The 72,089-nt window shown below is 43.9% G+C and overlaps 2 protein-coding genes and 1 long non-coding RNA gene across 6 annotated transcripts; all 3 read left to right on the top strand.

Moving 5' to 3' along the window:
- Nucleotides 1-27,044: 27,044 nt before the first annotated feature.
- Nucleotides 27,045-42,189, top strand: mlpha (melanophilin a). 4 transcript variants are annotated; one of them, XM_085247538.1, is made up of 16 exons: nucleotides 27,045-27,067; nucleotides 28,477-28,590; nucleotides 30,826-31,047; nucleotides 31,171-31,283; nucleotides 31,391-31,435; nucleotides 34,979-35,037; nucleotides 35,125-35,214; nucleotides 35,286-35,388; nucleotides 35,908-36,101; nucleotides 36,354-36,437; nucleotides 36,522-36,758; nucleotides 37,806-37,976; nucleotides 38,534-38,695; nucleotides 38,864-38,920; nucleotides 39,301-39,343; nucleotides 39,493-42,189. In XM_085247538.1, exons 2-16 carry the CDS (start codon nucleotides 28,481-28,483, stop codon nucleotides 39,531-39,533), a joined length of 1,731 nt encoding a protein of 576 aa, XP_085103664.1. In that variant the 5' UTR covers nucleotides 27,045-27,067; nucleotides 28,477-28,480; the 3' UTR covers nucleotides 39,534-42,189. The 4 variants fall into 4 exon arrangements, with proteins under 4 accessions (XP_085103664.1, XP_085103665.1, XP_085103666.1 ...); XM_085247539.1 differs by lacking the exon at nucleotides 27,045-27,067 and having other exon boundaries at nucleotides 28,280-28,590; nucleotides 35,289-35,388; XM_085247540.1 differs by lacking the exon at nucleotides 27,045-27,067 and having other exon boundaries at nucleotides 28,280-28,590; nucleotides 39,496-42,189.
- A 13,047-nt stretch (nucleotides 42,190-55,236) lies between these two features.
- LOC146558986 (uncharacterized) lies at nucleotides 55,237-56,562 on the top strand. The gene is made up of 3 exons (XR_014888678.1): nucleotides 55,237-55,293; nucleotides 56,172-56,240; nucleotides 56,358-56,562. It is a non-coding gene; the product is annotated as an uncharacterized LOC146558986 (long non-coding RNA).
- Nucleotides 56,563-61,014: 4,452 nt separating this feature from the next.
- LOC146558985 (uncharacterized) lies at nucleotides 61,015-65,354 on the top strand. The gene is made up of 4 exons (XM_085246780.1): nucleotides 61,015-61,447; nucleotides 62,805-62,960; nucleotides 63,042-63,131; nucleotides 64,102-65,354. The coding sequence occupies exons 1-4, from the start codon at nucleotides 61,154-61,156 to the stop codon at nucleotides 64,411-64,413; spliced, it is 852 nt and encodes a 283-aa protein (XP_085102906.1). The 5' UTR covers nucleotides 61,015-61,153; the 3' UTR covers nucleotides 64,414-65,354.
- The last annotated feature ends 6,735 nt before the right edge of the window (nucleotides 65,355-72,089 follow it).

Here is a 72,089-nt window from a genome sequence, read left to right as displayed (position 1 = left end):
TGTGTGTGTGTGTGTGTGTACACATATTTTACAAATTAAATAGAGTAAACAATAAATAAAATATATAAAATAAATAAAATAAAATATACAGAGTGAGACATGTGCAAAACAGTGGCATTACTTCAGCCCAAAGATCAAAGAATTGCGATATTTATCAGGGCGTAGATCGACCGGTAAATTGAGAGCTTCGCTTTTACACTCAGCTCCCTCTTCACCACAACGGACCGGTGCAGCGTCTGCATTACTGCAGCTGCAGCACCAATCCATCTGTCGATCTCCGGCTCCCTTCTCCCATCACTCGCGAACAAGACCCCGAGATACTTGAACTCCTCCACTTGGGGCAGGAACTCATCCCCGACCCGGAGTGGGCACTCCACCCTTTTCCGGCTGAGAACCATGGCCTCAGATTTGGAGGTGCTGATCCTCATTCCCGCTGCTTCACACTCGGCTGCGAACCGTTCCAGTGCGAGCTGGAGGCCCTCACCCGATGAAGCCAACAGAACCACATCATCCGCAAAAAGCAGAGATGAGATTCTGAGGCCACCAAAGCGAAAGCCCTCCGCCACTTGGCTGCGCCTAGAAATCCTGTCCATAAAAATTATGAACAGAACCGGAGACAAAGGGCAGCCCTGGCGGAGCCCATCACCCACCGGGAACGAGTCCGACTTTTTGCCGGCAGTGCGAACCAAGCTCTTACAACGGTTGTATAGGGATCGAATGGCCCGTAGCAATGGGCCAGACACCCCATACTCCCGCAACACCTCCCACAGGACACCCCGAGGGACACGGTCGAATGCCTTCTCCGAGTCCACAAAACACATGTAGACTGGTTGGGCAAACTACCATGCACCCTCAAGTATCCTCGAGAGGATAAAGAGCTGGTCCAGTGTTCCGCGACCAGGACCTCCTGAATCTGAGGTTCGACTGTTTGGAAGAAGATGGCGCCGGATGTCATGGGACGCCGACTCTCGGTTCGGCAATGTTTATGTTTTATGTTCTTAGTGGTGTCCCTGCAAGTTTTAAAAACTCACTCCCTGTTGGTATATGAGTGACAGACGCTGCTTAATATCCGTGACTCACTACTGAAGCTCCCCAACGTTAGCGAGCGATGTGGAGGACTCCCGCCCCCTGTGTCTGTACCGGAGGAACTGCATCGCCGTGATCCCCCCTGGAATCCTTCGAAATGGAAGCGCTGGAGAAGTGGATGAATGCGCGGCATGCGCTCTGCGAAGCGTGTTCGGGTCAGAACTTGGATGCAGCGGGTCCTTACCATCGGTGACCCTGGCTGTTTAGGACTTTATTTTGGCCTCAAACAGCGCTGCCTTCTTCCTGTTTACCCGACGTCATCGGAGCACCCTCACCCGAGGCTGCTTTATTGGTCGCCATGCCAGCAGGATACGAGGGGAGATGGAGCAAATATGAACAACCTACACTTACTGCCTGCTACTACAGATGGACAGAGAGTTAAATTAGCTCTCTTAAACGCAAGATCTGTATCAAATAAAGCTCATGTTCTTTGGGACTTTTTTGGCACTCATAAGCTGGATGTCATGCTCCTAACTGAGACATGGCTGCGCTGGTGAAGTGGCACCCTTGCTGGAACTTTGCCCCACCGATGCCAGCTTCTTCAGCTCCCCCAGGTTGTCTGGGAGGGGAGGCGGGGTAGTCTCTATCATCAAAGACTGTATTTGTCATGTTTCAGCTGTGTACAGGCAGGAGAAGGACCCAAACACAAAACCCACGACAACAAAATTAAACTGAAAAAGCTGCTTTATTGCAGAATGGCATGGAAAACTAAACTAAACTAAACTGGGACATGGATAAACTGACACACAAGGAACCACAGCCATGAGGGAAACTACAACAGTGACAAAGAGAAACACAGGGCTTAAATACACAGAGGGATAATGAGGGAATGAGACACAGAAGGAGAGCACAGCTGGGAGTAATCAGGCTGGACGAGACAAGGGAAGCAAAACTAGAATCACTCACATGAGACAGGGACCTTCAAAGTAAAACAGGAAACACACTGACTGCAAACTTAACAGAAACTGAGAAGACAGAACATAGGGACCTGAAACATGGGACAGAAAGGCACAATAGACGTGGACATAACAACGCCACAGGGACAGAGTAAAACAAAACACAGAACCTCTTAGAAAATAAAATGGGAAACATAATGAAACGCAGACATGACTACATGAACTTGACAACATAACAGACATGAAACACATGAAGGGCAAGGGAGACTTAACAGGGGTTGGAAGACATAAGGGGAATCTAATAACAAAGAACTAGAAAACCTCATGAGCTTAATCATATAAACATCCAAATAAACGAAACTCAAAACACTGGGTCATAAGACCCAGGCTCGTGACAGTTTTAAATGCAAACCCATACAAAGTCCTGGTGCTTTTACCTGATTTGAGTCCCAACTCCTGACTTTAGGCTGTCCCATGGTTCTAATTATAGTCATCTATCATCCATTTAAATATAATGACTTGTTTATTTCGTAATTTTCAGACTTCTTGACATTATCACTCACTATGAAATGATTCTTATAGTGGGGGACTTTAAGATTCATCTCTGTTGTGAGGATAAACCCCGAGTCAAAGATTTCTTAAATGTAACTGATTCCTTAAACTTCACACAATTTGTGTCTGGGCCAACACGTAAGGGACACACCCTAGACCTTGTCTTGGGCTACGGGCTGAATGTATCAATGGCTGAAAGTTGTGTTTTACCTATTCTAAACCACCCAGCAATTTTATTTTATATTTTAATCCCTAAATCTCCAGCTTCTGAGAGGGGATCATAGTTATATTAGCCTCGAAGCATTGCTTGGAGTTAAATTACATCTACCTGATGTGTTGGACCCTATTTTTACCCAGGAGTTATGTGTAGACACCTTGACTGTGAACCTTAATAATACACTTCTTGAACTACTGGACTCTGTTGCTCCCGTAGGAAGTTGAAATGTCAAAAAAGGAACCCTATGTCTTGGTTAAATGAGGAGCTCTTGAACTTGAGAAGAAATTGTAGAAAAGCAAAGGGTCACTGGAGATCTTCCAGACTAGAAGTATTTCTCCAGGCTTGGAAGGACTCATTGTCTTCACTTCCATCAGTGATGTCAGCAGCGAAAGCAAATTATTTCTGAAATCTCATCATGAGTCATAAGCAAAACTCAAAACTCCTTTTCAACACAGTGTCGCAACTTAGAGAGAGTAAGTCAACTCTCTGCTGTTCTAATTTGATAGCTCATGACTTTCTTAAGTTCTTCAGAGACAGGGCTGAAACACTTAGAAATCAGATCACTCCCTCCTCAAGCTGTTCATTAGACTACTCAGCTGCTTTGCCTGTTGGTGCTGATAAACTGTTCTCTGACTTCGAGGTTATTTCTCTGTCTGGATTAACTAAGGTTGTAAAAGCAGCTCGATGTACAACCTGTTCTTTGGATCCTCTACCAGCCTGGGCTATAAAGGAACTGTGGTCAGTATTAGGACCTTACATTCTGTTTCTTTTAAATACTTCAGTGACGACCGGAGTCTTTCCTGAATGTTTTAAATCAGCTGTGGTAGTGCCGATCTTGAAAAAGCCTGGACTGGATGTTGATATGGTTGCAATCTATAGACCCATCTCACATCTGTCTTTTTTTATCTAAAATCTTTGAAAAAGTGGTTTTTAAGCAGCTCACTGAGCATTTGCCAACAAGCAATCTGTTTGAACCATGTCAGTCTGCTTTTAGACCAAATCACTCCACAGAAACAGCTTTAGTCAAAGTGGTAAATGATCTGCTGGTTAATGCAGACAATGATCGCACTTCAGTTTTATTACTGCTGGATCTAAGTGCTGCGTTTGGCACTGTGGATCACTGCATTTTATTGGATAGGCTTGAACATTTTATTGGAGTTACAGGAAATGTTTTATCGTGGCTGAGATCTCACCTGTCTGGGAGGTCTCAGACTGTTAGTTTGAAAAATGATCTCTCTGAGACCTGTGCAGTGAGGCATGGGGTCCCTCAGGGCTCCGTACTTGGACCATTGCAGTTTTCTATGTACCTGCTGCCTCTCGGTGTTCTTTTACGTTCTTTTAATGTAACCTTTCATTGTTACGCTGATGACCTGCAGCTTTATGTTCCTTTAACCATTGGAAATTGTGCTGAAGTCTCTAAACTATAATCTTGTCTATCTGCAATTAGGGACTGGTTATCGGATAATTTCTTGCTCCTAAATAATGATAAGACAGAGTTGATGGTCATTGAGCCACACAAATTTCAGCACTTGTCCCAAAATTTCATCTTGAGAATTGATGACAGTGTCATAAATTGCAGGAACAAGGTAAAAAACTTGGGTGTGTGGTTAGACATGGTGCTCTCCTTTGAATCTCATGTAAAAGAGATAACAAAGACCGCCTTTTATCATTTGAGGAACATCGCCAGAATCAGACAAGTTTTGTCAAGCGACACTGCAGAGGTTCTTGTCCATGCTTTTGTGTCTTCCTGTATTGATTATTGCAATGCTTTTCTTTCTGAATAGAATAGCCTTTATTGTCATTGTACAGAGTACAACGAAATTGGAGTGCCACTCCCTTGGTGCAAGTTTCAATAATAAATATAAATGTAAAATATAAAAAGTACAAAAAAAACAATCGTAAGTACTCAAACAATAGTATGGGCTACCAAAGAAAAGTTTCAGAGGTCTACAGATGGTGCAAAATGCAGCTGCTCGCATTTTAGCAAGAACTGGGAAATTTGAGCACATTACCCTGTTCTGAGATCTCTGCATTGGCTACCTTGTCAGGGTCGAGCAGATTTTAAGGTCCTGCTGCTCACCTACAAGGCTTTAAGTTTCTGACAGAAACAACCTGCTGCTTAACACCGAGAAGACCAAGGAGCTCATCGTGGACTACAGGAGGAATGCTGACCTACATCCACCCATCCACATTAAGGGGAAGGCTGTGGAGCGTGTGAGCAGCTTCAAGTTCCTGGGAGTCCACATCTCCGAGGATCTCACCTGGACGACCAACTGCTCCAAGCTGGTCAAGAAGGCTCACCAGCGCCTCTTCTTCTTGAGGACTCTGAGGAAGAACCACCTGTCCTCAGACATCCTGGTGAACTTCTATCGTTGCACCATCGAGAGCATCCTGACCAACTGTATAACAGTCTGGTACGGGAACTGCTCTACCTCGGACCGGAAGGCGTTGCAGAGGGTTGTGAAAACTGCCCAGCGCATCGCCGGAGCACCACTTCCTGCCATAAAAGACATCTACAGGAAGCGGTGTCTGAAAAGGGCTGGGAAAATCATCAGAGACCCCAGTCACCCATCACATGGACTCTTCACCCTCCTGCCCTCTGGGAGGCGCTACAGGAGCCTCCGGACTAAGACCACCAGGTACCGGAACAGCTTCTTCCCCACAGCTGTCAGACTCCTGAACTCTGCCTCCTGACATCTGACCCACGTTAAACTCATGGACTGAACATACACACACCCACAATGGACAACTGTACGCTCAAACACACAATAATAACATGGCCTGAACCACCACTCACAACCACCAGCACTTTATATAGCCTCTGTAGGAATTATATCTCACTTATCTTAACTGCACTACTGTATAGCTCTGTGTAAATAATCATTCTGTACATACGATAATTTTTAATCCTACAACTGTTTACAACTTGCACAGTTCCCATTTCTGTATAGCTGTATATCTCAGATTCTGTAAAGTTATTTATTTCATATTCTGTATAGTTTTTCATATTTATATCCTGTTCATAGCCTGTTCATAGCTTGTACTCACTACAGCCTGTACATACCTATAGTTATAGAATATTCACAACATACTTCATACCGTGTACATTATAACATACCATAATAGACCCATTTCTGTAATATACTCACATATCTATACTATTGCTAATATATCTATATCACTAAAGCACTTCTGGATGGATGCAAACTGCATTTCGTTGCCCTGTACCTGTGCATGTGCAATGACAATAAAGTTGAATTCTAATTCTAATTCTAATTCTAATTAAACGGACTGGCACCTTCATACCTCTCCGACCTTTCACATCTTTATGTTCCATCTCGTACTCTCCGATCTCAGGACTCTGGCCTTCTAAAGGTTCCTAGAGCCAGAAAAAAAGACAGTTGGAGAGCTTTTACTTTTCGTGCCCCGTTTCTGTGGAACAACCTCCCTCAAGATATTCGGCATGCTCTGTGGAGGTTTTTAAAACTAAGTTGAAGACACATTTGTTCACCCTATCCTACATGTCTTAATTCTATGGCTTTTAGTTTTTACATTTTTATTGTTTTTAACTTGTATTGTGTCTTTTACCTGTATTGCTATGTATCGCTTTTATTTTATTTATCTCTTTAGTTCTACAGCACTTTGTTTGAAAGCGCTTTATAAATAAAGTTATTATTATTATTATTATTATGAACTCTCCTTTCCAGCACCCTGTCATAGACTTTCCCAGGGAGGCTGAGGAGTGTGATCCCCCTGTAGTTGGAACACACCCTCCGGTCCCCCTTCTTAAAGATGGGGACCACCACCCCGGTCTGCCAGTCCACAGGTACTGCCCCTGATCTCAACATTGTAGAGGCGTGTCAACCAGGACAGCCCTTACAACGTCCAGAGCCTTCAGGAACTCGGGGTGGACCTCATCCACACCAGGGGCTCTGCCACCAAGGAGTTGTCTAACTGCCTCAGTGACCTCGCCCTCAGAAATTGGCGGGTCATCCCCCTCATCCCCAGACTCTGCTTCCTCCTCGGAAGACGTGTCAGTGGGATTACGGAGGTCCTCGCCAGCACTATACACAGTGCAGGTAGAGCACCGCTTTCCCCTCCTGAGACGCCTGACAGTTTGCCAGAATCTCTTCTTTAAAAAGGATTTTCTTTTAAAAACATCAAAGACCAGAAGAAAGTTAAAAAAAACCCCTGAAAGACACTAAAGCAACAGGAAATTATGTAACTGTAACCATGAAGACGCGTGGGCCAATCAGAGGCTCACAACCTGCGTGAGGTCAAAGCCTGATTCTGAGGGCAGGTACATCCACACCTGTTTGAGAAAAAGTGGGAGGAGCTTCTGACCCAACTGTGGACCTAAAACACTTTAAAACGTCCTTCCAGGACCTCTCAGCGTGCGTCAGGAAACCATTTTTTGAAATCCGTATCATTTTTACCTCTCAGGAAACATCCTCGTGAGGTGAGGAGGAGCTGTTCATGCGCAGCGGGCTCTGGCTTAAATCGAGCGTTTTGTGAATGGACTTCTGTGAGCGGCTGATCTGCAGATTATCTGAGGATTTGAGTGAAGTAATGAGAGCAGGTCTCACCTCCAAACAAAGGGAGTGCTGAGGTCACAGAGACTGAGTGTGCTCAGCGGGTGAGAGGAGGCGAACTCTTTAAATAATCACAGAAAGCTTAAAACGCTGCCGGGCCTCTCTGCGGATACCGTGCCGGACGCCATGGCAACCACTGAAAGAAGGGGAGGAGAAGCAGGAGGAGTTTCAACAAGCCTGAGAGGGACCCGAGTCATCATGGCGACGGCTCTGAGCATCAGAATCAGAATCAGAATGGGTTTATTGCCAGATGTTGAGGTTTACAACATTAGGAAATTGTAGCATGCTCAACAGGTGAGCTTTCAGACCTCTTCATGCCTTTAAGGACCTCTATAGTCTGATCCAGGATGAGCCAAGGAGTTTCAAAACCCTTAAAAGACCCCTGGAACATCTGAAAAACCAGACTCCTCAAACCCTCACTCTGCTTCATGCTCACACACTGAGTCACCATCAGACTTACAGAGGCAGCTCAGGGCTGGAGGATCCTTTAGGACCTCCTAGACCCCCTCAGAGCCCCCCCAGGCCTCTTCATACCTCCTCAGACCCCCTCACAGCCCCTCGGAGTCCCCCAGACCTCCTCCTGTCTGCACTCACTCTGATGCAGATCATTTGTCTCTCAGTCTGAGGATTTTTAGGTCAGCCTGTGGAATCTGTGACGTCAGTAAGCAACCTCACAGTGTGTGTGTGTTTGTGTTAATAGTAGCTGGACTGTGTTTGTTGTCTTCTGGTCTTAAATCAATCTTTTTTTGAATGGACTTCTGTGAGCAGGGACGGTCATCAGGAACTCCTCATGTTAAAGGAACCAATCAGAGCAGGCACAGAGGCTCCAACTGAGCATGCTCAGTGGGGTTTGCTTTATTGATCACTGATTACCGGTGATCATAACAACATGAGTATTAAAAGCAGCAGCTTCAAGAAAGAAGCTCAAATATGACTGTGTGTGTGTGTGTGACGCTCTAACCTTTGACCTGCTGCATTTTGCCACCACAGAAGAAAAAGACAGAAGAAGTGACTACCGTTGACCTTTGACCTTGTGTGTTTACCTTCAGCAGATCAGCACATTCCACACACACACACACACACACACACACACACACATTATTTTTGATCACAGATTTAAAACATAATTTTCTTATTTTCGTAACAGAGATAAACCACAGCAGACACACGAATAAAAATATGAATTATAAACTCTGCAGGTCATTTTTTAAATAACAGAAAATACAAGAAATCAAAAATATTTCAAGAAGAAACAAAATTTCTAAGACAAATTTCAGAATGAAAATATTTTATTTTATATAAGATATATAACAACAAAAATTTGAAAGACTTAAAACATGTTTGTGATGAAAACAAGAATATTTATTCTCATGCTGGAGTTTAACAGAGGAGGAGGAGGAGCAGGAGGAGGAGTAGGAGGAGGAGGTATTCCCTGATGAGTCTGAGCTGCAGCTGCTTCCTCAGGTATGTAAACACAGGCTTTTATTGTGGAGGAATGCAGGCCCCATCAGATAAGCTCGGTCTTTAATTTTGTAAACACAGAAACATCACTTTAGTGAGTTTCTTCATCATAAAATCCCTTCAGCTGCTGGCAGCATGGAGGTCAAAGGTCAGCCTGAACAGAGCTTCTGTGGATCCTCCCTGTGTGTGTATGTGTTAAACACAGGCAGTCTGAGTAAACAGCTCCCTCTGCTGGCCACGCTCAGCGTTACACTCAGTGAACCAGATGTTTCAGATGTCTCCAGATGTTTCAGATGTCTCCAGATGTTTCAGGCTCTTTGTCAGGATGAGTGGGGTCCTCTGGCACGCGGTGACCAAAGGACAGGACAGGAACTCCTGGTGCAGCAGGTGCAGTCTGTCTGAGTGCGCTCAGTGACGCTTTGAATCTGTGTTGTGGACGGCAGGTCTGAGTTGAGCTGATTGGCTCACAGCAATACAGATATTTACAGATGTTTCTTCTGGCTGTGGGCGAGCTTACGATTGGGACTGCTGTGGTTGAGAAGAGGCTGAGAGCATGGCCTCCACAGCTGTGTGACCTTTGACCTCTGAGGGGGGGGGGGGGTGATGTTCAAGGGTTCAAGGTTCAAGGTTCTTTATTTGTCACATACATAGTTATACAAGTATAACACACAGTGAAATGTAGCCTGACACGCTCCTCGACATGTGCAAAAATGGGGGGGGGGGGGGGGGGTGTAGAGGAAGAACATTATAAAACAAACACCCAGCACGCCCCTGCGGGCGGTTTATCCTTCAAGCTCGGGTCCTCTACCAGAGGCCTGGGAGCTTGAGGGTCCTGCGCAGTATCTTAGCTGTTCCCAGGACTGCGCTCTTCTGGACAGAGATCTCCGATGTTGTTCCCGGGATCTGCTGGAGCCACTCGCCTATCTTGGGAGTCACCGCACCTAGTGCTCCGATTACCACGGGGACCACCGTTACCTTCACCCTCCACATCCTCTCGAGCTCTTCTCTGAGCCCTTGGTATTTCTCCAGCTTCTCGTGTTCCTTCTTCCTGATATTGCTGTCATTCGGAACGGCTACATCGATCACTACGGCCGTCTTCTTCTGTTTGTCTACCACCACTATGTCCGGTTGGTTAGCCACCACCATTTTGTCCGTCTGTATCTGGAAGTCCAACAGGATCTTAGCTCGGTCATTCTCCACCACCCTTGGGGGCATCCCCCATTTTGACCTCGGGACTTCCAGGTTATACTCCGCACAGATGTTCCTGTACACTATGCCGGCCACTTGGTTATGGCGTTCCATGTATGCCTTGCCTGCTAGCATCTTGCACCCTGCTGTTATGTGCTGGATTGTCTCTGGGGCATCTTTACACAGCCTGCACCTGGGGTCTTGCCTGGTGTGATAGACCCCAGCCTCTATGGATCTTGTGCTCAGAGCTTGCCGGTGGTACATACCGTGCAGGGGCCTGTCCTTCCATGATGGTTCCTCGTCTCCCTCCTCTTTCTTGGGTTTCTGCTGCCTGAGGTATTCACTGAGCACTCGGTCAGTTGGGGCCATCTTCCCAATGTATTCTTGGATGTTCGTTGTCTCATCCTGGACTGTGGTGCTGACACTCACCAGTCCCCGGCCCCCTTCCTTCCGCTTAGCGTACAGCCTCAGGGTGCTGGACTTGGGGTGAAACCCTCCATGCATGGTAAGGAGCTTTCTTGTCTTTATGTCAGTGGCTTCTATCTCCTCCTTTGGCCAGCCTATTACCCCAGCAGGGTACCTGATCACGGGCAGGGCGTACGTGTTGATGGCCCGGATCTTGTTCTTACCATTCAGCTGACTCCTCAGGACTTGCCTGACCCTCTGCAGGTACTTGGTGGTTGCAGCTTTTCTAGCGGCCTCTTCATGGTTCCCATTCGCCTGCGGGATCCCCAAGTACTTGTAACTGTCCTCTATGTCTGCAATGTTGCCTTCTGGTAGTTCAATCCCCTCAGTTCTGACTACCTTCCCTCTCTTTGTTACCATCCGACTACACTTCTCCAGTCCGAACGACATTCCAATGTCATTGCTGTATAGCCTGGTAGTGTGGATCAGTGAATCGATGTCTCGTTCACTCTTGGCATACAGCTTGATGTCATCCATGTACAGGAGGTGGCTGACAACTGCTCCGTTCCGTAGTCGGTATCCGTAGCCAGTCTTGTTAATGATCTCACTGAGGGGGTTCAGGCCTATGCAGAACAGCAGTGGGGACAGAGCATCTCCTTGGTAGATCCCGCACTTGATGGTGACTTGTGCTATGGGCTTGGAGTTGGCCTCTAGTGTTGTACGCCACATCCCCATTGAGTTCCTGATGAAGGCTCTTAGGGTCCCTTTGATCTTGTACAATTCTAGGCATTCCAGTATCCAGCTGTGGGGCATTGAGTCATAGGCCTTCTTGTAATCAATCCAGGCAGTGCACAGGTTGGTCAGTCTGGTCTTGCAGTCTCGGCTGATTGTTCTGTCTACCAGTAGCTGGTGTTTTGCGCCTCTGGTATTCTTGCCAATTCCTTTCTGTGTCCCGCTCATGTATTGACCCATGTGCCTGTTCATCTTAGCCGATATGATGCCTGACAGGAGCTTCCATGTAGTACTGAGGCAGGTTATTGGTCGGTAGTTGGAGGGGACCGGTCCCTTCTTGGGGTCCTTGGGGATCAGGACCGTCCGGCCTTCAGTTAGCCATTCCGGGTGTCTCTCGTTAACTAGCAGCTGGTTCATTTGTGCTGCCAGACGCTCGTGGAGTGCAGTTAGCTTCTTCAGCCAGTAGGCGTGAACCAATAGATATCTGACTATTTTACAGGATAGACAATATAAACATATTTAAAGTTAAAGGAATTGAAATGCACATTGTGCCTTGGTTTAGTGTCTGGAAGAGAGTCCTGTCTCAGTCAATTATAGATGATGTGAGAGGGCGGGTGTGTGTGTTTAGGGCACGGATGGCTTGGGGATAGAAGCTCCTCTTGAGTCTCTCTGTCCTTGCCCGGAAGATGCGGAACCTTCTACCAGATTGCAGAAGTTGGAACAGTTTGTTGCCAGGATGGGACGGGTCCTTCAGTATCTGCGCTGCTCTAGTCCGGCATCTCCTGGTATAGGTGTCCTGAAGCGGGGGGAGAGCAATCCTGCAGCAGCGTTCTGCTGTACGGATCACTCTCTGGAGAGCTTTTTGGTCCTTCACACAGCTGTTCCCAAACCACGATGTCATGTTCTGTGTGAGGATGCTCTCCACAGCGCCTGTATAGAAAATCCTGAGGATCTTTGGAGAGACCCTGATGTGCACAGCTTCTGCAGCACTATATACATATGGCCAGTATTTACAGAAAAAATATACAAAATGTGCAAATGTACAATTGCATAAAAAAGAAAACAAATACGTAAATAAATAGTATGTACAGTTTGGGTTATTGCACAGTGGTGGGTTATAGAGGGAATTCTTGGAATGGGGGGTAGAACTATGATGTCAGTGCATGTGTGAGCTCAGGGTGGTTATGGGTGGAAGAAACTGTTCTTGAGTCTGGGGGTCTTTGTGCTAATGCACCTGTAACGGTTCCCTGAGGGAAGCAAGCTGAACATGTTGAAACCAGGGTGGGAGCTGTCCTTGATGATGTTTGTTGCTCTGCTGAGGCAGTGGGAGGAATAAATGTCCATCAGGGAGGGGAGAGGGCAGCTGATGATATTCTGTGCTGCCTTGATGACACTCTGAAGTCTCCCTCTGTCTGCCTTAGTGCAGCTGCCGTACCATACTGTGATGCAGTTTGTTAGCAGGCTCTCATTGGACGAGTGGTAGGAGGTCAGCACCAGGTTGGATTTCAGTTTGTACTTCCTGAGGACCCATATTGATTTGGTATCCTGGCAACCAGTCCATCATGTGACCTCTGCTCCCAAAGGCTCCCTTGGTGTCTGAGCAGGATAACACAGTGGACATGATGTCAGCGTGCTCACCTGACCACCTGATCAGCGAGCAGCTCAAGTGTCTAACCCACAGGAGCTCGGCTTGGACACTTAGCTGACTGAGAATGATGACCTCACCCTCTGTGAGGTCATCACATGTCTGAGGGTAGTCTGAGGATGATGATGATGAAGGGTGGGCGATGTGTGAGCTCCAAACAGGTCAAGCTGCACATTAAACACACGTCTCCATCCAGCTGCAGGCTGATGTTTCTCTGACGACAGGAAGAAACCAGCCTCTGATCAATACACGGATCAATGATCAGACCACTGATGACGTTTGAGAGTCCACACCTGCAAAGTTCCTCTTTAGCCACTCTGTGCTGTTCAGACTTATTAAACAGGAAGTGAAGCTTTATTCTGGAGAAATCAATAATCTGATCAATAGTTCTCCCGGTCCCCGTGGAAACATCAAAGTCTTAAAAATCAACGACATTTGCTGGACTTCCTGTTTCAGATGGTGAGCAGGACGTCCAGCAGAGGGCGATGTTTCCCTGCACCCAGCAGCTGACACAGCTGTGAGGTCACCACAGCTGGGGGAGGGTTTAAAGCACACCTGTGCTGAGCCCACACCTGCCCCACACGCTGCACTGACACGCAGATGTCACACGTGTTTGGTGTGATGGTTGTACGGAGGCTCAAACATGCTGAAACTCTCAGGTCAGGTTTATTTGTATAGGACATTTAAAAACAACGAGTTTGACCAAAGTGGACAGAGTCCAGCAGCGATCAGCCCGATACCCTCTACACTGAAACCGTCTGCTCTGTGGGGTCAGAAATGTTGACAAGTTTGTTTAAACAGCTTGGCGTCTTAGTAGATGTAAACTTTACATAAAAAAAATCTAAGGATTTTTACACAAACACACACAGACACACACAGGTTTGGGGTCAAAGGTCAGTCCTTCTCTGTGTGTTTGTGTTTTCTCACTTTTATATGTCTGTGAAGGTTCTCAGTCATCCAGGTCATCGTAGTCTAAGGAGCTTGGAAAGAAAAGCGTCTGGACTTCTTTGAGTTGCTTGAAGACCTTTCACCTCTCATCCGAGAAGCTTCTTCAGTTCTAAGGGTCAACTGGTGGAGAGTCCCAGATTTAAACCCAGTGGGAGTTTCCCCCCAACGAGGGACAAAGGACCCCCTGATGATCCTCTACCTGATCACATGAGCCAAGGTGTGAAAGCGGGTGTGGGTCCCAATCAGCCAGGGTTTCAGGTGAGCTCATTGTGAAACCTGGCCCCACCCTATCATGTGATTTCCTGAGGTCAGATGGCCCAGGATGTGAGTGGGCGTTAAGGCATCTGGGAAGGGAACTCAAAACTGGATTATAGATGGCAGAGAGTTGGTGTCGTAAACCACCGCCTCTGTTCAAAGATGGTCGCTCACAGTGGACGTAAATGTCTTCTTTCATTGTCCTCTCTGTCCAAAATGTGAACGTTGGCTTTCGAGGATGCCAACGTTCATATGACGTGAATATGGCTGTGATAGGTGTGCTGATCACGGTGAGTCTTTAATTAGACACTGACAGAGGACAGAAACAGCTGACTGAGGCCAGAGCAACAAACTGTCAGCAGGAAATAGACTGGCCCCATCAGGAATCATCAGAAACAGGGTCACGGGCTGGTTTATAACCCTCAGCTAGCTGTCACTCTGCACCTTTGTCTTTTATATATGTCACAGCAGAAACTAGGAATCCACAGAAGGAGAAGAAGAAGAAAGCTCTGCAGCTGTGATTGGAGTGAACTAACCAACTTCAGATAGATTAAAAAACGACCCGGTGTGAGTTGCACTGAAACACTTCAGAGTTTACCTGTTTACCACACCATGCTCTGAAGGAGGTTTCTTCCTGTCAAAATTGAGTTTTTGCGTCCCATCGTTGTCTTGTCTGATAGTTGGAGTTTCTCTGTATTGTTGTAGGGTCTTTACCTTACAATATAAAGCACCGTGGGCTGACCGTTGTTATGATTTTACACTATATAAATAAAGTAAAAATACAAAAATCCGGCACAGCAGCTGAGATATGAAACAGATGTTTCAACTGTGCAAACCTGGATCAAATAAAATACTTTCCAGGTGCCAGTCTGGACAGATACGTGTTCAGCTGTTTAGGGATGCCATGAAGTCAGTATGTGAAGAGGGAGATGTGAACAGTTTTGGTGCTCAGGTTTGGATCCCTTTAGATTTCAGATGGGTACCTGGACCACTTCTATCTGCGAACCTATGGGCAGAAGTCCAAATGTCCATGAGACATGACTAAGATACAAAAATAAATAACATTTAAGAAGAAACGACATCACTGAACACACAAAAAGGGAGATCTTGATGCATGCTCAATCATCCAGGTAAGTAAATCTCCAAAAGTTGATTCTGTTCATCTGGACGTAGCGTTTTGTGGGAGAAATGTTTCGTCATCATCCAAGTGAATTCTTCAGTCTCAGCTGACTACAGGTTTCCCCAATCGTATAAATAGTACATTTGCATAATGACTGAAACCAGCCCACTGATGGAACAAAGGGCTGTGAGGTCAGTTCCTTAATCATAATTATGCAAATTCTCATGACCATTGATCAAAGACCACTGATCAATGGCCATGAGTAACAGTTTTCAGAAAACCTGTAGTGATCCAGTACGTGTCAGGAGAATCAGAACAGTTGAGACACATTTTTTCTAAACACTGCGTCTCTGTGGCTTTTAAACCCAAAAACACGCTGTGCCAACAATTGGTCCACCCCAACGATTGGGTCCCCCGACACAAATAGAGTGACATAGTGTACGCTGTTATGTGCCAGGAGGATTACCAGGTGTGGCGGGGCGTGGCCTGCGGTGCCGTGCAGAGGAGGCGGATGCACCTGCCACACCTGGATATATACACCGGGGAAACCAAACAACCAGGAACGCTGGTTTGAGGGCGGAGTCAAAGAGGCCATTTACGTGAAAAGGGAATCGCGGAGGGGGCCTAAGGGTACATCTTTCACCACCTTACAATGCTGTGATTGCAGCCATATGCATCTAAATAAAGACTTAACAGACTCACAGCAGGGTGAAAACAAAACAACAGGAAACTCTCCACACTTTACAACACCTCAGTTTTGCTGATGTCTGATGTTTACAGAAGAGTTTAAGGAGCGACCATATTCTTATCCTATTCCAGTGTTTTTCTAATAAGTTAGTGAGTAGCTGCTATTGACATAGGTTGGAGTGTTAAGAGAAGGAGAGGGGAACTTTCTTTAAATGTTGCTAGAGGTTAAAGGTTTAACTGTTTAAGGGTTAATGTTCTAGTTGTGGGTTATACAGGGGTAAGGATAATGTTTTTTTTTTTATTTCTTTTCATTTGTTTTTCTTTCTTTCTTTTTTTCTTTTTGATATTTATATTTTTTCTCTCCTCTTTTTTTTAATTTATTATTATTACTAATTCACCCTCCCAAGAATGGCTATTTTTAGCTTTAATCTACTGCAGTCGACTTACTATCTATAATTATGTCCCAATCTATGAATATTAAGATAACATCCTGGAACGGTAGGGGTTTAAATAACGTGAGTAAGGTGAAACAGGTATTGACTAGACTGAGGAGGATGCAGACAAATATAATCTTTCCCCTTTCGACTAACATACAGGTAATGACTAGAAGGTGGCAGGACCTTATAGCTCACATTCACGAGGGACTTTGATTCTTATAAATAAGAACATCCCTTTTGAGATGACTAATATTATCAGAGATGTAACAGGTAGATATAATAGTACAAGGCACTTTCTTAAAGTCTAACTTCAATTTAGTCTTCGTGTACGGTCCTAATGAGGACAACCTCAAATTCTTTGAGGACCTGTTTCTATTACTCTCTACATTGGAGGGAGAAAATGGAGGGGATTTTAATTTAGCTTTGGACCCTGTTAAGGACAGGTCCTCCGATTCTACTGGCCCTACACATCCTCATGCGAGGAAGAGCATTAATCACTTCATGAACAGCTGATCCTAATACACATGATGACTGGAGGACACAAGCTGAACACAATGACAACAGACAGAGACCTTCAGAATAAAACAGGAAATCTAGAACACGAACCGGACACAAGGGGGGAGGACACAGAATACCAAAATCAGAATAACTAGAACAGAGGAAAATAATCATAAAACACAAAACGCTGGGTCAATGACCCAGCACCATGACAGTACCCCCCCTCCAAAGGCTGGCTCCAGACAGCCCAAAACAAAAAGAGACGACCAACCCAGGGCGGGCGGCGGGGGGTCCAGGACGGAGGGACCAAAACCAAACAAAAAACAAGCTCCAGTGATCCAAATGAATTGTCCAAAACACAACACACACACACTGAAATCCCTGAACAGGGTCCCAAAACATAGTTCAGGAGGCCGGCCCAGAGGCTGACAACTCAGGAGTCTAGAACAGTTCATCTCCGGGGGCCGACCATGTGGAAGGCAGTGGCGTCGACGTGGAAACATTTCAGGCAACCACCCATGCGGACGGCAACAGCGGCGACGGGGAAACAGTTCAGGTAGCCGACCGTGTGGAAGGTAGCGGCGGCGTTTGGGAGGTCGTCCATAGTGGCGATGACGCCCAACAAGCAGCCTGGCAGATGACCGCCGACGTCGAGGCGGCAGGTTGGGACCCAAAGGCTGCGTGGCCCCCGCTGCACCAGGCAAGGCAGAGGCTGAAGTGGAAGCGGAGGCTGGCCCAGACGTGGCTGAAGCTGGACCAGACGTGGCCGAAGCTGGACCAGGCGACGGCGAAGCTGACTCGGAGGCAGGACCAGATGAGGACGAGGCTGACTCGGAGTCAGGACCAGACGAGGACGAAGCTGACTCGGAGGCAGGACCAGACGAGGATGAGGCTGACTCGGAGTCAGGACCAGACGAGGACGAGGCTGACTCGGAGTCAGGACCAGACGAGGACGAAGCTGACTCGGAGTCAGGACCAGACGAGGACGAGGCTGACTCGGAGGCTGGACCAGGCGAGGATGAAGCCGGAGCTGAAGCTGGACCAGGTGACGGCGTGGGTGAAGCTGAAGCTGGACCAGGCGACGGCGAAGCTGACTCGGAGGCAGGACCAGATGAGGACGAGGCTGACTCGGAGTCAGGACCAGACGAGGACGAAGCTGACTCGGAGTCAGGACCAGACGAGGACGAGGCTGACTCGGAGTCAGGACCAGACGAGGACGAAGCTGACTCGGAGTCAGGACCAGACGAGGACGAGGCTGACTCGGAGGCTGGACCAGGCGAGGATGAAGCCGGAGCTGAAGCTGGACCAGGTGATGGCGTGGGTGAAGCTGAAGCTGGACCAGGCGACGGCGTGGGTGAAGCTGATGAGGAGACTGCTGCAGGCGACGCTGATGAAGCGGATGAGGAGGCTGCTGCAGGCGAGGATGATGGCTCGGAAGCTGCTGCAGGCGAGGATGAAGGCTCGGAAGCTGCTGCAGGCGAGGATGACGGCTCGGAAGCTGCTGCAGGCGAGGATGAAGGCTCGAAGGCTGCTGCAGGTGACGCTGAAGACGAAGCTGAATCTGGACCAGGCGACAATGATGATGAAGGTGAAGCTGCTGCTGCAGGCGTGGGTGAAGCTGCTGCTGCAGGCGTGGGTGAAGCTGCTGCTGCAGGCATGGGTGAAGCTGCTGCTGCAGGCGATGTGGGTGAAGCTGCTGCTGCAGGTGATGTGGGTGAAGCTGCTGCTGCAGGCAGCGGCATAGGAGCCGGAGGTGGTGAAGCAGGTGAAGAAGCAGGTTGCTGGATGGGCTCCTCGGGCCCTCCAGCAGAGACAGGAGGCCGGAGCGGTCCTTCGGACCCTCCAGCGGAGACAGGAGGCCGGAGCGGTCCCTCGGGCCCTCCAGCAGAGACAGGAGGCCGGAGCGGTCCCTCGGACCCTCCAGCGGAGACAGGAGGCCGGAGCGGTCCTTCGGACCCTCCAGCAGAGACAGGAGGCCGGAGTGGTCCGAAGGACCTTCCAGCAGAGACAGGAGGCTGGAGCGGTCCCTCGGACCCTCCAGCAGAGACGAGGACGGGCTGGCCGGGCTCTCTAGAACCCCCAGCGGAAACAGTCACTGAACCAGCAGGCACAGGGGCCCCTGGCACACACATGGCTGACTGCAGCTGCGCGGAGCACTGACCCTGCTCAGGCAGCGACAGCCGGGTGCAGTCCTCAGCTGGGTTCTTAGCCTCCAGGGGTCCAGAGTGGGCTGAGGGCTGAAACTCAGCCTCTGGGGGGGGGGGGCCTGAAGTGTGTCACAGTCTCTGAAATGGCCAGCTTTTGAGGACTGATAACAATAATGTGTGGTTTGTCTCTCTGCTTAGGATTAGAGGTTGTAGAACAGTTCTGTATGGGTTGAATAGACATAGCTTGCTGTACCGGAGGAGTAGGTGAAGATGATGGCTGAATAGGTAGCTGAGCTGAGGGCGACTGAAGAAAAGGTTGGGAAAATAATGGTGGTGAAGTTGGAGACTGAGCTGACGATAAGGCTGATGATTCCTCTACCAACTGAGCTATTGACTGGGCAATGGACTGTAACATAGTTTGTAATAAGTCTGGCTGTGACTGTAACTGGGCTATGGGTAGTGAGGCTGAATGTGATGGAGGTGACGGCTGGGCTTCTGGCTGGGCAGCTAACTGAGCTTCTAGCTGGGCAGCTAACTCAAAAAACACAGCCCCGGTATAAGCAGTCACAAGGTCTGGCGAAACAGAAAGAGTGTCTTTTCCACTCACCACACCCGGCAACTCAGAAGTCTCGGGACCCGGCTGTGGCGATGGACGTCGGCGGCGTGAATGTCGCTTCCTTCTCGGGGATAGCTCCGACCGGCCGGGTAATTCCACATCTGGCGGGCCAGCCACAGATTCCCCGGCAGGCCGGGCCGCAAATTCCCCGGCGGGCAATGCAAAACATTCACCGCTGGGCTGGGTCGGGAAGTGGTAGCAGCTGGAGGGTAAAGATGGAGTTCGTTCAGAATGAAGTCCTGTGCGAGCGGGTGAAGAGAGTCCAGTAGCCAGGGGTGAGCAGAGAGTAATTGCTGTAGCCTGGCTTCTACAGCGTGGTGAAATTCCTCTCCCTCACGTTCGAGCCACAGGTTAACCAACCAATCGGTGGCCGCGTTACAGGACGCACTCGATGACGCAGACTGGGGCATGTTCAGAAACAGCTCCGACGATGACGTCAACGTGTTTACGGAAGCGGTTGTGGGATTCATCGGGAAACTAGCGGATGATACCGTGGAGACAAAGACTATCACAACGTTTCCCAACCAGAAGCCGTGGGTGGATAAAACCATCCGCAACGCTCTGAGATCCCGCACCGCTGCCTACAACACGGGACTCATGACGGGGGACATGGACCCGTACAAACCCGCGTCATATAACGTGCGGAGGGCGGTGAAAGAGGCGAAGCAGCGCTACGGGAGGAAACTAGAGTCACAACTCCAACAGAGTGACTCTAGGAGCCTGTGGCGGGGACTAAGGACAATAACGGACTATAAAGCACCAACAACCGGTATGACGAACGCGGCCGTGACTCTGGCAGACGAGCTGAACACTTTCTATGCTCGCTTCGAGGCTGCAGCTAAGGTCTCCAACAATGCTAGTGTTGGCGGCGCTAACGGCTGCAGACAGGAAGATACTGCCAGCACCGGAAACGTGCTCGTCATCTCCGAGCATGAAGTAAGGAGAGCCTTCAAGAGAGTGAACACCAGGAAAGCAGCAGGACCAGACGGCATCCCAGGTCGTATCCTAAGAGACTGCGCATACCAGCTAGCTCCTGTGTTAACTGAGATATTCAACATCTCTTTATCTCAGTCGGTGATCCCCACATGCTTCAAAGAGTCCATCATTGTTCCTGTCCCGAAGAAACCCCACCCTGCTTCTCTCAATGACTATCGCCCTGTAGCCCTCACCTCAGTAGTGATGAAGTGCTTTGAACGCCTGGTCAGAGACTTCATCATTTCTTCACTACCAGACACACTGGACCCACTACAGTTCGCTTACCGTCCAAATCGTTCCACAGACGATGCCATCTCTCATCTCCTCCACACATCACTCACTCACTTGGACACTAGAAGGGGGAATTATGTTAAAATGCTCTTCATAGACTACAGCTCTGCATTTAACACCATAATTCCCTCCACACTCACCACCAAGCTGGAGCATCTGGGACTCAGCTCATCTATATGTCAGTGGATCTCCAACTTCCTAACTGGCAGACCACAGGCAGTAAGGATGGGCGGACATGTCTCAGCCTCCACCACTCTCAGCACTGGAGCCCCCCGGGGGTGTGTTCTGAGCCCCCTGCTGTACTCTTTGTACACATATGACTGTGTGGCCACTACCAGCTCCACCACCATAATCAAGTTTGCTGACAACACCGTCGTGGTGGGCCTGATCTCTGATAACAACGAGACGGCCTACCTGAAGGAGATTAGGAATCTGGAGAACTGGTGCCAGAGGAACAACCTCCTTCTAAACGTCAGTAAGACAAAGGAGCTGATAGTGGACTTCAGCACTAAGCAGGAGAGGAACTACCAGACCCCCGTCATCAACGAGTGCCCAGTGGAGAGAGTGGACAGCTTCAAATACCTCGGAGTTCACATTACGCAGGACCTGTCATGGTCCTGTCACATCAACACCGTGGTGAAAAAGGCCCGACAGCGTCTCTACCACCTCAGACGCTTGAGAGACTTCCAACTGCCCTCCAAGGTGCTCAGGAACTTTTACTCCTGCACCATAGAGAGCATCCTGGTGGGAAACATCTTAACCTGGTTCGGGAACAGCACCATGCAGGACAGACGAGCTCTACAGAGGGTTGTGCGGTCAGCTGAGCGCACCATCCGCTCCGAGCTCCCTGACCTGCACTCAATCTACAGCAGGCGGTGCCGGACCAAGGCCAGGAAGATCGTGAAGGACCTCAGCCATCCCAACAACAGACTGTTCTCTCTGCTGAGGTCAGGAAAGCGATTCCGCTCCCTGAAGACCAACACAGAGAGACTGAGGAGGAGCTTCTTCCCGCAGGCGATACGGTCTCTCAATCACACCACCACACAGTACTGACCCACACATATGGTTCTTACACACACACTGGACTTTCTGGACATTGTTTTTGCACAACACTGGTCACTATATTCTTCATTTCCGGTTAATACTTGTACAGCTGCTGTTATTGTGTATATATTTATTTAGATTTAGATTTCTTCATACATTCTTATATAGTTCTATATTGTGTATTTTGTTGTACAGTTATTTTATTTTCAACTTTAATTTATATATTTTATCTTATTCCTTCCCAGTTAAATTTACCCTTCATTCTAATTTGTGTTGTACAGTTATTTCATTTTTAACCTTAATTTATATTTTATTCCTTCTTAGTTAAATTTACCCTTTTTAATTTTTCATATTTATTTCCTATCTTATTCATAGCCTTTTCCTTTTTTGTTTTCTTTAGGTCACGAGCAGTTGTCCAAGCATTTCACTACATATCGTACTGTGTATGACTGTGTACGTGACAAATAAAATTTGAATTTGAATTTGAATTTGATTTGAAACAGAGTCAGTTAATTCCTCCCGAAACTCCTGGGAAGGTGCGGATGCTGCTGGGTCCATGTTTGGTCGGCTCGTACTGTCATGGCTGGGGCAGCAGTCGTGTTGTGGAATGAAAAGGACCCAAAATGCAGGCAGCTGACTGATGAAGAGTGTGATGTTTATTTACAAGGTGGGATAGTGGCAAGCAAGCAGTGAGGCATGACAAAACTGAAGAAAAATAAAACTGGGAGAACTAAATAACAAAACTGAGAGCATACAAAAGGGGTGCGCGGCAGAGAGACGCAGAGACAGGAACGAAACACCATGGAACACAGAAATGCAGACGAAGGCAGACGAGCCGACAACGAACACAGACCGACACCCACTAAATATACACACACAAGGTAATCGGGTAATCACACACAGGAGGGAAGAACAGCTGATCCTAATACACATGATGACTGGAGGACACAAGCTGAACACAATGACAACAGACAGAGACCTTCAGAATAAAACAGGAAATCTAGAACACGAACCGGACACAAGGGGGGAGGACACAGAATACCAAAATCAGAATAACTAGAACAGAGGAAAATAATCATAAAACACAAAACGCTGGGTCAACGACCCAGCACCATGACAATAGGACCTGCTCAAAGGAACACACAATGGTAAGTATAACCAAGCTACATAAACAAATGAAAGATCCAAATCAATTAATGATGAAGTGACATTTAGCTTTAAGTACATTTACACAGATGAAATGAATATAACCAATGCTACCACAAACAGACCTGGGATAGTATGTAGAGCCAAGGTTACATGTGCTGTGTTTACATTAAAGCATTATGATAGACTGTAAGATAACAGAACACAAAATAACAATATATGCAAGTGATGAATGGCAAATGAATTCTGTCCTAGCCACTTTGTCACAGTCACTCATACTTACAGACATATCCTGTCCAAGGCAACAATATTTTAAGGTCCGTATCAGCTTAGAACGATAACATTACGGCATCACTTTCCACCATTTTTTCTTTCCCAAAGTAGTCAAACCCATATTACAAAGCAGCCACTAGAAGGAGCTCTAGGACAGTTTACAACCGTAATATTCAGTTTAAGTTATAAAAGGCAGAACAGGCACGTTTATTTCATTCCTTTCTTTGTTATTAATATTTGCATTTGAACTGCAAATAAAAGTCAAGACAATAAATTCTATGTTTTAATAAAGTCAATGAGTAATTCTGTTAATCAATGTAAAAGAACTGTTATTATAAGTTTATTACAACTAAGCAGCCTTGCGTGACTTCTTCGAAGTCCTGTCATTCTACTCATTATACTTGCCTCTTCCAGAACATCGTGCATATACTACATCACCAGCATACATGAACTGCCCCTACACATCAGGAATTCGGCAACCAAACATGCAACACCCATACATGTTAAGCACCTGAAGGTTCTTATCGAGGTCACATATTTTGATGTTGCCTAGCACCCACCTACTATTACCGGGCTAAATTTACCCATTTGGTTAAATGGTCAAATGACCAACCTGTTTGTGTATCAGGCTGTAAGCTTGTTTACTGCAACATGGGCGGCTAACTCACTGCTGCCCCTGCTGGACGTCACAGGAACTGCAGCTTCGTGTTTCAGCCGATTATTTATACTACAGCAGGATCATTTAAATTAAATAGTTATATTTAAAGTACTTTTAATCTTAAAATAAATTAAAACATCTATGTTTTAAGTGTTTCCAGTACGATAATAAGACTGTTTTTAATGTTTAAATGTGTTTAGGTCACTGATTTTAAATCTTTATGAATTGTGTTGTGGGTTCATCCATCCATCCATCCATCCATTCACTTCCGTTTATGCTTTTCAGGGTTGCGGGGGGCGCTGGAGCCTATCCCAGCTGCCATAGGGCGAGAGGCGGGGTACCCCCTGGACAGGTCGCCAGTCTGTCGCAGGTGGTGTGAAGTGCAACTGCTATTGCATCATCTGTAGATCTGCGCGGACCTCTCTGTTAACCCACGGCTTCTGGTTAGGGTAAGTTTGTACAACAGCCTGCAGTACGACGTCATTGATGCATTTAAGAATACTCAGCATAATTGTTGGTGTTGTTGTTCGCGGCAGTCCGGAAGACTTCCCAGTCTGTGATGCTAAAGCAATGACGCATAAAGTCTGACAATAAACTTTTTACTGGGGAAAAAAGTTTCAATCAATCAATCAATCAATCAATCAATCAATCAATCAATCAATCAATCAATCAAGGCTTTATTCAGCACATGCAGGTTGGCCTGCAGTGAAATGGGACCCCCCCCCCCCCCCGACCTTACACACACAACACAGACATCACATGGGGATACAGGTTGGAGATCGGTTGCAGTACAGAAATGTACACTACAATGGGAAAGTACAACAGCTCCCTGACCTGCACTCAATCTACAGCAGGCGGTGCTGGACCAAGGCCAGGAAGATCGTGAAGGACCTCAGCCATCCCAACAACAGACTGTTCTCTCTGCTGAGGTCAGGAAAGCGATTCCGCTCCCTGAAGACCAACACAGAGAGACTGAGGAGGAGCTTCTTCCCGCAGGCGATATGGTCTCTCAATCACACCACCACACAGTACTGACCCACACATATGGTTCTTACACACACTGGACATTCTGGACATTGTTTTCACTTCATCACTTAAATCACTTTAAGCATATTTGCACTGCACAAGACATAATGTGGATTGCACAACACTGGTCACTATATTCTTCATTTCCAGTTAATACTTGTACAGCTGCTGTTATTGTGTATATATTTATTTATATTTATATTTCTTCATACATTCTTATATAGTTCGATATTGTGTATTTTGTTGTACAGTTATTTTATTTTCAACTTTAATTTATATATTTTATCTTATTCTTTCCCAGTTAAATTTACCCTTCATTCTAATTTGTGTTGTACAGTTATTTCATTTTTAACCTTAATTTATATTTTATTCCTTCCTAGTTAAATTTACCCTTTTTAATTTTTCATATTTATTTCCTATCTTATTCATAGCCTTTTCCTTTTTTGTTTTCTTTAGGTCACGAGCAGTTGTCCAAGCATTTCACTACATATCGTACTGTGTATGACTGTGTACGTGACAAATAAAATTTGAATTTGAATTTGAATTTGAATTTGATTTGAATTTGATTTGAAAAAGAGACCTCTACCCATGCTGAGCTCCTGGGAGGACAGCATGAGAACAGGACGCAAAAAAACTCCTCTTCACAAAAAGCACATAAATGTCCACAGCACAACATTATAGAGCACGTGACCAGCAACAGGGTTGGGTAGGGTATGAGGAGTAATCCGAGGCAAACACAGCAGCCATCCTGCCCAGCGCAACCATTCCCGCGTGGGCCCAGACCCGCCATGTTCTCCAGGAGGGAACAAACATCGAAGGCGTTTGGAAAGGGAGGGGGGATGAGTGAGTGCCTATCAGTGTATGTGTGTCCAGAGTTCAGCTGAGACAGTGTCCTTCGCCCTGCCAGCCTAAGTAAACAGTCCTCCAGCCAACCCAGGTGGCCTTGCATGGGATGGGAAGAACAGTCTAAGCACAGTCGTTATCAGGGTGTTGTTGTTCAGCTCCAGACTTGAGCCCACAGCTGGCACTGAAGGGATAGCCGCATTATGATGGTGCTTTTTTCTTCTTTAGTGCGAACAACTCATGAGAATTTCAAGCTGTTTTTAACAGTCCGACACTGGTCTCTCACTGGTTTCAATCCCAGTGTCAGCCTTGTGGGGGTTTGAACAGCTGGTTCCGCTTTCTTAATTCTTCGATAAGCCAGGGCCAAGCCAGCTCCGATAAGCCAGAACCCTGTTACCATGGTTCAGAATAGGTAGATATCTTCAGCGTCTTCCATCGATAGTCCCGCCAGACACACGATTCTCCATTGCTGCCACCCGTCCATCGTGTATCTGGCAGGGAAAGTACCTCCAGGAAACTCAGGCTCTCCCGAGCCCAGACTTCTCGTTGAGAAAAGGGTGTCAATAGCATTCAGGGACCAGTTGATTGAATCCATAATTCTCTTTTAGGTTTTAGAGAACAGACTGTGGGCGAGTGTTCAGGGGAAAGTAACACAAAAAACACGAGACTAGATGAGGGCATAAGAGCTAAGCAGGGAAACTAAGGGAGAGGAGGAGAGGAGAAAAGTGCGACCACCTTCGCCGAGAGCCAAGAGAGAACACCTTGTGATTTTATGACATCATGTTATAAGACATTAAATTATTATCAACAACATTATCAGATTCTCTCCATATCATGTGTATTTATGGTTGTAAGTGGCTTACAGTCACATTTATTATTATTAAAGATAAATACGCTCAAGTTCATTCAGAATAAGTTGTTTTTGTATTTATTATATCTAGTATTAAGTCTTAATATCTAATGTGTGTTCAGTCATATCTTCGATGTCAGAATAAAAGTCTTCACTGAGCGTTTGATGATGTCAAATGATCTCAGGTCTCATGACCTGCTGTTGGACAAACTGAGCTTTGACTCTGAATGCTTCACACTTGTCACACTTTTAATTTCAGTTTGTGTCCCTGATGTTTGTCGTCTGCACTGTGGATGTCTGATTTCGTTTTTCAAAGTTTAGCCTGCAGATGTGTTACAGTGTGTGTGTGTGCGTGTGTGTGTGTGTGTGTGTGTGTGCGTGTGTGTGTGTGTCTGTGTCAAGAGGTGTCGTCATATGATCAGCTGAGGTTCTCAGTTCAGTTTCGCTCATCTCATCATTGAGCTGCAGACACACATCGGGTGAGTTTTTACTGTTTTTCACTGAATTTTAATCTCATTTATAAACTTTAAATTTAAACAAATTAGTTTTTAAATCTAATCTGAGCTTTGAATGAAGCCTCTGTCGCACACAACATATCACACAGCGCTCACTGAGTTGTCTTTATTTAACTTCATACTGCGGACAGGCTTTTATTCTGAAGGCACATAAACAGTAAATTATTTTTTTAGCCTGGCTGACTTTTATTTGGAAAGTCTTTTATTGTAAATATTTTTGCAGATTGAGGTTTAAATTTAGTGAGAGTTTAGTCTGTGGGTGTGGTGACAGACCAGCAGCTGACACTGAACCATGTTCATCTCATATGTTTCAAAGTAAAAGACACTTCAGCAGCTGGACATCCTCAAATCTGATCATTTATAATTGGAGCAAAAATCAAGCTTAATCTCTTTGAAATTGTGAGTTGTGTCAACAAAAAATACATTTTCTTTTATGGGTTTTTAAAAAAAAATTTAATTAAAAAACAAACCAAATACTTATGGAAAAAATAACAATACACATTCAAGAGAAAACTTTAAAGTAGTTATTCTAATTTTTGATTTTTACTTTATTTTGTTTATTATTTTACAGCAGGGGTGCCAGAAGCTTTATAGCTTCTAAAATGATCAGGTCCAAATGATCTGCCTACTTTAAAAAATGCTCAATACATAGTTATACATATATTTAATTAAACAATATATGTCATGTGATCTGCCCATGATACCTTTGTGAGCTGCGGGTGGATCGACAGACTCGGAGGTGTTTGTGGATTTATTATCATTGTTTTTCTAATAATTATATTTTTTCATATCAGTTTGATGATGTTGATGTTCTTTTGCCTCAAAGTATTTCTAAATTTATGTTTAAATATTAAAGACTTACTGTGGCTGGCCAGGCAAAATATTTTACTTCTGATATATTATAGCTTTTTCATAAATATATTGGGGGTTTTCCTGAAAAAATATGTTGCTTTAAAATATTTCCAGCTTCTTGCTTTAATAGGAATTTACTATTTATTTATTAAGATATCTTTTTCAAATTTCTCATTATATTGAATTATAAAACCTTCATTTTGTTTGTCTAAAATGTGTTATCACAAAATCTGGTTCTAAAGATTTGTTAAGTGAAAAGTTTTTTTAATCTGAAAACTTTTGTCTTTTTCATGCTTTTATTATCAAAGTATTATATATGCACTATATTTTTCTAAAATATTTTATTCATTACTTCAAGTATTTCTAGAATATCCTTACATTTTAACAAGTTATACAACTTAAAAAAAAGAAAACCTTGTTACTAAAAGCAGAGGACCAACAACGAAACCCTGAAGAACCACTGCCACCTCATATGACTGTTTGATTGATTGTTTTTTTGATTGATTGAGTGATTCCTTTAGTGTCATGGAGCATAAGCTGGATCTTTCCCGTCTAACGGATGAAGAGGCCAAACATGTTTGGGAAGTGATTCAACGAGATTTCAACCTCCGCAAGAAAGAAGAAGAGAGACTCAGGTACTCGTTCCCACACTCAGAGTTTTCATGTACAAATATCAGAAACATTACTAAAGTTTCAGGGTGTTTTTCAAACTGAAGCTGAAATATCAGCATTAATAATAGCACACAGAAAATTCTTGCTGCAGAAATACAACAAAATAAATAAAAAAATGCTTTGAAGCTTCTACACATTTTAATGGAAGTTTGAATATTGTTTGTATTCAGTGTTATTAAAAATTGGGCAAAAAACGGGCAAATCAAAAATCAATCAATGTACAAAGAATCAGAGAGTGAATTAAGTCCTTTTAAAAACTGATTAAGCATCAGATATGTTGTCAGGTTAGTGAAACAAAAGTAAACACAGTAAAAACAAACAAACTGAAATGATCTTCAGACATTCCCTCAGTGAATTTTGAGCTGTTTTTGGCATGCTTTCCTCTCAGAGTTGCTATTTTTAAGTCTTGGATCAGGGGACTCCAGGCCTCGAGGGCCAGTGTCCTGCAGGTTTTAGATCTCACCCTGGGTCAACACACCTAAATCAAATGATTAGTTCATTAACAGGCTTCTGGAGAACCCCAAGACATGTTGAGGAGGTCATTTAGCTATTTAAATCAGCTGTGTTGGATCAAGGACACATCTAAAACCTGCAGGACACCGGCCCTCGAGGCCTGGAGTCCACTACCTGTATCTTAGATAAACCCCAGACTTTCCCAGACTTTCTCTCTGTGACTCTGAAGCTAAACTTTGTGTGAGTCCTGGAGTTTGAACTGTTTTCGTTCATGTGAAGTTTGCAGGAATTCCAGCGTGAAAGACGTTGTTGTTGTTGCACTCGATCACGCCCCGGTCACACGGAGTTGCCTCACAAAGACGCTCTGTGTCTCCTCCAAACACTCCAACTCCCATCAGCCCCCGGGGGGAGGGAGCAGCCTCACAGGGACTCATGACTGGAGAGAAATCATCAGGAACATGTTGTCATCTTCATCCTTTAACAAGCATACAAAACAAACCGAGAAATCAATAAAAACTGATCAGAATTCAACATTTAAAACTATGAAAGAAGCCAAAATGAAATCTGTAAGAAGACTTTTTTTATACTGTGGACTGATAAACTGGACAGGTGAGGAGTTCAGACTCTTGGGAGGGATTTGGACTAGAGTTCAAAAGGAGCACACTGCCAGCTCCTACCAGGAGGAGCAGGCCTGATGTAGATCCGGGACAGCAGGAGAGATTAGATCCTTGGGCTGGCCTGGGAAGGCCTCTGTGTTACTCCAGATAAGCTAGTGGTTGGTGGTTGCAGAGAGGGAGGTCTCTCTCCATTCCTGTCCCTGTGACCCATTGCCAGATAAACAGATCTGACTTGCAGTTGTGGTCGTCACATACTCTGAAGGTTTTTGTGGCTCAGCCCCTCCATGGTTCTCAGTCTGAGGCTGGTGGGCCTCCATGTGGACATTACTAAAGGGATGGATCACAAGAAGCAGGGAGAACACACGATTCATTCAGAGCCAATTATTGAGGGGCTGTGGGTGAGTCACAGATTGGTCATTTATCTTCTTTATGACTGCTGTTCCCTCTCTTCTCTGTGAAAATGTAAAGAACCGAAGTCTCACGTTGTTTTTTTTATCAGTTTAATAATTAATACCTTCATCCAACAGTCCATGGTAGCTCCATCTCCAGAGGGAATCAGCTCCTTGGTTCTGGTTCGTCTTCCTTTGTTTTTTATTCTACCTGTCAGCGAGGTTCAAGGTTTCTATAAGATCACCTGGAGTGGAATTTGAGTTGTTGTTTGCACCTTGTGATCTGGACCTTTGGATATTTGGCATCAGCCGACCTTTCCCGTTTTTGTGGAGCATGCTGCTGAGGTTTGATCCTTTGGTGCTTTACTCTGATCACGAGCCTGATTGAATAAAGATAGGCACAAACCAAACATAGCCAAACATCTCAAACAGAGATTTACCTACTCTTTGTCCTGGAAAGCAAATCCATCACCACACTGTTCTTGAGAAACGAAATGTCAATGCCTTTGTTTCTAGTGTTTGATCTTCCAGATCTTCATCATCAGGTCTTCCTTCAGATCCTCAAAATTCCTCAAGAAGTTCTCTGTTATGGTTTTAGTTGTTTGTGCATTCCTTGGATTGGTCAGAGTGTTCTAATTTTATGAAATCTATGTTCATTTGTTATATTTGTTAAGTTTCCAAACCTCAAGGTCTCTACTCCATGATAAACTCGGGGACTATCTTTTCATGTCTTTTGCAGTGAGCTGAAGAATAAGATTGAGAAGGAGGACTCAAAACGAGAACTGCTGGGCTCTCAGAGCAACTTGTCCGACTCGCTTTGTATCCGCTGCCTGCAGCCCTTCAAGTTCCTGGTGAACAGCAAACGCCAGTGTCTGGACTGTCGCATGTACACCTGCAAGTCCTGCAGCCGCTACAACAAGAAGGAGCACGGCTGGGTGTGCGACAACTGCCGCATGAACAGGTGAGCCTCCGGCAGCGGAGAGCACTGCGTCAGCGTAAGCTCAGAGTTATTTGGTGGTCATGGTAGTTTCTTTTATGGTAGATGTTTATTATATTCTCTATATTCTGCACTTGTGTTGTTCAGGGTGCTCAAGATCGGGACTCTGGGCTGGTACCATGACAACGTGAGAAACCGTTTCAAACGCTTTGGTAGTGCCAAAGTGATGAGGTCATTGTACAAGAGGCTGAACGGAGAAGGTGAGTTTGCCTTATGTTAAAGAATTCAGAGATAATGAGTCAACTGTGAGCTTTTTAGGGTTTTATTGAAGTTACACGCTAACAGACAACTTGTGTTGGTGCTTCAGGTGGGCGTGATGATGACACGCAGAGTATGCCGGATGTCCACAGTCGTGAGTTTCTTAAATGTTTTACTATTAATAGATTTTAATTGGAAATTTTCTTCCCATTTACCATGCTATTTATATGTTACTGTCAAATATTAGTTCATTCTCTCTTTTTAAGTCCACCCTCAAAACTCATCTGTTTAAAATTGCCTATTCTTAAATTTCTGTATGTTTTAACTTTTATCTTCTATTTTTACCATTGTGTATATTTCCAGTTTTTATCTGTTGTACAGTGTCCTTGGGTGCTTTGAAAGGCGCTATTTAAATAAAATGTATTATTATTATTATTATTATTAAATGTTCCTGGTAATTAGGGTTAGGGGTTAGTATGTAATGTAAATATGTAAGAAAAATTGTGTATGTTTCTTTTCCGTGTCCTGTGTACTGTTTGTTTGTATATTTGTCTTTTTGGCTGCTGTTACAACCAAATTTCCCCTTGTGGGACAATTAAAGGATTATTCTATTCTATTCTATTCTAATTATGGGCAAAGGTTCAAATTAATCATGTAAAGGTAACAGCTGCTGGTCCAAAGCTAAGACTCACCAAACGTCACCGGGACTTAGCCAATCAAAAGAACATACGCTCAAAGGCTTAGAGTAGAGAGTAGAGTACCAGAAAGTACAACGACTACCAGAAAATTAGAGGTCATCCAGGTCTTTAAGACATTCCTGCAGTTTAACAACCGTATTTTCCGCACTATAAGGGGCACTTAAAATCGTTTATTTTCTCAACAATCAACAGTGTGCCTTATAATCCGGTGCACCTTATATATGAATTCTGGTTGTGCTTACTGACCTCAAACCCATTTTATGTTGTACACAGCACTCAAAAATCTGTCAAAAGTGTTTTAGTGGCGATCATGGCTCAAGAGTTGGGAGTTCGCCTTGTAATCGGAAGGTTGCCAGTTGGAGCCCCGGCTCGGACAGTCTCGGTCGTTGTGTCCTTGGGGACACTACACCTGTTGCCTACTGGTGGTAGTCAGAGGGCCCGGTGGCGCCAGTGTCCGGCAGCCTCGCCGGGTGGATGACTGCTTGTGTAAAGCGCTTTGGGGTCCTTAGGGACTAGTAAAGCGCTATACAAATACAGGCCATTTTAGTATGACTTTGGTAAGCTACGAAGCCACACCGCTTGATGTATTACAGCTACAGTAGTCAGGAGCCTCACGGGGTAATCTGGGTCCAAAACTACAGTAATTGGTGTGTGTTATCTGGCTTATAGATAATGTTGTGTGTGATCTGCATAGCAGTGAAAATACATGTCTATTCACACGTACAGTGGGATGCAAAAGTTTAGGCAAACTTGTTAATAGTCATTATTTTCCTGTATAAATCGTTGGTTGTTACAATAAAAAAAATGTCTGTTAAACATATCATATAGGAGACACACACAGTGATATTTGAGAAGTGAGATTAAGTTTATTGGATTTACAGAAAGTGTGCAATAATCATTTAAACAAAATCAGGCAGGTGCATAAATTTGGGCACTGTTGTCATTTTATTGATTCCAAAACCTGTAGAACTAATTATTGTAACTGAAATTGGCTCGGTAAGCTCAGTGACCCCTGACCTACATACACAGGTGAATCCAATAATGAGAAAGAGTATTTAAGGGGGTCAATTATAAGTTTCCCTCATCTTTCAATTTTCTCTGAAGAGTAGCAACATGGGGGTCTCAAAACAACTCACAAATGACCGGAAGACAAAGATTGTTCACCATCATGGTTTAGGGGAAGGATACAGAAAGCTGCCTCAGAGATTTAAGCTGTCTGTCTCCACAGTTAGGAACATATTGAGACAATGGAAGACCACAGGCTCAGTTCAAATTAAGGCTCAAAGTGGCAGACCAAAAAAAATCTCGGATAGACAGAAGCAACGGTGAGAACAGTCAGAGTCGACCCACAGACCTGCACCAAAGACCTGCAACATCATCTTGCAGCAGATGGAGTCACTGTGCATCGTTCAACCATTCGGCACACTTTACACAAGGAGATGCTGTATGTGAGAGTGATGCAGAGGAAGCCTTTTCTCCGCCCAAAGCACAAACAGAGCCGCTTGAAGTTTGCTAAAGCACATTTGGACAAGCCAGCTTCATTCTGGAATAAGGTGCTGTGGACTGATGAAACTAAAACAGAGTTATTTGGGCATAAAAAAGGCCGTTATGCATGGAGGAAAAAGAGCACAGCATTCCCAGAAAAACACCTGCTGCCTACAGTAACATATGGTGGTGGTTCCATCATGCTGTGGGGCTGTGTGGCCAGTGCAGGGACTGGGAATCTTGTCAAAGTTGAGGGACACATGGATTCCACTCACTATCAGCAGATTCTGAAGACCAATGTCCAGGAATCAGTGACAAAGCTGAAGCTGCGCCGGGGCTGGATCTTTCAACGAGACAACGAAACACTGCTCAAAATCCACTAAGGCATTCATGCAGAGGAACAAGTACAACGTTCTGGAACGGCCATCTCAGTCCAGACCTGAATATTATTGAAAATCTGTGGTGTGAGTTATAGAGAGCTGTCCATGCTCGGAAGCCATCAAACCTGAATGAACTAGAGAAAAGAGGAATGGTCCAAAATACCTTCAACCACAATCCAGACTCTGATTGTTGGACAACATCTTCCACCCCATGCATGAGACTCTGACAGCACTGAGCAGCTCCTTCACTGGCTGCAGCACCCACGATGTGGAACGGAGAGATTTCACAGGTCTTTCCTCCCCACTGCTGTCAGACTCCACAACAAAGACTTCAACTGATTAAACACATCCACACATGTGCAATAGCAATAACACTAAGTACAATACTCTTTCTGGCATCGTTGTATTATACTCATATTGTATATAGCATTTGTATTCTATTTTATTCGATTGTATATAGTATTTTATTTTAATTTATTTTCTTCTATTCTATTGTGTACAGTATCTTATGAATATATTATTCCACTGTTTTTTTCTTCTAATTTTTCTATGCAACTTTGCACTGTCCACTGCTGTAACAAAACAAATTTCCCACGCGTGGGACTAATAAAGGTTATCTTATCTTATGTTATTGGAACCTGCAGGAAGCGTTTAGAGGCTGTAATTTCTGCAAAAGGTGGATCTACTAAATATTGATTTCATTTCTTTTTTTGTGGTGCCCAAACTTATGCACCTGCCTGGTTTTGTTTAAACAATTATTGCACACTTTCTGTAAATCCAATAAACTTCATTTCACTTCTCAAATATCGCTGTGTGTGTCTCCTATATGATATGTTTAACTGACATTTTTATTGTAACAACCAACGATTTATACAGGAAAATAATGACTATTAACAAGTTTGCCCAAACTTTTGCATCCCACTGTATACTGTGAATAGATTTGGTCCTAGTAAAGAACCTTGTGGAACTCCATAGTTAACCATGTGGTATGCATACAAATGTGTACACATTAATAATGATTTGCTTTTTTATAAAGCACTGTTCAAAATTAGCTGTGGAATCAAATGGTTCAAAAGGAGCATCATCTAAAACTAAAACTGGACAGAATAATGACAAAACATGTTGCATTTTCAGACGCGTATAATGGCAATGAGGATGATCAAGGAGAATTCGAGGGTCAGCGCTACAAAGTGGTAATAAACATAAAAGTGATAAAGATGTGATTCTACATCTGTTTTATGAAATAATCCACATTCAGGCGTAACGTGATGTGTTTTCAGATGAGGAAGAACAAACGTCTGCTGTCTGTTCATCCTATGGACTTTGACAATGAGGATTATCTGCCTCACTCACGGCGTCCGTCTGTACAGGTAAGTCAAAGTTATGAAAAGCAAACATACAAAAGAGATCTAAAACCATGTGTGTAACTTTGGATTCACAGCAGCAGCAGGATGATCGGTACTATAGGAATGACGTGGACTACGACCATTACAGCCACAGAGGAAACCGCAGGAAGAGCCTGGACCGATATGCCATGAGACCTGGTCAGTATACCAGCATACCAGTCTTCCAGCAACATGATGCAGGTCCCAAAATACACAACCAATTTCACATGTCCAACAAAATAAACTGTTTAAACCACTGTGGTCTATATGGGGGTTACTGGGGCCCACAGAATCTGTCCACCATGATTTACCTTCCCACAGAAAACTTCTGGGAGTAACCCTATGGAAATGCGGGAATTAATGGAAATGCTGTTTGTCCTGTAGCTGTTTTCACTGGGGCTCCACCTGCTGTCTATTGGAGGAATCACAGCTTTTGTTTCACAGATTTATCACATCAAACAGATGCCTTCAAAACAAGCCTGTGAGACTGGATAACTAATTGCAAATTTTACTTATTATCAGGTTTAGAAAAAATTTCTACTTTGGATGTCCGACATGCTGCTTTTTATTTCCAACATGTACATTTACCTGAATGTTTTTACCTACCTGTCCATCTTTGTAGATCTGCATCCACCTGGGTGTTTTTGTGTGTCCATGTTTACCTGTGTTTGTTATCAGATGACAACGGAGAGAATCGGATGGTCCGGACTCGCTCTCTGTCCAAGATTACCTCGTCGGTGGCTCGGCAGCAGTACATTGACACATCAGACGAGGAGGAGTACCAGAGGTACCCGCAGATGTACCAACAACCACCCCACCGCCGAAGGGGCAGTAGAACCTCCTCCCAGGAGAACCTGGGACAAGCCCCGCCGGTAAGGACAATCAACCAGTCACTTTAAGTTAAATTTTGGTGGCATAAACATTGGATTTTCTTCTCTTGATTCTTGGAAAACCTGTTTTAATTCTATGTTTTGCCTTTTTTTCTTCTTCATGGTATTTTGTACAAAAAGTTTCAGTCCGTATAATCTCAGCCATAAAGAACCAGGAGATATTGTTAACTGACACGGAGTCTTTTTGTCATACAAAATCATCTCCTTGGTGTTCATGTTGATTTTACATTGCAGATAAATGAACTGAGCAAACGAATGTTGGCCATCGAGAGTCTGCTGAGCCGCCTGGAGGAAAAGATTACACCTGGTGTAAACGAGGTGAGATGCGATGATGATGTGGGATAATGTGAGATCATTTCCTGAAACCAGTCGGTACAAACATTCTGTAACTTTGTTTTACAGCAGGCATCAAATCCATCAGCTCAGAATGAGGAGGAGAAACTGAGAAGGAAGCTTAGTGAGCTGGCGGGGAACCTGAGCGATAAGGGCCCATCATCGGACGACGAAGCTGGGAAGAAGTCCTTTTCCGTGGGTAAAGGTTTGGCCGGACTGAAGGGTGGCCCAGCAATCGCTCTGAACTCCCGGAAGAACAAAGAACTGAGCTCATCCAGTGATGAGATGCCCACTGAGGCTCAAAAGGTAGGAAGACTGATTCAGTCCACTGTTTACAGAATTAATTGAATTCCAACCCATAAATCCAGAGAATGGGAACCTGGAGGTTTCTCAGACCACCAGTGGATCCGATGTTATAAAAAGCTTACTTTTGGATCAGTGCACAATCATTTAATGGCGAATTCGTTTTTAACATTGTTTTCAAAGAACAAAATAAAGTCTAAAAGGTTTTTTAACTCTTTATTTTGTCCGATGTCTCATAAACATCCAGGTTCCCACGTGTGATACATTCAGTGCTTCTACAGCATGGCTTGGCTTCTCCCCAAAAACGCTGTTTTACTCCATCTATAACGGGTCTGAACACCATGTTTCTTGTTCATTCTCATGTTTTTGTCCTCATCCACTCCTGAAAATACTGAACGTTTCTCTAAACTTCTCATTGGTTTTCTTATTCCATCTGTGACAAAAAAATAATAATGAGAAATGAGGTGTGGTTCCTGTCCTAGTAAATCCACATCTACAGACTAGATGTCCAGTGACCTCCTGATGGAGGAGAACTCTTTCTGATGCATCACGGACTAGTCCTCACTAACCTGCTGCCTCCTGCATTGACTAACAGCCGTCTGTTAGGTTACTGTTACTGTGAAGCTCAGCAGCTACCTGCCTGGACCACATGACCCCTCACCTGTACAGGTGTTCACCTAAAAACTAAACCTCTGCTCAGTCATGTGACACCAAACAGAAGGAGAAATCTGTAAAAGCACTGAGTGTTGGGAAACCTCTTCGTCTGCCTCTGAATCATAGCTGGGGAATCAGCAGCATAGTTTTTAACACTGTAGTCAGGTCTGTCTGAAACACATGCCACCATTTTAGGAACAAAAGGTGTGCACCACATTTAAAAGTAGAAAGTTTTTTTTATGTGCAGAGTCCTTTTTAATCGCAACATGACCTCCCAGAGACACAAGTCAGACACAAGAAATGCTGTGGTGCTGTGGGGCATCCAGCCCGGTAGCTGCTGCAGGATGGGATGTTGTTTTCCAGCTGCTAACATCTGTCCCTCTACATGGCTTTCAGAGATCGACTGCCGCCGCCCTCTGTGACCTCACCACTGAGGTCCTGAGAACCATTAATGCCACAGAAAACGCTATGGTCGAGTACGGCCTCTCAGAGCCGATCGACAGGTCCCACTTAGTAGGCACTGACGTAAAGCAGGCCGATGATGCGTTCAGGGAACTTGAGGAAAATGTAAGCCTCCAACATGAACTGCACACCTCATTGTCCCTGAAACCCAACCCTCTACCTCGTCCGAAGCATGACGGAAATGTCTGGACTGGCTTTAACCTTCCCGGCTGTTGTGTGTCCGTCCATCAGCGACAGGGCTGGTGTCGGTCAAACACACTGGGTCCAGTCTCAGTCCAGTTTGAGTCCAGTTACAGCAGTTCTAGATTTAGGAAAAGGTTACGTGATCATTTGAAACATGCCCCAGAACAGTTGGTAAAACCAGGTCGATGCTCATTATTGTTCAATAGCCTTAAAGCTATCAGTAAAAATGACCCGTTAGGAGAATGTGTACAATATAAGGGATTTGTTCTAGTTTCATCATCAGGTCATAATGTCATGACTGAACTCTACATCCTCTGATGAGACCAGGTCTTCTCCTGTTACCTGTTCAGTGATTGAGTCAGTCAGAGAACCAGTGTGTTTCACTGATGCTCAGGCCTGTCTTCATCATCATCACCATCATTCTCAGTGGTCTGGAGGCGTGTCAGCTGACCCAGGGGTCTGTCCTGTTACCTGTTTAGGTGTACATCACGGCCGGTCAGTCCTACGAGCTGGAGTCGAAGCTGCGGCGGCTCGAGCAGAGTGCCAAGAATCAGTTTGGAGGGGCGACGGACTCGGAACTGTCTGAGCTTGAGGACGTGGTGGCACTGACCGCCGCCAGAGTCCAGAGTGCTGAGAGCGAGGTGGGTCAATGGCTCTGGATGGACATGGTCATGTTTACGCGGTGTCTAGGAACAAAATGGCTGATGCTGGAATAAACACAAATTTCTTACTTACAGGAAGCTTTTCAAGTCTTCCTGTTTTTAATAAGCAAACTCAACAGTTTCCCTTCATGTTTGTTCCATCTGCAGGTCTCTGATATTGAGAGTAAAATCGCTGCTCTGAGCGCCGCCGGATCCAAGAAGAAGGTCAGTGTGTGAGGAAATGATGTCAAGGTTACATTAACGTGTGCTCACTCACAGGAACAAATAAAAAAGTTATCGGGCTTCAGCTGTTAGACGGTCATCACTTTTCTAGTGTAACCTTTTTGAAGGGAAACTCAGAGCATAGACTGGACTGAGTTACTGAAGAGAAATAATGGCACTGGATATCGGTACCCATCCCTAATTTTAACATGGGAGTATATGAGGACTGAGTCACTGCTGGAGCCTCTAGTGGACACCAGAGGAACTGCAGGTTTTGGTTTTCAGAGGTAGACGGTTGACTGGATGCCATGTTAGCTGCATGGAAACAGTTTCTTTCTAACATCACTCAGGACTAAGTTAAAAACTTCCATGTTTCTTTGCAGGTTTCAGGAACTCAGAGAAAAAAGTCGACTCAGGATTTTCAGAGTAAGAAACACACTCACGTTGCTTTCTGCACGTTTAAAGTGAAGAAGCTGAAACATGTTACAGTCACGTTCCAGGCCATGACATTACAAAGTTGTGATGCGTGTTCATTAACAGCGAAGAACCGTGTTAATGAGCATTTCTTGTTTCAGAAGCTAACGGCACTCAGTGGAAATCCAGCAACATGTTCTGAAGCAGAAACAGACCTTCAGCAGCTGCTGCTTGCTCCTCTTCGTCATGAAGCCTTCATCATAGAGCAACTCAAAGAGCAACTTTTATCTGTAACTGCTGCTGCTTATGTGTTAGAAACATAACCCATGATTACAGCTGGTAGATTTAGACAAAATATGAGAAAACGTGAAAAAGTACGTGCCAAACTAAATGAGTATTCAAATGTACAGTCATTACAATATTTTTTGAAGCTCAGAGGCAGCTGGAGAGAATTACATGGGAATGAAGTAACATGAAAATGTTTAAAAATGTATAAATCCAAAATATTTCGTTTTAACACTGACAAAGTTTCGGCTTGTCTCAGCAACGCAAAGCCCCCAGCATCCGACATCAGCATGGAGGAGAGGAAGGCACTCACATCACTTAGTGATGACAACAAAATCATCATCCTTCCGGCAGACAAGGGCAGGTGCACAGTATTGCTAAACCAGAAAGACTGTCATGAGAAAATTTTGTTACTACTCAGTGACAAAAATACTTATGAGCCCCTGAAACGAGGCCCATGAAGTGGACTGTCTGTCTGAAGCAGTTAGAACAAGACAATGCTATGGACTTGATCTCATACCACAGGCTGTACCCAGGGTAATCAACACCAAGTCTGTATGGTTTACCGAAGATACATGAACAGGATGCACCTTTAAGACCGATTGTCTGTATGATCAACTCGGTCACCTATAACAACCCAAAGTTTCTGACTTCGATCCTCAACCCGCTGGTAGGCAGCTCTGAACACCACATCCAGAACACCTTGGAGTTTGTTGAGAAGGTGAGAGATGTCATTATGGAGGCAGATGAAACCATGGTCTCGTACGATGTTACATCTCTTTTCACTTGCATCCCAGTCACGGAAGCGTTGGCGGTAGTAAGAGATTACAGGATGACACCAACCTTAGCAACAGGACCACTCTCAGCATCAGGGATCATATTTTCCACATATTTCACATACAAGGGTCAGTGTGCCATGGGTTCCCCAGTTTCACCTGCTGTGGCCAATTTGTACATGGAAGAAGTGGAAAAGAGGGCTTTGCTATCCTACCCTGAAACACCACCAAGTCATTGGTTCAGGCATGTGGATGACACCTGGGTGAAAATCAAATTTCAGGACGTACCACAATTCATGTATCACATTAACTCGGTGGACCGACACATCAAATTCACCAGGGAGGATATGAAAAGTGGCAGGTTAGCCTTCTTAGACTGTGACATTTCCATCAGTAATGGGGGACATCTAAAAGCTAAAGTGTACCGGAAACCTACGCGTAGGGATCAGTATGGCGCGATATGGCAGCCTCGCTTCTGTCAGTCTGCCCCAGGGCAGCTGTAGCTACAACTGTAGCTGCCTCCACCAGTGTGTGAATGTGAGAGTGAATGAATAGTGGCATTGTAAAGCGCTTTGGGTGCCTTGAAAAGCGCTATATAAATCCAATCCATTATCTAAGGTTTGACTCTCATCATCCACTGGAGCACAAACTGGGTGTCATCAGGACGCTACAACACAGAGCGAACACCATCCCCACAGACACAGCAGTCAGGGAAGCAGAAGAACATCACATCAAGAAGGCGCTGAGTAGATGTGGTTATCCTAGCTGGACATTTGTCAAAGCTGGGACGGCACCGAAAGAAAGCTCCAGCCAATCCAGGAGAGAAGGGCAATCAGTGCCTAAGCAAAAACCTGTAGTGATCCCGTACGTGTCAGGAGTATCAGAACAACTGAGACACTTTTTTTCTAAACACCGGGTCTCTGTGGCTTTTAAACCCCAAAACATGCTGCACCAAAAATTGGTCCACCCCAACGATCGGTCCCCCAACTCAAACAGACAACACAACAGTGTACGCTGTTAAGTGCCAGGAGGATTGCCAGGACTTATACATCGTGGAAACCAGACACCCTCTGGCGAAGCGGATGGCACAACACTGAAGAGCCACCTCGTCAGGGCAAGACTCTGCAGTCTAGTCACACCTACAGGCCAGTGGACACTCTTTCAATGATGAGGATGTACAGATCCTGGACAGGGAGGAACGCTGGTTTGAGGGCGGAGTCAAGGAGGCCATTTACGTGAAAAGGGAAAGACCATCTCTGAATTGAGGAGGGGCCTAAGGGTCACCATCTTACAATGCTGTGATTGCAGCCATTCCCCAATTCTCTGTGAATGGTACTAATGGCCATTGATCAGTGGGCTTTGATCAATGCTCATGAGTATTTGCATATTAATGATCAAGGAACTGACTTCCCAGCCCATTGTTCCTTCAGTGGGCTGGTTTCAGTCATTATGCAAATGTCCTGTTTATAAGATTGAAACCTGGAGTCAGCTGAGACTGAAGAAGTCACTTGGATGAAACATTTCTCCCACTGAAAAAGTCCAGATGAACAGAATCAACTTTTGGTGACTGACAGAAGACAGATATAAAAACTTTATTTCAAAATAAAATCTATTAACTTTAAAACCATTTCTAAACTTAATCTCCTCTGACGCAATTTGATTGGCTCAGACAGACAATTCACTTTTTACTTTTATGTTTAATTCTGGCACCACTGAGCTTCTATAGACTTTGGTCAGCTGTTTATTAAACTTGTGTTTGTATCACTGCTGATACGATCAATAAATTTTAAAATCAAACCCTGTTCTTATTTGATCCATGTATTGATTTTATGGATGAATGGTACTGATCATCAGAACTGATCACATTTAGAGTTTAACATATTTAGTTTCTTTGATTATTGATAACATTGATCTGCATTTGCCTTTATGATCCATAAAACATCAAATCAATTCTGCATTTTTAACTTATTTCATATATTCATGAGAAAATTACAGGATTTTTTACCATCAGTGTGTTCAGCCTTGAGATTACTGAAGCAGTCCATCCTCTGACCAGCAGGGGGCGATAATTCCTGCAAAGGAGGGTGGATTCTACATAAAGGAGAAGTGGACTATCTAATCCATAGAGGGCACTTTGTAGCTCCTTTTATACGAGCTCACAGTGTGTCCAAGTACTTAGAGTGTCTAGTTACTGGCTAATGACATCAGGCAAACCCATGAAACACTCCAAATTCACTCAGCTCCAATAAAAGTGTTAAATGTACACACGTCATGAAAAAGAGCATTTACGAGCTAAGTTAGAGGCTAGCAGAAAGTTAGCTAGCTAGCTTGTAAAGATGAAGATGAACCATGTTGTGACTGAAGGACTTCTACAAACATGAAACATACAGATGTGTACAGACTGGTAGAGCTTTGGACGTAAACACAGGTGAAAAACTAACCAGCATGTGAACTTTTTTTATTTACGAACTTTACTGTTTGTTCAGCTCATGTTTGATTTCTTCACACAACAAACTGTGTGTGTTTTTATTTCCAGTCTCACAGTCTGGCAGAGGCAGAGTGTATGCATTGATGAAAGGACCTAAAATGCAGACACAAAGAACATGGAAGAAAACTTGAATATTAACAAAAAGCAGGCTGTTTAATATAAAAAAGGTGGAAAAACAAAAATCAGATACACACAGGGGAGAAACTAAATGCTAAACACGCAATGAAAAAACAAAACTTAGAATGTCGTAAAAACCTGAACACAGAAAAAAACCCATAGACACGGAAACATGAGGAGAAACAACAGACGACATGACAATGAATGAGCAGAAACACACAGACTAAATACACACAGGGGTGATTAGGGGAAGTGGAAACACATGGGGAAACAGCTGACACAAAATAAAGCATAACTCAAAACGCTGGGTCGAAAGACCCAGGATCGTGACATCCAGTTTCGTGCCAAAAACTGTTGCCCCATTTATGAGAGCGCGCAAAGGAGGAGGAGCCACTTGCCCAGCTCCGTTTCTGTATGCTACTTGTCACTGATCTGCAGCCGTTGCAATAAAGCACTTTAATGGTAATTTAGTGACATTGTAATGTGCCGTGCGGAAGACTATTTACCCTAAACTGTGCACTGCAAAAACCTGCCGGGAACAGTTTGAAGAGGAGGTTGAATGGAGACATAAGGATGGGTTCCAGAGTTTGACAGACATAATAATCATTTGTTATTGTCACACTATATAAGCTTTATGGCCCGATGAGGGTCATCCTTTGTGTGAAGACAGATGTTTGATTTAACACAGAGGTCCACCGCTGTAACTTGTAATTTCAGCTGCTGAAGCAAATTAAATCTTTTTAAATTAAAGATATTTCTCCTGAATTCTTTCTGAAAAATCTGAACATGTCAGTAGATGAGTTAGTGAAAAGATAACTCATTTTCTTGCAACTAAAATCAATTCTGAAGTAGGATTTGTCCAACTCAGACAACTCAACTCAACTCAAACCATGGCAGTTTGTCCTGAAACAACTGTAATCTCCACTCTTATTCTGAAAATGATCAATAATATTTGTTTTCTTAATGGTAGCACTGGTTTAGCTCACTGAGATGAGCAGAGCGGGTGGTGAGGGTTCGACTGTAAATATAAAGACCCGAAGCACAGCGAGTCTCCGACCATGTGTTTAGTCTGAGTTACAGCTCTGTAAATGTATTCCTATTGCTGCTCAGATACTGTGTCCACACTGACATTTGATTATTAAATGTCAGCTCCCTCCAAAATAAGAGCTTTCAAAAACAGTCACATCAACTGATTTTATTTTGAAAGTCAGAGTTTGTTGAAGCTGATGAAACCAGATTTAAAAACACTTCATGTCATCTGTGTTCATTCAACCGACATCATGCAGTTCATCTTCTCACCAGCAGAGGGCCACAAATCACCATCCATGAAAAGTTCAAGGACATGTAAGTGACATCAGAGCTGTACATATTGATCTGATCAATATGGAAGTTCATGTTTCTTTGATTGGATCAGTTTTTAAAAGCAGCTGTTTTTATAGAATGACGGAAACATGAGATATTCTGAATGCCTTTAATATTTGATACACTGAGCACTACTGGATGTCCACTTATTCACCCATGATGGAAAAATCCCATTAAGAAAGAGAAACCAGACATTTGGATTCATTTTAATGAGCTCAGGCTTGTTGGAAATGCAGAGCAGCTGTGCCTGACTGAACAAGGACCATCATGACAACAGTCCAAATTCCAGGACTGATCATTGTCTCCACACAAACAGTCTTCACTGTCTCCTTTCTTCTGTAATTCACTGATATATAAACGTCTTCTCTCCACTCGACCTCCCAGTAACAGCGACCAGTCAGACCATTTCTACACAGCAGCTGAAGAAAAACTTCAAATCTGATCAGGATATGACTGAATCTCCTCCACACTTGTCACATTCCTGTTGTTGTCAGACAGTTGGAGGTTTGTGTTCACTGTGTTTGTGTCGATTGTGAGTTGACAGGAATCTGATGGAGAGAACAAACACAATCCAGCTGCAGTTTTTGATCCATCATCTGTTCATTGATTGACACTTTGATGATGACTCCTGATATCAGAGATGTGACAGTTTGAAGATGGTTGAATGTGTGCTGCTTTGTTTTCATGAATCACATTAAAAACACACTTACACTTCCTCACAAGACCATAGGTCAAATATTATCTTCAAGTATATTAATGGAAGTTTGTGCCACTTGCTGTATGAACACATGTTGATCAATACTGTTTGAAAATGTAGTAATTAGGATCAGTAAGTAACCTTAAGTAACCTCATCGTGGACTACAGGAGGAATGCTGACCCACATCCACCCATCCACATTAAGGGGACGGCTGTGGAGCGTGTGAGCAGCTTCAAGTTCCTGGGAGTCCACATCTCCGAGGATCTCACCTGGACGACCAACTGCTCCAAGCTGGTCAAGAAGGCTCACCAGCGCCTCTTCTTCTTGAGGACTCTGAGGAAGAACCACCTGTCCTCAGACATCCTGGTGAACTTCTATCGTTGCACCATCGAGAGCATCCTGACCAACTGTATAACAGTCTGGTACGGGAACTGCTCTGCCTCGGACCGGAAGGCGTTGCAGAGGGTTGTGAAAACTGCCCAGCGCATCGCCGGAGCACCACTTCCTGCCATGAAAGACATCTACAGGAAGCGGTATCTGAAAAGACCCCAGTCACCTATCACATGGACTCTTCACCCTCCTGCCCTCTGGGAGGCGCTACAGGAGCCTCCGGACTAAGACCACCAGGTACCGGAACAGCTTCTTCCCCACAGCTGTCAGACTCCTGAACTCTGCCTCCTGACATCTGACCCACGTTAAACTCATGGACTGAACATACACACACCCACAATGGACAACTGTACCCTCAAACACACAATAATAACATGGACTGAACCACCACTCACAACCACCAGCACTTTATATAGCCTCTGTAGGAATTATATCTCACTTATCTTAACTGCACTACTGTATAGCTCTGTGTAAATAATCATTCTGTACATACGATAATTTTTAATCCTACAACTGTTTACAACTTGCATAGTTCCCATTTCTGTATAGCTGTATATCTCAGATTCTGTAAAGTTATTTATTTCATATTCTGTATAGTTTTTCATATTTATATCCTGTTCATAGCCTGTACATAGCTTGTACTCACTACAGCCTGTACATACTTATAGTTATAGAATATTCACAACATACTTCATACCGTGTACATTATAACATACCATAATAGACCCATTTCTGTAATATACTCACATATCTATATTATTGCTAATATATATTGTAATATATCTATATCACTAAAGCACTTCTGGATGGATGCAAACTGCATTTCGTTGCCCTGTACCTGTGCATGTGCAATGACAATAAAGTTGAATTCTAATTCTATTCTATTCTTTAATTGTGTTATGGCCAACGGTGACTAGTCCAGATATTGGGTTAAACCCTTCCTCGGTGTTCATCTGCAATCATCTGTACCGCCCCACGTTGTGTCCAGCCCTTCCATTGCCTATACGTTAAACAAACCTGGCCCCACTAGGCATGCACCTGGGGTTCTGTTTTCCCACCTCAGCTGCCAGAAGCTGAGAAAAACCCTTTCTTAGCATAGATAGCAGTTTACTTTTGGCATGCACGCCCGAAATAATTGTCAAATTGTTGAATTGTTAACTGCCGTTTTGCAAACTGACAAAGGGACCCAGTTCAATGATGGATGTAAGACTGGTTCTCGGGAAGTTATGTGGTAGGGCCAGAAAGTTATGTATCATAAGTGGAAGATGAAAAGAAAGAACAAAGGATTAAAGGGTACCCAACAGCAGGAGGAGGGGTCACTGATCGTATATAAGCGTTGGGTCGATTTGACCCGGACTGCTGCTTTTTCCTGTCTGTCTTTTTGTGTGTCTTTTCTGTTTGTGCTTTAAGGCTCTACACGGTTGCTTCGCTTTCGTTTGCTTTAAATATACTGGTAAATGTACTGGTTTCTGCTGTTCATATGACACTGTTTAATAATCTCTATTCTAAGAAATCTACTCTTTTCCAGAGGATCTTTTTGAGTGATTTGATTTTAATTGGATCTGACAAGCTGGACCTTCACAGCATTGGTGGGACAAGGCTATCATACTGGCTTTAAAGTTTGTGACCCAACAGCACTGCAAAAAGGAAACACCTTTGAAAATGGAAAAGAAGAAAGGTTTTTGTCCTGATTTAGAACAGAAACCACAGATCTTTAAAAAAAGACCTCGATACATTCTGAATAGGTAACCAGTCCATCCCCGGACACCGGACAGAGAAACAAATACTTTCACAATCTTCAAATCGCAATTAACTTGGAAACCACCTCAGACACTGTGCAAACTTCAAGATAGACTCAGAAGTCACAACCCTAGACTTGTTGCATTTATGCTCAGTTACCTGCATAGTTACATACTTTAAAATGCCCTCAGTTACACTTTGTTCTTGATGCTAATATTAGGATTGCATAATGCATTGTACAACTGTGTTGTGAGCTACAGGTAATGGTCAAAACACTAACTGAGAGGTTTTTTTTCCACTTTTCTATTCAAACAATGATTATTAAAACAGCTTTTGTTTCCCAAAAATGCTTCTTTGAAACACTTTTCCACAATGCCAACAACTCTATTCTTTGTTTAACTCGATTAGTGTCACAGTGGAATATAACAAAAGTCTGGTGGAGGCCTGAATAGACAATACAGAGATGCCTTTACATTTGTGCTCACTAACACTTGTCATATAATGCGTGACACTGTCTGTAGGCATTTGGTTTGTCATCCATGTCTTTCAGTTAGAAGGCTTTGCTGAAGACAGATGTGGCTCTGAACAGACTATCTAAGAAAAAACTTTACTGTCATGTTTTAACATATTTCACAAAGGAATATATGCATAAATAAATAAAGTGGTGGGAGATGGAGAAGTTTTCAAGTACAGAGTGGTTGCTTATTTTAAGGCACTAAGGCTTGTCAGAGTGAGACAAACAAAGAGAGCTTCACACAAAGCATGCTGTGCTTCTCCAAATGCAATGCTTTCAAATTGTGTTTAAGTGTGTTTATCTTTATAGAAACCAGTTTGATATAGTGTCTGGTCGTTTCACAAACCTTTAAAGGCATTTTTGGTTTTAGTGTTGAGGTTTAATTTGGGTTAAGGCTGGTGTTAAGCACTGAGTGCAGCTGTTGTCAATCAGTGTCCCCCCAAAAGATCCCCATACAAACAAACAAACAAACAAACAAACAAACAAACAAACAAACAAACAAACAAACAAACATTTGGTGTCTTAAATAGACAGAGAAAAGTAAGACAATGTATGTCAATGTGTATGAGCAGGGCTGCTGATGACAGATGCCACACACTGTGTGATCAGACTGCTTGAGTGACACTCACAGATGCCTCAGTATTCTGCTCTGATGGAATAAGGAGAGTGCTGCTGACAGCACTGGGACTGCCTGCAGTATATTGCCACAGTGTCTTCAACAAAGCACAGTGTTGCACAGGCATTTGACGTATTTTAAATGTAAGCGATGATGTGTATTTCTTTCCAATGACTTTCTGACAACAATGAAGAATTTTAATTAATTAATTAATTTACACGTAGACATTGAGGGCTAGCAGGAGGGGCTATGCGCTTACCTGCTGCTCTCTGGCAGGTAGCTCCATGCCCTCCTGGGTTTTAAATGCACCTTAGAACATACATGCATCAACACTACATATGAGCGGGTGGAGGGAAGTTTGGAGTCTTCTCTCACCCCTGTTCTCTGCAGCCTGCTGGAGCGGGGGGGGGGGGCTAGGAGGAGGAGTTGGCCGTCCGACTGGGGTCTGGAGTGTGGGGCCTCCCTGCTGCTGCGGAGTCGGGGCGGTCTGCCTCCCCCCACCGCAGGGAAAAGGGTAACACCACCTGGGTCTGGGTGCAGTTCCCCCTCCAGGGGCAAAGGTACCTAGACCCGGTTCTTAGAGTACGCTTGGGGAGTGTGATTGTGTGTACAGCGTCTCTTTATGTCTGTCTCCACGTTGGTTGAGTGTGGAGTAAGTGCATATGAGAGCATGAGGGTGGGAATGGATGTTTGTATCTGTGTGTTCCTGTATGTCTGTGTCTATATGTCAGGTTGGGTATCAGACGCCACCTCTCTGGGGACACCTCGGGCCCTCTAAGGTATGGAGGCCTATCTCCCCCCACCACTTCCCCTGCCAGTGGCAGACTCCCTCAGACATCGGTGCGTTGGTGGTTCTTTGTGTCTGGGGATGGGCGTCCAGGTACAAACTGGCTCATTCCTTGGTGGCTGCTTGTCGGGGCCTGGAGCCTGGGGCTCGCTCGGGCCACTTCGGAGGTGGGGTGCTGTTAAGAAATATACTCTAAACACTTCTTCAGTAAAGACTCAGAGAAGAGAAACACACAGAACTTCTTGCTAGCAAGGGCAGCCTCCAGACTGAGAGACTCGCGCTGAGAAACTGCCCCAGTCTTTATTTATACTTCAGTGGGTGCGTGTGTGTGTATGTGTGTGTATGTGTTCCTGCTGATCAAAGGGTCATATAACATGAAAGCACAAAAGGTACATCCTTGGTCAGGAAGAGGGTAGTCTCCCCCTCACCCTAGATGGTTCGCCCTAGATAACACAGTGAAGAAGTCCAGTAGTTCATCTAAACAAAAGGCACTTAGACTAAAACTGACATAACTACGTTAATCCTACCGTAAAACAATAAGACAAGGTACGACCTCTCTCATGCTCCTACACTGAAAAAAATGCAATAGGCTGGTTGTTGAATTTGCATATAAGGATTTCATATATCCAGCTTGAGTAATTTCAATTTCTCATCTCAACATAATTTAGTCTTTTCATTTTCACATATTCTTTAAGGATGTTGAGTGTATTAGACTAAATCATGTTGGAAAGAAACAAAGCAGTGATATTTTCTCCTGAAGCTCCACCCCCTGGAAATGTTCAGGAGGAAAAATTGCCTGCACCGTCCGCCATTTTGTCTCTCGCTTTGGAAACTGGAAACCGTCTGGAGTTCTTTTATTGAAGGCAAATAAGAATTTAAAGCTAAAACACCAGTGAGAAAGAGTGTAGACCCTTTAGTTATGTGGACTTTTACTGGTGTAATGTTATTTTTCTGGTATGTGGGTTGTTTATCAAAAACCATGAAAGGCCAACGTAAGGCTCCAGTTAGCTAATGGTAACCGAAATTATGTGATAAATGTGTGATAAATGTGATTAATAAATTAGTAATAATCAAATATAATGGGAAATAAGATTTATATATTTTTTCAGTCTAAATTTACTGAGTATTACAAAGTTGCATCAGTGTCTGTACTAAGTGGTGGTAACTGCAGTGGCTTAACCATTAACCCTTTACAGCCGATCGGAGCGGGCACGCTCTGTTTTGCGTAACTATGTCAGAGGTTGTGTGTGGAGGCGTGGAAGAGATGACCCAAACGCTGGACTCACGGTGCAGAAATGAAGAGGATTTATTGGAGGGTGAATGAACAAAGCAGGAACGATGGAGTGACTGGCTGGCTGAAAGACTGGAAGGATGGCTGGCTGACTAGCTGAACATACAGACGGAGACGACGACATAACATCAATGACACGACAGAGAACTGGTGAAACCGAGGAACTTAAATACACAGGTTGAATGATGACAATGATTGGAAACAGGTGAGTACAGAGCTGAACATAATCTGACTAATGACATGGAAGACAAGCTGACGCGGGGAAAAACAGGAAGTGAGAATATTAATGTGGCGAACTAAACTGAACATGAACAAACTGAAATCACTGGGTCAACGACCCAGGAACCCTGACAGTACCCCCCCCGCAAAGGCCGGCACCCGACGGCCAAAAGAACGAAAAACCAGGACAGGGCGGGCGGAGGGGGCCCAGGACGGAGGGACGGAGTCCACACAGAGACAGTTCAGGGGGCCGACCGTGCGGACGGCGACGGCGACGATGACAGCGCTGGTCCGGGGGCCGACCGTGCGGAAGGCGACGGCGACGATGACAGCACTGGTCCGGGGGCCGACCGTGCGGAAGGCGACGGCGGTGATGACAGCGCTGGTCCGGGGGCCGACCGTGCGGAAGGCGACGGTGGCGACGTGGACGCAGTTCGGGGGGCCGGCCGTGCGGAAGGCGACGGCGGCCACCCAGGAGAAGAGGGTCCGGGGGCCGGCCGTGCGGAAGGCGACGGCGGCCACTCAGGCGATGGCGGTCCGGGGGCCGGCCGTGCGGAAGGCGACGGCGGCCACTCAGGCGATGGCGGTCCGGGGGCCGGCCGTGCGGAAGGCGACGGCGGCCACTCAGGCGATGACGGTGCAGTTCAGGGGGCCGGCCGCGCGGAAGGCAGCGGCGGCGGCTCTCCAGTGTCAGGCGTACTGGCCGAGGCCCGGTGGGCACAGGACCAGTCGAGACGGGACCAGTCAAGGCGGGACCAGGCGAAGCACAGGCTGAGGCTGCAGCAGACGAAGGCTCTGAGGAGGCTGAAGCCGACGAAGGCTCTGAGGCTGAAGCCGGACCAGGCGGAGCTGAGGCAGAGGCCGGGCCGGGCGTGGGTGCAGCTGAGGCAGAGGCCGGGCCGGGCGTGGGTGCAGCTGAGGCAGAGGCCGGGCCGGGCGTGGGTGCAGCTGAGGCAGAGACCGGGCCGGGCGTGGGTGCAGCTGATGCAGAGGCCTGACCGGGCGTGGGCGCAGCTGATGCAGAGGCCTGACCAGGCGATGCAGGCGCGGAGGCCTCTGGCCGGAGACAGGCAGGGCCAGTAGGCGCGGAGGCCTCTGGCTGGAGAGCGGCCGGGCCAGTAGGCGCGGAGGCCTCTGGCCGAGGAGCGGCCGGGCCAGCGGGAGCAGAAACCCCTGGCTGAGAAGCAGGAAGGCTCACAGCTGGCTCTGGGTGCTGTGGCTGCAGGTCCGGGAACTGAACGGGATGGTGGACAGGCGACTGGGAAACAGGAGGCGACTGGACTACAGGGCACTGGGCGGCAGACTGGACTACAGAAGAGTGAACGACAGACTGGACAGGCTGGAGGACGGGCGACTGGGGGACAGGAACAGACTGAGCTACAGGAGACTGGAGGACAGGAGCAGACTGAGCTACAGGTGACTGGAGGACAGGAGCAGACTGAGCTACAGGTGACTGGACTGACGGGGCTGGAAGCTGAGCAGCAGGTGAGGGAACTGACTGGAGTGAAAGCTGAACAGCAGGTGAGGGAACTGACTGAATTGAAAGCTGAACAGCAGGTGAGGGAACTGGCGGGAGTGGAGATGCTAAAGGAGGAACAGAGGTAGGCGAGGCTGACGACGGAGCTGAGGTTGGTGGCTGAGCTGATGACTGGGTTACCGAAGGGGACAAAACTGCAGCCTGGGCTAATAAAGCTGGGGCCTGAGCAGGGGACAGTTCAGCTAATCTAACTAGGGATAGTGCGAGGGCGTGAAAGGCTGGGTCAGGAGGTGGATGAAGTGGTGAGGTAGCCGGTGGACCGGTTAGCTCTTCCAGGCCTCCAGGAAGGTCAAGCTGGGTTCGGGTTGCCCTCAACCTGGGCGCTGGGACGGGCACGGAAGGTGGCTGGACACCAGTCACCCCCACCTGAGAAACAGAAGCAGGTGTGGAGGTAGACCGGGTCGCAGCTGCCCTCCTCCTGGGAGCTGGCACTGGTGTGGGCGTAGACTGGGCCCCCGTGCTGGTGGGAAGTGGCTGAACACTGGGTGTGGAAATAGTGATGGTGTGTGTGTTACTGGCAGGTTTATTGGCGATTGTTCTGGTTTTCCTGCCACCACTATTTACAGTCTTTGGAGAAGAGCAGAAAAACTCTTCCCAGTCCACGTCCTCGTCTAGGAGGGAGACTCCCCATGAATCAGAGGTGAGTCTATGGTGCGTTTCAAGTGAGTAGTCAGATGGTGAGTGCGAAAAACAGTCACTGGAGCTCACCATCGGGAGTGGCTGAAAGTAGTCCGTTTTATGGCGACGTGTGCGCCGCTTTCTCCGGGAAGAGGCAGCAGGCGGGGTACACAGCCGAGCCTCTGGCACGGGAGCCTCCATTGAGCCGAGGTGGTAGGCGGAGCCGCTGTGCCATGGCGAAGTTGAAGGTCCGGTGAGTAAAACGGCTGGCGGGCGAGCGAGGAGCGGAGCAGCGGGAGAGCGAGCGGCCGAAGCTTGGCCTGCGACGCCCACTCTCCGCGGCGAATGCTCCGATGCAGGTGAGGCAGCAGGTGGAGGACCGCGGCGTCTCCGAGGTCCGCCCAGAGCCAGACGAGTCCCCTCAAAGACGTGCTCCCTCTCTGAGAAGAGCCGCTGTTTCCACCTGAGCTTCTCCGCCCAAATGGAGAGCGCTGCGTCCTGCCGCTCGTAAAGGTCCGAGTCCGCTGGGTCAAAAGCGTGTCTTCTTGGCACGGGTCGTGTCATTCTGTCAGAGGTTGTGTGTGGAGGCGTGGAAGAGATGACCCAAACGCTGGACTCACGGTGCAGAAATGAAGAGGATTTATTGGAGGGTGAATGAACAAAGCAGGAACGATGGAGTGACTGGCTGGCTGAAAGACTGGAAGGATGGCTGGCTGACTAGCTGAACATACAGACGGAGACGACGACATAACATCAATGACACGACAGAGAACTGGTGAAACCGAGGAACTTAAATACACAGGTTGAATGATGACAATGATTGGAAACAGGTGAGTACAGAGCTGAACATAATCTGACTAATGACATGGAAGACAAGCTGACGCGGGGAAAAACAGGAAGTGAGAATATTAATGTGGCGAACTAAACTGAACATGAACAAACTGAAATCACTGGGTCAACGACCCAGGAACCCTGACAAACTATTTTTAAATCCCAGTAGCACTGCAACCACGTAAGCTAGCGCAAAAAATTTTTTTGCATATGAAACCGGAGGAGTTGTACTTACAACTTATGCCATCAGCTTGTCCTCGGTCACGGTTTCCTTCCACATAAAGCTTTGCAAAAACTGCATAAAAAGCGCTTGCAGCAACAAAAACATAATATTCCAGAAACAGGCTTTACCGATCCAATCAGCTGGTCATAACACTTCCTACGTTGGAATAGACGTCAGCGCGAACTTTTGCATTTCTGCCATTACGTGCCCGAAACCGGAAGTGACGTCATTTTCGTGGAAATGTAGTCTTTTTTACTATCAGGGCCTCAGGGCCTATACTCGTCTTTTTAAAAGTTATCTTTGACTTTATGACTTTCTGTGTCGTTTCTGGGATGCTTAGGACTCATATTGCACTGCTGGAAATAGTTTATTTTGATGCATATGCTGCTTTTTTGCAAATTTGCAGTATAATATTTATTTTCGTTTTTCCTGCAGTGTATAAAAATTGGTGCATTTCAAAAATAAAACTATGAAGACACTCAAAATAAATTTCCTGTGGTGGGAAACTATTTTGTGCAACTTTTTTGTATTTACAGTTTTGAGGGATACGCCTCTTAAATTTCTCTAACTACAAATATATGTTAAAAAAGCAAAAACGATTTTCAATTTTTTTGTAGTTTATTGCACTTTTTTGCAATTTATGTAATTACTATGCACTTAATGAATACATATTATTAAAATCTGGGCTATAATGGTTGTATTGATGTATAGCAACTTGAAATGCTCCCAAAAATGGCTCCACAGCATGTAAAAATATAATATAAGCTCTGGCGGACTTGGTTCTATGTTAGGTCTTAAAGGGTTAAACAAGCTAATAGGGCAGGGATACGACTGTCTTCTGCCACAAAATAAAGTAAATTCGTGCTCATGTAAGGTCATATTTATGGGATGTTTGCTTTTCTGTAGCTTTAGTTCAATTTATTCTTCTAAAATCTGTTTTTATTATTATTAATATGGCTGCTCTGTTGATAGTGTGTCAGCGGTGACATTACCAGCACATAGCCACAGCCGCTATAAACATGCTGATAGGATGATGTTGCTTCTGCAGCCAGCAGCGAGAACACTCAATACAGATTTAAGATTCAGTGTAACAGTTATCTAAATGTTGCGTGTCCTGTTTGTAAGCCCAGAAAATAAAATTAAATAAAATGACAACCTCTAGCTTCAAGCTAATGTAAGCTTCATGCTATTGTGAGGTTGTTAAATTTGCAAATATGCGCTTCACATATTCTACATGAATCATTTATATTTTTGATCTAAACATAATTCAGTCTCACGCTTTTCACTTGTTTTTAAAAGACTGTTCAGTCTTTTAAAATAAGTCAATTAAAATAATCGAAAATAGTTATGTTTTCTGTTGAAACCCCGCCCCTATAGGGTGTGTTCTGCGAGGGAAGATTGACCGTGGTGTCCGCCATTTCTTCTCTTCGTGGGAGGCGTACGTTTGGCGCAGAGCTCTACTTTGTCGAGGTAAATTAAACTTAAAACTAAATTTTCGAGAGGAAATGAAGATAAAATCTATCAGATGTGTGAATTTTTACCGAGGTAGTTTTTCGTATATACTGCTGTTGAGCAACATAATGGAAAATAAGAATTATTCCTCAAATTAAATGACGATAATGCTAGCTTAAGCTGCAGGGCAGTATTATGCGTGTTAACATCTTTTCCAACAAACTTGTGTGCATTTAGTTAACTGGTGTTAGTAAAAATGTTTTACAAAAAAATAGAAAGGTATGAAGGGCCTGCAGTAGTCATTAGTGCCAGAGAAATTGTAAGTTTTTTGTATTTTCTGGGTCATTGTGACAATATAATTATTTGAAATGTATTGACTTTTTCTTTACAGATATTTGGTGCTTGTCCCTGCTGAGAGGCAGATTGTTGTCACTTCAGAGCAATTCTCTAGTGCTGTTCTGTAGTGGTATTAAAAGTTAATGTTGTAATAATATTTTGTTTGTTAGTGAAGATTTGCATATGTTATCTTACTTTTTGTAAATTTTATTTTGCAGAAAGATCAAATTAAATTATGTAACTAAGTATTACTGAAAGAGAATTTTGGTGGCAGGATACAGATGTGTAATATTCCAGTTATCAACATTGTACTTAGTTTTAAGTTTTTGGATTAGGTTTGGGTTGCCACATGGAATATTTTTTTTTCCAGATAAAGGTGCGTAGTAATTTACCATATATCTGTAATGCTTTAATCAGATGGAAAATTACTTTAATGTATAATTAATAACCATGATTAGTTTATTTTTAAAACACACATAGAACTATGTTGAACAGTTTGTCTACATCTTTAATAGATGCTAAATGTTTTTATAATTGATGCAAAATTTGATTTTTTCTAGATATCGTATTCTGCCTGTGAAACAAAATTTACCTCTGTCCTGAGTGTCCCTAAAGGCTCTGTAGGGGTGGTGAGTGTTTGAACTATAAATAGGGCAGTACTTAAGGGGTTTAAGTACATTTAAGTTCTACTAAATTGCATTGCAAATGTTAATGAATCTGTCTCTCTCCCTCTCCTCCTTCTCCAGTGAATGTGGCAGTGTAAAGGGTGCTCAGTATCAGTTAAAGGTAGATTGGAGCTACTTAATCATTACAAACTCAAACATCCACACTTTGGACGTACTTCCCGTTATCCATGTACGTATTCAAAATGCCCATGCACATTTAAGACATGGAACGCCTTAATTGTACATCAAAGTAGAGTGCATTCTTCACAAGACAGTCAGACATTGAAAGAGTTATCTATATTTAGTTGTCACTTATGTTCCTGCAAGAACTTGGCAAATGAAAGGGAGTACTTTATTCATATCAACTCACATCTAAAGAAAAATGAAAATGTTTCTTGCATGTTTGTTGGTTGCAGTTTTCAGACTTGTATTTATGGAACCTTTAAATCTCACAAGAGTCGCAGACATACACCCCATAACCTTGCAGATTTTAAACCAGGTACTGTGAAGAAATCTACAGTAGCATCTCTGTCATCATTTCCTGATGAAAAGTGTGAGGAATTTGTTGAGGAGGATTCAAATTGTATATCGGTAGATTGCAGTGATCAAGATGAAGCCCTGCCAAATGCAATAGAGCAGCAGCTTGCAGCGGCCTTACTGAAGTTGGAGTGTTTAGTACATGTGCCAGGTACAGCTATTGATGAATTTTTACAAGAACTTTATCATTTAAAAAGCGCTGCATCAGTCCCAGTATCTAGAGACTTCATAACTGACATCTTTAGCCGTCACCATCTTCAAGTTGAAGACTCTGTAGTTGAAGAAATCCTTGCAGCAGTTTGTTTATCTGACCCTCTTCAAAACGCAATAGGAAAAGGAGGCCCTCTTAGCACCACATATCAACGTAAACAATTTTACAGGGAAACGTTTGGTGTTGTGGAACCAGTTACCTACATACTTGATCAAAAAAAGAAGCGCACCTTTCAGTATGTCCCACTGTTACAATCATTACAGCAACTTTTAAATAGAAAAGCAATTCTTGATAAGGTACTTGAAAGTCATAGAGGAAAGGACGAAACTGAAGTTGACCCATCTTATGAGTACAGGTCTGTTAAAGATGGTTATCATTTCAAAAACAACTGTTTCTTGAATGCTGATGAGTTGCGTATATCACTTTGTTTGTATGTAGATGATTTTGAGACCTGCAATCCCCTAGGGACGTCTCGAAAGAAGCACAAGCTTTTTGGTGTTTATTGGATACTAGCAAACCTGCCCCCAGGCTGTCACTCTGCTTTATCATCTATTTATCTTGCTGTGCTTTGTAAAAGTGATGATGTTAGAGCATATGGTTATGACAAAGTTTTGGAACCTCTTGTGGAAGATCTTAAAAGTTTGGAGGACCATGGTGTGTATATTGCTTTGTTAGGGTACTTTGCATAGCATTGTGGCTGATAATTTGGGAGCACACAGCATTGCTGGCTTTGTTGAAAATTTTTCTGGTGATTACTTCTGTCAGTTTTGCACAGCAAAACGTTGTGATAGTAATTCTCACAGTGTTGCTTCAGGTTTTTTTGGCCTCCGAACTAAAGCAGTTCATGCAGAACATGTTAAAAAAGCCTCTGAGAACAGCACACAGTACTTCGGGGTTAAACAAGATTGTGTTTTTGCAAAACGATTGTCACATTTTCATGTAGTCTCTGGTTTTCCCCCTGACATTGCTCATGACTTATTTGAGGGTATTGTGCCAGTAGAGGTGGCTCATTGCTTAGCATCACTGATATCCAAGAAGATTTTTACAATAGATGAGCTAAATAAAGCTATATTGTCATTCCCCTATAAATGGTCAGACAAAACAAACAAGCCACATGTTGTGCCACAGAGACTCTTGCGTCTGAAAACAATTGGAGGCAATGCCCATGAAAACTGGAATTTGCTGAGGTTGCTCCCATTTTTAATAGGACATCGTGTGCCAGAAAATGAGCCAGCATGGGTTGTATTAATGGTTTTAAAAGATATTGTTGAGTTAGTTGTTGCCCTTGTACATACTGATGAGTCCATCTCATATCTTGAAAGCAAAATAGTTGAACACAGACAAAGGTACCAAGAGCTGTTTTCCTGTGTCAGACTTCTACCAAAGCATCACTTTCTTGAGCACTATCCTCAGATGATAAGGTACTTTGGCCCTCTTTCAGCAGTATGGACAATGCGATTTGAAGCCAAACATCGTTTTTTTAAGCAAATTGTCAAACACACCAGTTGCTATAAAAATGTACCTTTGACTTTGGCTTCAAAACATCAGCTGATGATTTCTTTCCACATCAGCTCACCGTCATATGGTAAATGCAACCTAGATGCACATCATGCGTCCCCAGTTCCAGTTGATCTACTGAAAGAGGACGTTTGTCAAGCTATTAGGTCAAAACACCCTGGTACATGTGAAGTATATCTGGCCAAAAACGTGTCAGTTATTGGCATAACCTACAGTGAAGGGATGATAGTTACTCATGGTTCAACATCCGGATTACCAGAGTTTGCCGAAATTATTCAGATGTGTGTTATTAATGAGAACCTGTTTCTCATTGTCAAAGTGTTGTGTGGGTGGTACAATGAACACTACAGAGCCTTTGAATTAAGTATGTCCCCTTCAAGAGAAATCAAGCTTCTAGCACTGAGTGAACTCTGTGACACTTATCCGTTGGCTGATTACATGATTGGCCCAATCCGAATGGTGACCTTAAAAAGACATATCATCATAAAAGGTTGGTTAATTAGGAGTTTTGATTAGTTTGCAGTTTTGTTCTTACTTGACTGCACTTTTTGTTTTTGTTTGGACATAGGGCTACAAGACAGATAATGTGCAGTGCTTAACACATTTGTTTGACCACCCAGTGTAAGGTTTAATGTAGATCTGCCCTATATTAACAGTATTGGTAATTACCAAAATTATTACCACAGCCAAGGAAGTGATGTCTTCAAGGTCAACTTAAGGATTTATTGGTGGAAAATTCACAAAAAGTCTTTTAACTTAGAAACTGATTATTACAAGTGTAGTTTTTATTGTAAACATAGATTGTATCATTTAACTTTTTAAAAAAAAATATTATGTCACTTTCGACCTCTGACCTCTCCTTCAAGCTCAACAGATTTTTCTAAAGGTCAAAGTGACAGTAATGTTATATAGAGCTATTTAAAACTATGTTTCTTACTGCCATTGGTTATATTTACAAAATATAGTCATACAGGGATTCTAAATATCAAATTTCTTTGGCTCTCTGATCTCTTCTAGAGTGAGCTGGCTTGGCGGAGGTTTGCACTCTATGTGCTTCCTCTGTTTATGTTTCTGTAATGGTCAAAGTATATTTGTCTTATTTCTAGTCAAAAAAGATCATCAGTGCATCTTGAAACTGGAGAATTTTCACTTGTTCACTTGGCAAAATTTATTTCAAGCAAAAATAACTTGTATTAGGTGAAAATTCTTCAGTTTTAAGATGCACTGTCTAAAAACAAGTTACTATATCTCACTGAAATGTAACTCTGTAGCTGAATGTGTATTATTTTAGGTGTGATGAGATTATTTTGACTAGAAAAAAGACAAATATACTTGGTAAGATTTTGAGCTTTTGCTGTGAAATTTCAGTTAAGTATCAATCCTGAACAGAAAAATAGATTTTAGTGGTGGATTGTGCTTGATTAATTTCTGATTTCTCAGAGAAGTCTAGTATGCCAGCTCACATTTGCGTATAAAAAGATGACTTCAGTTTTAAACTCCTCACTCCTGTTCTTAATGTTAAAATGTTGGTAATGCACTGAAAAGGAAAAGGACTTCTAAACTTTTAATTCTAAAATATTTCGTTTTTCTTTCTTTTTTTTGGGGGGGGGGCTTGTGGTGTAATAAGTTTGTTAAACACTGGATATGCAGACATAATGTTTATTTTTTGGGGGGGCTACTTTTGATTTTTCTCTTTTTTCCAATTTAAATTGTTAATTTTCTTGTGGGCAGCTTATCAATCTTTTAATTATCTGTTATGTAGTTTTTAAGTTTGAGATTTAATTATTCAGACGTGTTTTTGTGATTGATCATTTCACATTTTTTTTTAAAGTATAGTGTTCTTTTACATCTATTTCGCAGATTAAGGATATACAATGGCCCCGGCAATTCTCAAAGTGATTTTGGGAGACAACAGCAGTCAGAGGCTGACTTTTCACTGTGGACTTCCAGGATCCGTTATTGAACTTATTGAAGAAGTGCAAAGACAGTGTGGCCTCAATAATAGCAACTTCCGGCTTCAGTTCATGGATCCACTATTTGGGAATGAGTTCATGAACCTTACTTCAATGGATGAAATACAAGATAGGGGAACAATCAGAATGACTTCCCTGGCTGAAGGCTTAACTACACAGTCTGCTGAGGCTGATGAAGCTGATGCTTCATGCAGTTTTGGTCTGGATGATTCCACCACCCTCGGTCCAGTGGATGTGTTGATACAGACATACTCTCATCACCAGAATCTGAGGCATCCTGCTCATCAACCTCTAGGGCATTGTGGCCAAGGGTTTTCTGTGTTCCTGAGTTTTCCTTTGATGCAGAGCTAAAACTTGAGCGAGGCAATGCAGCATACAAAGAAAAGGGCACATTGCTTACTCCAGATCCTAAACTGAAGTCGCAAATTCTTGAAGGCCTCATTCAAGAAATTGTCAGATACAAAGTTTATGTCACTGATAAAGACTTTAACACAGTTGGTGAGGCCCTCATCTCAAAACATCCTTGTCTCACTGAGAGGGGCTCCCTCACAGGATATGCTGGATGGAAAGCTAGCTTAAAGAATAAACTGGCAAGTTACCGCACTCAATTAAGAAAGTTAGGATGCCCTGAGGTGGTTATGAACTCTGTGACACAGAAATCAGGGGGCAAATCAAGTGCTGCTTTTGCCGTTAAAAGACCACGGCGGTCTGAAGTAAACTATTGTCCCCCCTATCCGGTTGGAGAATCTGAAGATAGCCTTGAGACTGTGAGAGTGGAGCTTCTTTTAGATGTGAAGAAGACAAACAACCGGGAGGTGGTGAGAATGAAAATGGAGAAAACATTTGCATATAGGAGACATGAAGTAGTTTGTGACACACCCATGATCAGCGACTTCCAGGCAAGATGGCCAGCACTCTTTGAAGTGAGCGAGGTATGTAATTTGTGAATTCTTTTGTGAAGATCATTGTGTTTTAATGGTATCCTGTAATAGAACATTGACAACATTTACGTTGTCTGCCAGGTTTGTGGAAAATGTCAGAAGTCATTTAGAATTGTAAAGATTTTTTGTTATTGATTATAGCACCTGAAGCATACACTGTATATAAAAGATAGAAATGGTTTCTAGGTCTGCTGACTTTATCTTTGACCTCAGTAAACATGGTTTATGGTTCCTGAGTGTTTGTGGTCTAAGTTGCTAGTTTCACTGCCCGGCTTGGACAGTCTCGGTCGTTGTGTCCTTGGGCAAGACACTTCACCCGTTGCCTACTGGTGGTGGTCAGAGGGCCCGGTGGCGCCAGTGTCCGGCAGCCTCGCCTCTGTCAGTGCGCCCCAGGGTGGCTGTGGCTACAATGTAGCTGCCATCACCAGTGTGTGTGTGTGTGTGTGTGTGTGTGTGTGTGTGTGTGTGTGTGTGAATGGATGGATGACTGGATATGTAAAGCGCTTTGGGGTCCTTAGGGACTAGTAAAGCGCTATATAAATACAGGCCATTTACCATTATGACATGGTGTTCATTGTACCCATTAATATGGAAAAGGACAGTGGACTAGTGTATGCTCATTGGCTAACGATTTTTGATTAACTAATGAGGGTACAGTGTCTCTTGATTCCATAGGCAGATCTACACTGTGCTAATGACGTGCTATTTAAAAGAAAGCTGGAAGGGCAACTGTGGAAACGCACAGCTTAAGACTTCAAATTAGAAATTAACAAGTGGTGACATCATTCTCTTTTTATATACAATCAGTTGTTATAAGCCACTTCTAACGCGAGCAGTTGTGTAACTTTTTTCCTCTGGAAGCCTATCGAAATTAAGCTCTACTGATGGAGGGTTGTCAATCTGTGTGGCCTGTGACATTGTTCTTGTTGTAGGCTTTAGCTCAGGAGGTAGAGCAGGCCATCTACTGATCAGAAGCTTAGTGGTTTGATCCCTGGCTCCTCAAGTCTGCATGCCAAGTATCCTTCGGCTACAAGAGATACTAACCCCAATTGCTCTCTGATGCGTTCATCGGAGTATGAATGGTAGTTAGGAAGCACTAAAAAACTTAGAAAACAGTGTTTGTGTGAATTGATGTGATTGGATGAATGCGGCATGTTGTATACAGCACTTTGAGTACTCCGGGAGAGTAGAAAAGCACTATATAAAAATCAGTCCATTTCACCACAAAAGTGAGTGGGATGCATAGCTAAAAATTAGTAATATGAGAAAAGATATAAGTTTTTGTAAATGTGACCTTGTTACATTTGAGTTCGTGACTGTATTTTTATGTGTCAACTTCTCTTTTTAGATAAATGCAGAGTTTAGGCGGATTACCACCATGCCACTGCAGTCCCGATTTCTCTCGCAAATTGATGTGCTATCGGACAAATTTATAAAGGTGTTTAAAAAGCGAGGAGGACACATAGGAAGAAGACTGCAGAATATTCTGGAACCCATGGCCCAGGTAAGAAAGAATTTTAATTTGTGTCTACAGTTTAGAGAAAATAATAATTTTAACAAAACGCTGCTTGTCACCCTTTGCCAGGATGATGTTGATCTTGTGCGTGAATGTATTATCAAGGGGCTCTGCGTGTACCTCAACGAAGACCCCAGCAATTTAATGACAGAACATGTGGTAAGTGTTATTATAGAAGGTCATTTTTATTGAAAATAAATGTGGTTGCTTCATGAACTAAACCCCCCCTCCCAAAACTTAAAAATCTAAAATCTCTTACCCCTTGGCTGAAAAAGGCTTTTATTGCCACAATGACGCGTGGACAACTGAACAACAAAGTCATGTCGGATTGTCAAATTCATCCCATTGGTGCAGCTACTAAAAAGATTTTGAATCTCAGTGACATTGACCTCTCGGATTTTGAAAATGATCTAAGATTTTCAAAATTGTGCCACATGTGTATCTGCTGGTGACTGGGGGATACCACTGGCGGCCCCCAGTTTGTATGTCTTTTTTTTATTCTAAAATGAATAGACATATCTGAAAAGGATTAGACTATATTTAGCTATGAAACCTTGTTTTATATACATGCTGACATGCCACAATTTCACTTTTTAATGGACATATCTAATAAATATTGGGGCCACCTTATTTATTAGACAAAATACTGTATGGCCTGGAAGTGTTTATAAAAAAAATATTTATGAAATACTTGGATCCAGCTAACGTCTTTGTTTTGGATCATAGTTTAGCACAGTTCAGATGTTAGTATCTCACGGTTATTGCAAAAACCAAACTAAATCAACAAGCTTGTTTTGTGTCAATCACTTTGTAAAAAATACTGCTTTATTCAGCGTCCTTTTTAAACCATGGCAAAATGTAGTTATCTACTAATAAATGGGTTGAATGTCACCTTAACCAAGAAAGAGATACAGAGAATTGTCTATGTGGGTTAGAGAAGATATTATGTTTAGGTGTTTTACCTTTTTTTTTCTTCTACATGCATTAGGACCACGTGTTCTCTGAACACCTCTTCAGAGAATGAAGAGGTGTTCATAGTTGAACACTTCTTCATTCTCTGACAGTATTCTGCTTCTTTGCAATGACCAGTGTTCTGTTGAATTTAATTTTGGGAATGTGTATTTTTCAGGCCACAGATGAAGGAGTTATCCAACAATCTATTGAGGAAACAACAATGGGAATCTATATCATCAAGTCAAGAGATGCCAGTGACAGCCCTGAGGACATTGGGATAGTCCTGGAAGGCCAGAGAGTCTTGCAGGATTTGGACAACTGTGCCCTAGCAGCTGCTATGCTATTTGGATTAATGTACACTTTGAACCTGACCTACCCACCAGAACTGAAGTATACCTTCGAGGTATTCCAGAAACTGCTTATGGAGCTCGAAGGGAACAGCCTTTCAAAGAAGGTACAGGTTCTCAAGAACAGACTGTACGAGTGAACAGTTATGACATGGAAACAATATGTCTACCTCTCTGAATATGTTCCATTGATTCTTTTTTGCCAACACTGGTAAAATTACAGTATATAGCGAAACTGATTTTTCTCACAATTTTATAGGTTTTTACTGGTAGGAGCAACTTTCACTTTTAACTTTGGGGCCATCATTACTATAGCATTCAATGTTCATTTTTCAAGCCATACTCTTTTGAGGAATAGTTTGTACTCTAGTGTTTTTTTTCTTGTTTTCTTGGTTTGTTTGTATTTCTCATCACATTGAGGCTGAGTGTGCCACACTTTCTGCTTCTGCACAAATTTTCAATCAAGGTGTATTGCCACTGACATAACTCAGTCCCATTCAATTGTAAAATGATCGTTGCATCATTGCCGTCACCAAAGTCATTTTGAAGCTGGTAACTGCTCTCAGGTAAAAAGCCTGAAGTAATTGAAGCAGCTGTTTAGAAGGCATACAATTTTTAAGTTCATTGGACATGGTTACAGTAATTTTGGTTATGTTGTGATGTCCAACCACTGTTTTGTTTTGTTTGTTAGTATAAGTTATTGTGATGTTTCACTTATAGAAGGAAGCCAAAACGAATCACATTTTAGGGCTCTTGATTTTGTGTTTGTGGGTGAAAATGTTATTTTCAAGCTTTTCTTCGTCATATTTTAATATTTGCATTCCTGTTGCCATAGTGCCTTACGGCTCTTACATTTAAAAAAAAAAATTTAAAAAATTACCCGAGGAATTCTCACCTTTTACCTTTGGGCCAGTATTCCTAGAAAATTCAGCGTTAACATTTTCATAGGCCCTAGAATGTTGAATTAAGATCCAGAAGTTGTTTGTGTTTGGTACATTTTGGAAGAGATGCATTCAGATGACTCAAGTATAATCTTGAACTGCTGTTACGACTTCCAATTGTATACTGTTTTGAAAAATACAGGTCATTGTTAAAAAATGTTTTGCTTGTTGGTTTGATTGAAAGCAAAATATACAGTACATACAGTGTGTGTGTGTGTGTGTATACATATATGTGTATATAGCATAAAATTATCTTGTCAATCTAACACATGGTAGTCAAATACAATTAACATAAAGGAACTCTTTACATTTTACATAACCAGTTAATGTCTGATAAACAAGTAGTTTCTATAAATATTTGACATGAATGAAAAGGATACAAACAACATGAAAAAATCATGTTCATGTTACAAAAAATTTGTGTGCAGTTATAACATGAAAAAATAAGGTTGACAAAACATAACTTAATTGCGTGCAACCGATTACAATGATTTTTTTATGTTTATCCCACTGATTATTTTTTTCAGTGTAGGATGTGGGGGTGAACACCCTAGAATGTTACAGACCTCCTATGAGACATTCTTTCAATATGCCACCAACTATATACTTCTACACACAAGTGATTACATGCAGTATTCTACCATATGCAAACTTATATCACTGAAAGATTATACTGACTACTAAGTACAATTTTCCATTGACAGGTGCCCTCGGCCTCTCGGCCTGGGGCTCGGTCACTCAGGCACGGCTGGCTGCCGGCGGAGCTCACGGGCGCGTCACTGCAACTCCCCCTGGCTTCTGCTCCGCGGCTGCTGAGTGAGACCTCATCTGGGACTCTCCTCAGCTCTTTCTGGGACAGTGGCGATGCTGCCCCTCTGTTGGTCTTCCTTGGTCTCTTGTGTTCTGGGGGCCTCTGGATGTCTGGAGTTTTGATCTCCAGATTTTACGTCCACTGTTATAGCATTGCTGTACGTGTGTGTGCTTTATGAAATACATCAGAATACAGAATATCTCATGTTTAATCGTCGGCTAGCTAGCTTACTCCTAGCTCACCTCAACGTTGTAAATCTTCTTTTTTATGGATGCCTGGACACTTCCTTTTATAATTCCGCCTGGAAAAACGGTTACACTGACCACTTTACTAGAGTTGAAGGAATTAAGACCCTTTTTAACCCTAATTGGTACTTCGCTAAAGAAGGAGGTAATCGTGAACAAAGTCACTGGCTCCGCCATCGTTGTTTCTTGAGGAGCACTTAGGTCCGGAAATACCAGTAACGTCATCTGTGACGTCAGACTGAACAACCAGATTCCTCTGATCTACAGCTGGACCCTCTCATCCAAGCAAATTTAACACATTATATTTTAATTATGTTTTCTTTTACTCACAGTATCTAATATCATCAATGCCAGCTTACCAAAGCAATGTGTTTCATGGTGAAACGCCTGTGTGGAAGTATTGTTCTGGATTTAACATTTTAAAGGCTGCTTTAAAACTCAGAGCTATAGTTTAAGAAAATGTTCTCTTATTACATGTGAATAAAAAAAGAGAAACTCATCACAAGGTGGGAACGTTTTCATCCAGTCACAAGGGATACTTTAAATCTAAATTGGAAACTGCAGTTTAATGCATCTATAAACAGAAAACAAGAGAAAAGAAAAAAAAACAATAAAACTCATCGTGGAAATAAAACACCATTTAAGATCTCATAATGTGCCCCCTGAGTTCAACAAATAGATGAATTTTAGAAGGATGTCCTGACTGAGATGTTCCAATTAGGATGTTAATTTGTGCAAATATGATGCATTACATTAGGTGAGGTGCAACAGTTACTTATAAAGTAGTGTCAGAAGCAACTGGAAGGTTATTTTTTGTCCTTTATTGAACAAGCATCATCTGTAAAGGAAAACGCTAAAAACTGACCTTTTGTGCGTCAGTGGGAAATCTAAGCCATAGCTACATCACAACCGCAAACCCCATGGTGTAACCTGACCTCCCTAGAAATGCAACTACTGGTTACATCAACTCAGCCCACACCAGTTGTTATTGGCTTGCTCAGTACTGTCGAATTCAGCTATACATGTTTGTCTAGTTTTTCTCTGCTGTTTTGTATTTATCGGTGACAGAATAATAATAATTGGCTCAATACAGAGAATCGTGTTGTGAGTGCTTGTTATGATGCTACAAAGTCTAAACCAGGCTAACAACATCTACTGACATCCTCAGTTTTCCAGTCAAGTCAGTAAAGTTCCCAAATTCCCTCTAAATATCTTTCTCTATTCTTTTTGGGATAGCAGACAGAGTGAGGTCCAAAATAACTAAATGTCTTTCAAGTGTAAGCGAAGATAATTTTTAATCTTGCAGAATCATTAGTTAAACCAAGAAACTCACATGATGTCAAAATAACAATTTTGTTCACCGAGACAAATGATGTAAAATGTGACACATGTGTGCAACTGTTTCTGTGTTTGGACTGGTATAAGCAGCTTTTCTACAGCAATAACTCATATGTCACTCACCTGAGATAAGTGTCACAATGACTGCACAGCTCAGCCAGCTTTGACTTGGACAACAATGAAACGTGACGACAAACACATCTTATTGTTGGATGACACAAATGGATGATACAAGCCTTTAAGGATTATACTGTAAAAAACTGATATTCTTTGCTTATTGTAGGTTTTCAGCTTTGTCATCTGTTCTGACTTTTTGTGTATCTGCAATATCATTGCTGAAACTTGTGCCTGAATGATTCACTGTGCCTCTTGGTGTTGGTCTTCTATAAAGCCTCAACAGCTTCTCCTCTGTGGCTCTGGCATCTCAATTAGATCCCAGCTATAATGCAATCAGCCCAGCTGTAATGAGCAATATTGCCTTGCATAACTCACTCATAACTCATTTGCAGAATTAATTGCTGCATTAGACACTGGGTGTCCCCAGTGGCAAGTGAGCTCCACTGATAAGATATTTCATTAAATTCAGTTGTTTACAACACATTCCATCAGTGGCACTGCTGTTATTCAGCATGAAGAGAAATGCAGCCTGCCATTGTTACAAAACAGGCTCCCCATGCATGAGGCAGAACAATGAAGTCAAGCCCAAACTGTCAGGTGGAATGGCAGACGAGACACGAGCAGAGCAAACTGAGTCGACACAAAATGTTGTTGTCATTCATTCACTGCTCCTTCCACTCTATAAACAGAGTTGTAATTAACACTAGATAGTAATAAAAAACCTACTCAGACCGCTTTTTTTGGTGCTATTAATGACATCATTGCTGTATTCTTTTCTCCTTAAACGTGTACTACTTGGTAGCAGTGGCACTCCATCAGGAAAAGTATGGCCAACGGTGTATGACTTGTCCAATCTAAAAACGGACATAAATGAAAATTTGCCAAAATAAAGTGATCTCTCTCCTTTCATCTCAGACAACGCTATGATAAAAGTTCCTCGCCTGTTTGCATTCATCCTTTACATTATTACTATTTTGTCACCGCAGTTACCTGCTGTGGCTAAAAGCTGTGTTTATTTCATACTCACACTGTAGCTGTCTCTGTCTTGCGGGGGGGACTGTCTCCCATTGACACTGACTTGAGCTGGGCCAGCTCAGAAGCCAGAAGCTTTTTTCATGTGGTCTGCATATGCACATTGTAAATAAACCTCTGGTGTTTCATCAAAAACTCATGGGAGAACAGCATGCAAGGCAAGTTGCCACTGGCTCTTCTTTCACTGCTCTGATCAGTTAGAATGCGCACTTTGTATGGAAACACAGCTAGCATTAGCAAGCAAATGACCTTCTGTTATTATCATCATAACAGATGTTTCCTCTTGCTAACCTTCTCAATCAACATTTTTAAAGTAGGGAAGGTGGCGTGTGAAAAAGTTGTCTGTCATACATTAGCAAAGTAGGCTAGAAGGATGATGGAGGTGCACCCAATGAATTAGAAGATTAGCAGTTGCCAACATTTCTCCTTTCACTTTTAGTATTTAGCATCGTATGGGGTATGTACATATCAATAGCAGCATGTATCATTGCACATTAGTATCCAACCACTACACTAGAAAGCATTGTGTGTGCATATTTATTATATATTTATTTTCCCACTCACACTGGAAGCAGTCTTCATCATTTGGGATAAGGTTTGGGTTCTCTACCAGAGGACTGGGAGCTTGAGGGTCCTTTGCTATCTTACCTTCGTTAGCTGTTTCTTGGATGTCTGCAAAGGTGATAGTTACTAGATCCTGTTGAGGGAGGTTGCTATTAGATCCACTAGCCACTAAGTATTGATGTTGTGTCCTTCTCCTGTATGCTCTTCCAGTATTCCTCCATCTCCAGTGGAGGTTTGGGATGGACAGCTTGCATCCCTTCTTCACACCTTTCTGCAGCTCCAATAGTTGGCTAACATCCCTCTGTGCTGCCTTGATGTTGGCCTAATGTCATGGAGGGTACTGCTCCTTTTGGCTGTTCATCTTGTAGCCAAGCATCTTAGTGATCACTGATGCTGTGGTGTCGATCAGCTGACTAGTTGATGATGGTGATTGTCCATAATGCTGCACTCATATCTTCTAGTAGACTTTCACCATTTTCACCACTTTCTAGTAGACATCACCATTGGTGATAAGACCCACCACTGTTTGCGGACGACACTACAGTGGTGGGTCTTATCACCAATGGTGATGAGACGGCTTACAGGGAGGAGGTCAGCGCCCTGACCCACTGGTGTCAAGACAACCATCTCACCCTCAACGTCGCAAAGACAAAGGAGTTGATAGTGGACTTCCGGAGGTGCAGAGAAGCACACACCCCCATCACCATCAACGGCGCTGCTGTGGAGAGAGTGAGCAGCTTCCGGTTCCTTGGTGTACATCTGGCTGAGGATCTTACGTGGTCAGTACACACAAACAAAACAGTGAAGAAGGCGCAGCAGCGCCTCTTCTTTCTCTGGAGACTGAAAAGATTCGGCATGAGCCCCCGCATCCTCAGGACCTTCTATCGCTGTGCCATTGAGAGCATCCTCACTGGATGCATCACCACCTGGTATGGCAACAGCACCGCCTACAACTGCAAAGCTCTCCAGCGAGTAGTGCGGTGCTCTGAACGGATAATTGGAGGTGAGCTTCCCTCCCTCCAAGACATCTACAGGAAGCGCTGCCTGAGGAAAGCGGGGAGGATCATCAAGGACTCCAGTCACCCCAGCCATAAACTGTTCAGACTGCTTCCATCAGGAAGGAGGTTCTGCAGCATCCGGTCCCGTACCAGCAGACTGAGAGACAGCTTTTTCCATCAGGCCATCAGACTGCTGAACACGTCATAGACACCTCAGCTTCACTACTGGAACTTTAACATTATGCACTCCATACTGTACAGTAACGCCACTGTTTTGCACATGTCTCAACTCTGTATATTTTTATATATTTTATTTATTGTTTACTCTATTTAACTTGTAAAATATGTGTACACACACAGAAAAATATTTAGTATACACATCCAGAAATGCATATACTATTATATATTGTACATATATTTATTAGTTTCAGATTTAGCCATTCTTGTATTTTGCTTGTTTACATTCTTGTATTTTGCACAACTCTGTTGCTTGTGAAGCTCGCACACAAGAATTTCACTCACATGTACTGTACCAATGTACCTGCACATGTGATGTGACAATAAAAGTGATTTGATTTGATTTGACTTTAACAACACGACACATGAAAATAATATGGACCAGAGATAACATAAAATTATAAATAAAGTGTAACACATTAAAAGAGGGCATTTGTAGATGGGGTTAACAATACTCAGCGTGGTTGCCTATGGTAACCTGCAAGCATTTGGGGTTTAGCTGTGCCTGACTATGACAGAGTTTTTCATTTAGATGTTTCTGGAACAAAAATTTGGGGTTTTGTTTCAGGAAAAAGGGGGGAGGTACATCAATCAATCAAAGCTTTATTCGTCACATGCAGGTTGCCCTGCAGTGAAATGGGACCCCCCCCCCCCGACCTTACACATATAGCACAAACATTACATGGGGATACAGGTCGGAGATTGGTAGAATCAGGAAAAAACATTGAAATGTACACTACAGTGGGGAAAGTACAAGAGGAAAAAAGAGACCCCTACTCATGCTGTGCTTCCATGGTAGGACAGCATGAGAACAGGAAACAAAAAAACTCCTTTGCACAAAAAAGCACATAAATGTCCACAGCACAACATTGTGAAGACATGACAAGCCACAGGGGTGGGTGGGGGGTGAGGAGTAATCCGAAGAAACACAGCAGCCACCCTGCACAGCGCTATCATTCCAGCGCGGCACACAGACCCGCCGTGTTCCCTCGCCGGAAACAAGCATCGAAGGCGTTGGAAAGGGAGGGGGGATGAGTGAGTGCCTATCAGTGTAAGTGTATGTGTGTGCGTGTCCATAGTTCAGCAGAGACAGTGTCCTTCGCTCTATCAGGCTAAGTAAACAGTCTGCCAGCCAACCCAGGTGGCCTTCATGGGACGGGAAGAATAGTCATCACACAGTCGTTATCAGGGAGTTGTTTTGGTGGGCTCCAGCCTTGGGCCTAGCAGCTGGCGCCGTGGTGTCCAAATGTTGAATATTGTTGATTTCTCCTTTGTGAGCAGCTCGAATTTAGCCCTCTGACACTGGTCCCTCGATCTCCCGTTGGAGAGCCGCGAGCCTCCCCATGATGGTATCAAACTTCTGTTCCATGGTGTTGTCAGTCTTTTGATTCTGAGACCTCACAACTGCAGTGATCCGTTCCGCGATGTTTTCCAACTGTCGCTCAAGGGTGTCATTTTGAGCAGGCCTTTCTCTGATGTTTCCCCTCATACGCTCAATGGTGTTGTTTTGAGCCTTCACAGCAGCTGTAAGCG

Source organism: Mchenga conophoros, linkage group LG15 (genome assembly GCF_057382185.1).
Source record: "Mchenga conophoros isolate Kocher_MC1m ecotype Shallow Benthic linkage group LG15, M_conophoros_male_GT1.1, whole genome shotgun sequence".
Lineage (NCBI taxonomy): Eukaryota > Metazoa > Chordata > Actinopteri > Cichliformes > Cichlidae > Mchenga > Mchenga conophoros.
Note: the sequence above shows the minus strand (reverse complement) of the source record. Positions and strands in the feature narration are given on the sequence as shown.

Coding starts and splice junctions, on each gene's coding strand:
- mlpha (XM_085247538.1), top strand. CDS start 28,481: ATGGAGCATAAGCTGGATCTTTCCCGTCTAACGGATGAAGAGGCCAAA. Junction 28,591..30,825: donor AAAGAAGAAGAGAGACTCAG/GTACTCGTTCCC, acceptor TGTCTTTTGCAG/TGAGCTGAAGAATAAGATTG. Junction 31,436..34,978: donor TATGCCGGATGTCCACAGTC/GTGAGTTTCTTA, acceptor TTGCATTTTCAG/ACGCGTATAATGGCAATGAG.
- LOC146558985 (XM_085246780.1), top strand. CDS start 61,154: ATGAACTCTGTGACACAGAAATCAGGGGGCAAATCAAGTGCTGCTTTT. Junction 61,448..62,804: donor CACTCTTTGAAGTGAGCGAG/GTATGTAATTTG, acceptor TTCTCTTTTTAG/ATAAATGCAGAGTTTAGGCG. Junction 63,132..64,101: donor ATTTAATGACAGAACATGTG/GTAAGTGTTATT, acceptor TGTATTTTTCAG/GCCACAGATGAAGGAGTTAT.